The 72,089-nt window shown below is 41.9% G+C and overlaps 1 protein-coding gene, 1 long non-coding RNA gene and 1 pseudogene across 18 annotated transcripts; all 3 read right to left on the reverse strand.

Moving 5' to 3' along the window:
* Nucleotides 1-16,298: 16,298 nt before the first annotated feature.
* Nucleotides 16,299-22,365, reverse strand: LOC109739872 (uncharacterized). 17 transcript variants are annotated; one of them, XR_012182481.1, is made up of 10 exons: nucleotides 21,808-22,365; nucleotides 21,574-21,721; nucleotides 20,921-21,212; nucleotides 19,356-19,447; nucleotides 19,194-19,239; nucleotides 18,837-18,901; nucleotides 18,258-18,333; nucleotides 17,567-17,648; nucleotides 17,421-17,470; nucleotides 16,299-17,036 (listed from the first exon to the last, which is right to left on the reverse strand). It is a non-coding gene; the product is annotated as an uncharacterized lncRNA (long non-coding RNA). The 17 variants fall into 17 exon arrangements; XR_012182491.1 differs by having other exon boundaries at nucleotides 18,144-18,333; nucleotides 21,550-21,721; nucleotides 21,833-22,363; XR_012182485.1 differs by having other exon boundaries at nucleotides 18,144-18,333; nucleotides 21,550-21,721; nucleotides 21,808-22,363.
* A 4,485-nt stretch (nucleotides 22,366-26,850) lies between these two features.
* Nucleotides 26,851-29,978, reverse strand: LOC109739875 (cytochrome P450 716A1). Its single transcript, XM_020298952.4, has 4 exons — nucleotides 29,397-29,978; nucleotides 27,775-28,216; nucleotides 27,479-27,666; nucleotides 26,851-27,391 (listed from the first exon to the last, which is right to left on the reverse strand). The coding sequence occupies exons 1-4, from the start codon at nucleotides 29,901-29,903 to the stop codon at nucleotides 27,053-27,055; spliced, it is 1,476 nt and encodes a 491-aa protein (XP_020154541.1). The 5' UTR covers nucleotides 29,904-29,978; the 3' UTR covers nucleotides 26,851-27,052.
* Nucleotides 29,979-46,580: 16,602 nt separating this feature from the next.
* LOC109739874 (flavonoid O-methyltransferase-like protein Os11g0303600) lies at nucleotides 46,581-47,383 on the reverse strand (annotated as a pseudogene).
* Between the last annotated feature and the right edge of the window lie 24,706 nt (nucleotides 47,384-72,089).

Genomic DNA, 72,089 nt, shown 5'->3' on the forward strand with positions numbered 1-72,089 from the left:
GTCTGAAACAGCGAGACACATTCATGTAGGCGTATGTGCTTTATTGTGGCAGTCTGGAACTGCAGAAATGATTTGGTTTTTAACAGAACAACAAATATGCATTTTTTGCAGGTTATCTTCCGAGCCACTGCGTTGATCCGTATGTGGTCGCTACTCACTCCGACGGAGGCCAGGGAGCGTTTGGTTATTGGATCTATCCGGTGGGAGATGGTAGCACGGGATATCTTCAACCTGTTTGGATGGCGGTCATGTAATAGGATAGGCAATTAGTTTACCTATCTTTCTTATGCCAGCCGGTTGTGGCTTTTTTGGCTAGTTTGTTATTGGCCTTTTGGCTCTTTGTGAGCTTTCCTTCACTTTCGTTGAGACTTTAAGACCTTGTTGAACCTATTTGCTTATTTATAAAGTTGGCCGTATGTATCGTTCTGATGCAGAGGCTGGGGAGCCCCCCCTTTTCAAAAAAATCTAATTTCTTTTGTTGATGTCGTACTGTAGATAAATATTATCTTGTCAACTACGGATATCCAAACAGGGTTGGATATCTATCTCCATACAAAGGGCAACAATACCATGTACCAGATTTCCAACAACACCAACCAGTTGGGAGATATGACACATTCAACCATCGACATTCTTCTTTGCGAAATATAATCGAAAGAACATTTGGTGTTCTTAAGATGAAATGGCGAATTCTTGGAGTTGGAGGTTGATAACCCACAAGTATAGGGGATCAATTGTAGCCTCTTTCGATAAGTAAGAGTGTCGAACCCAACGAGGAGCTAAAGGTAGAACAAATATTCCCTCAAGTTCTATCGACCACCGATACAACTCTACACACGCTTGACGTTCACTTTACCTAGAGCAAGAATAAAACTAGAAGTACTTTGTAGGTGTTTTTGGATAGGTTTGCAAGAATATAAAGAGCACGTAAATAAAAATTAGGGGCTGTTTAGATAAAAACACAATAAAGTAAATATAGCGAGTGTGGAAAAGTGGTGGTAGGAGTTGTGAAATTGTCCCTAAGCAATTGACTACTTTACTAGACCGATAGCAAGTATTATGTGAGAGAGGCCACTGCTAGCATGTCATCCCTGACTTGGAATTCTATGCACTTATGATTGGAACTATTAGCAAGCATCCGCAACTACTAACGTTCATTAAGGTAAAACCCAACCATAGCCTTAAGATATATTGGTCCCCCTTCAATCCCATATGCATCAATTTCTACGCAAGGTTGAAGCTTCTGTCACTCTTGCCCTCCAATACATAGTCCTATCAACATACAACTAACCTTATGGTGTGATCCACGCGCGCGCTCATATGATGGGCACCAAAGGACAGCAACATAACCACAAGCAAATTAAATCAATCATAGCAATTCATCAACCACCGATAGGACAACGAAAATCTACTCAGACATCATAGGATAGCAACACATCATTGGATAATAATATGAAGCATAAAGCACCATGTTCAAGTAGAGGGTACAGCGGGTTGCGGGAGAGTGGACCGCTGTACATAGAGGGAGGAAGGTGATGGAGATGTTGGTGAAGATGATGGAGGTGTTGGTGTAGATCGCGGTGATGATGATGGCCCCCGGTGGCACTCTGGCGCCACCGGAAGCGAGGGGGAGAGAGCCCCCCTCCTTCTTCTTCTTCCTTGACCTTCTCCCTAGGAGGGAGAAGGGTTTCCCCTCTGGTCCATGGTCTCCATGGCGTGGGAGGGGCGAGAGCCCCTCCGAGATTGGATCTGTCTCTCTGTCTCTCTCTGTTTCTGCATTCTCTCTGCTGCCCTTTCACCGTTTCTTTTATATCCGGAGATCCGTAACTCCGATTGGGTTGAATCTTTCACCAAGATTTTTCTCATAAAATTAGCTTTCTTGCGGCAAAAGAAGAGCGTCAACCGCCTTACGGGGTGCCCACGAGGGTCCAGGGCGCGCCTGCCCCCTGCCTCGTGGCCCCCTCGGGCACCGTCTCACGTTGATTTTACTTCCCAAAAATCATAATATTCCAAAATAATTCTCCGTCCTTTTTTATCCCGTTTGGACTCCGTTTGATATTGGGTTTCTTCGAAACATAAACATGCAACAAACAGGAACTGGCACTGGGCACTGGATCAATATGTTAGTCCCCAAAAATAGTATAAAAAGTTGCCAAAAGTATATGAAAGTTGTAGAATATTGGCATGGAACAATCAAAAATTATAGATACGACGGAGACGTATCAGAGGCATACCTCGGTACAAACCGGAGACCCAAAAGAGCGATTAACTAATGTATTCATTCAGAATCCTCCTTCCAAATGGATTTGTACGTGCCTAGCAGTTTGTATCATGCTAGTCATTTGTGTTGCCACGTTGTACATACCTAGTCATCTTTCCAGTAAAAGAAAGCAATATGGGGCAACCTATGCTAACATATTGGAATTTGAAGAACAAATTTCAAATTCCAAGAGAACATTTGAATTCAAAGGGTTTTATCAATTTAAGATTTTTTTTTCAAAGGATGACAATTTTACCGTTTTCAAAAAACATTTAAACCTATGGATAGTTTAACAATTCCGTGGACATATTTTTGAATGCGTACGTTGAACAATTCCTTCTACGTGAACATTATATCTTAAATTTAGAGAACCATTTTTGAATCCTAGAACAACTTTTGAATGAAGATCAATTGTTGAATCCAGGAACCAATTTCACATTTGGTGTTTTTTGTCAAAAAATTACAATTTTTTAATGTACTGAATAATATTTTCAATTTATGGAAGCTTTTAAAATTAGATGAACTAATTATGAATTCGGTGAACAAGATTTGAATGTACATTTTTTTAATCTACAAAATCTTATTGAATCAATGAAGAACTTTCAAATTCAGTGTTTTTTTTTGAATTTATGAACAACTTTTGACTTTCAAGAACAGTTTTTTGAATATAGGAATAATTTTCAATCACCGAATAAATTTCAAGAACAGTTTCTGAATGTATGAACTTTTTTGAATGCTTTGAACAATGTTTGAATTTCTGAACATTTTTTTTGTAATTATAAACAATTTTTTTATCTATAAAACAATATTTGAAACACTTGAATACTTTCTTGAATCTAAGGACAATTTTTAAATCAGTAAAAAAATCAAATTCGATGAACAATTTTCGAAATAATAATAAAAATTGTATCTATGAACATACTTCGAGTTCCAAGAAATGTTTATAAATTATGAAATATTTCCAAATTTCAAGAACATTTTCTTAGTCCATGAAAGATTTTCAATCAATGAACAAATATGAAGAATTTTTAAGATAATGAACAAGATTTTGTATGGATGGACATTTTTTGTATGCTTTGAACAATTTTTTATCTCCAAACTCTTTTTCAATTCAAGAACATTTTTTGGACATTTATTTTAATTATAAAAAAAATATTGCCAAGAACAATTTTCAATTGCTTTAACATTTTTTGAAACTACGGACCATGTTTGAATCAATGAACAAAAATAATTTTGAGTTGTGCAAATTCCTGTTTGTTTTTATTTTTCTATTCCATGTAGTATAGAATTGGAAGAGACATTTTGGAAATATTGTTCCTTAATTAGTTTCTACATTTTTTCTAAAACTCTTTCTTGCTTTGTGCGTAAGAGCACTGGATGAAAGAGCAAAGCATAACCCGAAACATGAACGAAACAAAACAAGAAACGAGGGCTAGCGACGAACAAAAAATAGGAATGAAGAAACAGGCCCATGAAGCCCGCTAGTAGGATGCTTTGTTCGAAAGACGACAAATTAACACGAAGAGCATCACATAGAATCTCTTGAGTGTGTCTACTTGTCGCATGTTGTGAAACGATGTAATATGGCTAGCCCAATAAAGACCTAAGCTACACAGCCTACTCACCGCAGCAAGTGTCTCATAGTCAGGCAATCAAGGAGAGTTATACTCATGCATAATATATATCTTACTTCAAAAAAGATTATGTCCTTCGCTCATCCATCATCCAACCTACTTACATTTCTCCCCCCTCTCGTCTTCCACCTCGATTTTTTCCTCGTATCTCTGGGGTTTTCCATCGGTTTTTCACGAAAACCCATCAGTAGCCTCACCTTTTATTCAGACTAGATGACCCGGTGCGCCAAATGGCGTAGAGACCCATTTGAAACCATGTCCGCATTGAAAATATTTGCCTTTTTTTAGTAACTTTATGTTTGATCAAGGATAGAGACCATGTCAAACTAGAAGTGTTTTGAACGTGTATTTGAACAATGTGCCATTTGGCTCTATGTTTACCCAAGTAAGGTGCAAGGTCCAAATTCAAGCATCAAGGGTAATGATTCTAAACCTTTTATAACAGAAATCTTTGCATTTGTTAGTAACTTCGAGTTTTAGCAAGCACTGTGTGTAATAATTCTAAACCTTTCATATGAAAAATTAAGGAATACCCATGGCACAAAAAGTGAGAGCAAGTGGAGTATTCAAACAATGCATATGAGATTGATTTAGAACTAACTTAATAGATATTTATGTTCCATTACATGGTACTTGGTAGCTTAAAAGAAGATATTCAGATCACTTGATAATGTCATACATTGGCTTTATAAAAGTAAGCTATATTAGCAAAGGCCAGAGATGCATTGTCTTTCTCGCAGCAAGGACCAAGACGCGAGAAGGTGGTGGTATTAGGTAGAGTCATCGCTACTTGTCCGAGCAGTATCGAACATAATTTCGTCGTCTAAGCAGGCATGCTTATGGTCAGTGGCGGCGCCAGGATTCAGCCACACCCCCGGCCGGCCTAGGAAGCCTTCCAGCACTGCAGTGCTCTCTACAGTATACAAAGGGAATCAGCCTTATACCCCAGGCATCCACTCGGGCTGCCTGGGGCCTGTCTCCGCCGCAGCCTACAATCGCACATAGTGGTTTAAGCCATCATCCATGTCTCCAACATAACCCTCAATGCAGCTTGAATCTGAGTCTGGATCATATGCCTTTCTTCTGCAATGAGACATGCCACGCTAGTCACGCTTTGAAGCGCAACCACAACATCATGAATTTCCAGAAGAGTCTATTTGATATCACAGATAGTGATTAAAGCAGTAGGGTCCAATGTAGCTCGATTATGGATTTTGTTTGATGTAACACGCACTTCGTCTGATAGTGTGACGCTTCCCTAGTCATCCGTTTAATCTCAACAGGACAACATCACATTTTATCTGCTAACCAAAGTACAACAGGTAAAACAAAGTACAACAGGCAAAGCTTGAATCTAACTATCATAAAAAAATACACAAACCTATCTAGCATAAATAATTTGGCTCGGTGTATCCATGTTAACAACTGATTAACGGAATATATTGGGTTGGGGTACCAAGGCTAATTAGTTACATGATTCCTAATCAGGAAGCCTACTCAATAATGTCAATCTACAAAGCATTCACAATACGAAAAAGCGAATAAAATGCAGTTTCAACAGCCCGATAAATTACGCTGGAACCTTACTAGGTCTGGAGAGTTTACAGTTAAATCAATGTATCTTGATGTTATCAATTCAAGCTATATTCCTAGTTCCAAATATGTTTGGACTGTCAAAGTTCCTTTGAAAATTAAAGTGTTTATGTGGTTTCTACATAAATAAGTCATCTTAACTAAGGACAATTTGGCAAAGCGTAACGGGACAGGACCTACTAGGTGTAGTTTCTGTGATCGGGATGAATCTATCAAACACCTTTTTCTTGATTGCCCGTTGGCCGAAGTTCTATGGCGGACGGTCCATATTGCATTTAATATTACTCCTCCGAGTTCTGTCAGCACGTTATTTGGAACGTGGTTTAACGGGATAGAGTCTGAAACAGCGAGACACATTCATGTAGGCGTATGTGCTTTATTGTGGCAGTCTGGAACTGCAGAAATGATTTGGTTTTTAACAGAACAACAAATATGCATTTTTTGCAGGTTATCTTCCGAGCCACTGCGTTGATCCGTATGTGGTCGCTACTCACTCCGACGGAGGCCAGGGAGCGTTTGGTTATTGGATCTATCCGGTGGGAGATGGTAGCACGGGATATCTTCAACCTGTTTGGATGGCGGTCATGTAATAGGATAGGCAATTAGTTTACCTATCTTTCTTATGCCAGCCGGTTGTGGCTTTTTTGGCTAGTTTGTTATTGGCCTTTTGGCTCTTTGTGAGCTTTCCTTCACTTTCGTTGAGACTTTAAGACCTTGTTGAACCTATTTGCTTATTTATAAAGTTGGCCGTATGTATCGTTCTGATGCAGAGGCTGGGGAGCCCCCCCTTTTCAAAAAAATCTAATTTCTTTTGTTGATGTCGTACTGTAGATAAATATTATCTTGTCAACTACGGATATCCAAACAGGGTTGGATATCTATCTCCATACAAAGGGCAACAATACCATGTACCAGATTTCCAACAACACCAACCAGTTGGGAGATATGACACATTCAACCATCGACATTCTTCTTTGCGAAATATAATCGAAAGAACATTTGGTGTTCTTAAGATGAAATGGCGAATTCTTGGAGTTGGAGGTTGATAACCCACAAGTATAGGGGATCAATTGTAGCCTCTTTCGATAAGTAAGAGTGTCGAACCCAACGAGGAGCTAAAGGTAGAACAAATATTCCCTCAAGTTCTATCGACCACCGATACAACTCTACGCATGCTTGATGTTCACTTTACCTAGAACAAGAATAAAACTAGAAGTACTTTGTAGGTGTTTTTGGATAGGTTTGCAAGAATATAAAGAGCACGTAAATAAAAATTAGGGGCTGTTTAGATAAAAACACAATAAAGTAAATATAGCGAGTGTGGAAAAGTGGTGGTAGGAGTTGTGAAATTGTCCCTAAGCAATTGACTACTTTACTAGACCGATAGCAAGTATTATGTGAGAGAGGCCACTGCTAGCATGTCATCCCTGACTTGGAATTCTATGCACTTATGATTGGAACTATTAGCAAGCATCCGCAACTACTAACGTTCATTAAGGTAAAACCCAACCATAGCCTTAAGATATATTGGTCCCCCTTCAATCCCGTATGCATCAATTTCTATGCTAGGTTGAAGCTTCTGTCACTCTTGCCCTCCAATACATAGTCCTATCAACATACAACTAACCTTATGGTGTGATCCACGCGCGCGCTCATATGATGGGCACCAAAGGACAACAACATAACCACAAGCAAATTAAATCAATCATAGCAATTCATCAACCACCGATAGGACAACGAAAATCTACTCAGACATCATAGGATAGCAACACATCATTGGATAATAATATGAAGCATAAAGCACCATGTTCAAGTAGAGGGTACAGCGGGTTGCGGGAGAGTGGACCGCTGTAGATAGAGGGAGGAAGGTGATGGAGATGTTGGTGAAGATGATGGAGGTGTTGGTGTAGATCGCGGTGATGATGATGGCCCCCGGTGGCACTCCGGCGCCACCGGAAGCAAGGGGGAGAGAGCCCCCCTCCTTCTTCTTCTTCTTTGACCTTCTCCCTAGGAGGGAGAAGGGTTTCCCCTCTGGTCCATGGTCTCCATGGCGTGGGAGGGGCGAGAGCCCCTCCGAGATTGGATCTGTCTCTCTGTCTCTCTCTGTTTCTGCGTTCTCTCTGCTGCCCTTTCACCGTTTCTTTCATATCCGGAGATCCGTAACTCCGATTGGGTTGAATCTTTTGCCCAGATTTTTCTCATAAAATTAGATTTCTTGCGGTAAAAGAAGAGCATCAACCGCCTTACGAGGTGCCCACGAGGGTCCAGGGCGCACCTGCCCCCCGGGGCGCGCCCCCTGCCTCGTGGCCCCCCTCGGGCACCGTCTCGCGTTGATTTTACTTCCCAAAAATCATAAATATTCCAAAATAATTCTGCGTCCTTTTTTATCCCGTTTGGACTCCATTTGATATTGGGTTTCTGCGAAACATAAACATGCAACAAACAGGAACTGGCACTGGGCACTGGATCAATATGTTAGTCCCCAAAAATAGTATAAAAAGTTGCCAAAAGTATATGAAAGTTGTAGAATATTGGCATGGAACAATAAAAAATTATAGATATGATGGAGACGTATCAGCATCCCCAAGCTTAATTCATGCTCGTACTCGAGTAGGTAAATGATAAAAAAGACAATTTTTGATGTGGAATGCTACCTAGCATAATCTTGATCATGTATCTAATCATGGCATGAATATTAAGACACGAGTGATTCAAGGCAATAGTCTATCATTTGACATAAAACAATAATACTTCAAGCCTACTAATAAAGCAATCATGTCTTTTCAAAATAACAAGGCCAAAGAAAGTTATCCCTACAAAATCATATAGTCTGGCTATGCTCCATCTTCACCACACAAAATATTCACATCATGCACAACTCCGATGACAAGCCGAGCAATTGGTTCATACTTTTTAACGCGCTTCAGCTTTTTCAACCCTCACGCAATACATGAGCATGAGCCATGGACATAGCACTATAGGTGGAATAGAATATGATGATGGGGGTTATGTGGAGAAGACAAAAAAGGAGAAAGTCTCACATCGACGTGGCTAATCAACGGGCTATGGAGAAGCCCATCAATTGATGTCAATGTGAGGATTAGGGATTGTCATGCAACGGATGCACTAAGAGCTATAAGTATATGAAAGCTCAAACTAAAACGAAGTGGGTGTGCATCCAACTTGCTTGCTCATGAAGACCTAGGGCATTTGAGGAAGCCCGTCGTTCGAATATACAAGCCATCTATAATGAAAATTCCACTAGTATATGAAAGTGATAACTCAAGAGACTCTCTATATGAAGAACATGGTGCTACTTTGAAGCACAAGTGTGCTAAAAGGATAGTAACATTGCCCCCTTTTCTTTTCTCTTTTTTTAGCGGGCTTCTTTTGGCCCCCTTTTTTTATTTAGGCTTCTTTGGCCTCTCTTTTTTTTGGCGGGCAATGCTCTAATAATGATGATCATCACACTTTTATTTACTTACAACTCGATTTTACAACTCGATACTAGAACAAAGATATGACTCTATATGAATGCCTCTGGCGGTGTACCGGGATGTGCAATGATCTAGCGTAGCAATGACATCAAAAAAGGGACAAGCCATGAAAACATCATGCTAGCTATCTTACGATCATGCAAAGCAATATGACAATAAATGCTCAAGTCATGTATATGATGATGATGGATGTTGCATGGCAATATATCTCGGAATGGCTATGAAAATGCCATGATAGGTAGGTATGGTGGCTGTTTTGAGGAAGATATAATGAGGCTTATGTGTGATAGAGCGTATCGTATCACGGGGTTTGGATGCACCGATGAAGTTTGCGCCAACTCTCAAGGTGAGAAAGGGCAATGCACGGTACCGAAGAGGCTAGCAATGATGGAAGGGTGAGAGTGCGTATAATCCGTGGACTCACATTAGTCATAAAGAACTCATATACTTATTGCAAAAGTTTATTAGCCCTCGAAGCAAAGTACTACTACGCATGCCCCTAGGGGGATAGATTGGTAGGAAAAGACCATCGCTCGTCCCCGACCGCCACTCATAAGGAAGACAATCAATAAACACCTCATGCTCCGACTTTGTTACATAACGGTTCACCATACGTGCATGCTACGGGAATCACAAACCTCAACACAAGTATTTCTACTAATCCACAACTACCCACTAGCATGACTCTGATATCACCATCTTCATATCGCAAAACTATTGCAAGGAATCAAACATATCATATTCAATGATCTACAAGTTTTATGTAGGATTTTATGACTAACCATCCGAATGACCAATTCCTGTCAACTCTCTAAATAGATATAAGTGAAGCAAGAGAGTTTAATCCTTTCTACAAAAGATATGCCCACGCTCTAACAAATATAAGTGAAGCAAAAGAGCATTCTACAAATGGCGGTTTTCTATGTGAAGAGAAACAGGCAATCCAAACTTCAAATGATATAAGTGAAGCACATGAAGCATTCTATAAAGCCATACTCAAAAGATATAAGCGAAGCACATGAAGCATTCTATAAAGCCATACTCAAAAGATATAAGCGAAGTGCAAAGAGCATTCTATAAATCAACCAAGGATTAACTCATACCAGCATGGTGCGTAAAAGAAAAAAGAAAACTAAATGCAAAAGACGCTCCAAGATTGCACATATCGCATGAACGAAACGAATCCGAAAACATACCGATACTTGTTGAAGAAAGAGGGGATGCCTTCTGGGGCATCCCCAAGCTTAGACGCTTGAGTCTCCTTGAATATTTACTTGGGGTGCCTTGGGAATCCCCAAGCTTGAGATCTTGCCTCTCTTCCTTCTTCTCACATCGAGACCATCTCGATCATCGAACACTTCATCCACAAAAAACTTCAACAGAAAACTCGGTAAGATCCGTTAGTATAATAAAGCAAATCACTACTCTAAGTACTGTTGCAAACCAATTCACATTTTGTTTTTGCATTGTGTCTACTGTAATATAGATTTTTCATGGCTTAATCCACTGATATAAATTGATAGTTTCATCAAAACAAGCAAACTATGCATCAAAAACAGAATCTGTCTTAAAACAGAACAGTCTGTAATAATCTGAACATTCACCATACTTCTAATACTTGAAAATTCTTCCAAAATTAGTAAAAATAAAAAATTTGTATAGAAAGACAGTGCAAAAAGAATCAGAACCGTTTGACGTTCCAGTAAAAATTTAAAAATCGCGCACTACAGCCAAAGTTTCTGTCCTGCACCGCACAAACCAACAAGCATTGTAAACACCCTAAAGGCAAACCTTAGTACATTATTTTTATAATACAATGGAATTGTACAAGGGGATAATTATTTTTGTTGAAAAGTTTCTGTAATCAAGATTCGTAAAGTTTCCGTGAGCATGAACAAAGTTCAAGGAGCTCTCCCACTTCAACAATGCTTGTCTTTCTCACTTTCACTTTCCTTTTTGAAATTTTTTGGTTCCCCACTTTATTTTTTATATTTTTTAAACTATATAAAAGCACTCAATAGAAATAAATGACTCTCTAAAACTTCCGGGTTGTCTCCCTGGCAACGCTTTCTTTAAAGCCATTAAGCTAGGCATATAGTGCTCAAGTAGTGAATCCACCCGGATCCCAAGGTATATCAAAGCCAATTTTAATTAGCAATGATTTGGCATTTAGTAGTGAGCACAAAGCAACATATATCAAGTAATGACGAAGTCTAACTCTCTTCCTATGCATTGGCATGTCATAAAAGAACAATTCATGCACACCTAGTAAAGGCCAATGCATAGTATAAACAGTTTCTTGCAATTTTGTCATGTGGGAAACATAGAGAGGTGGAGATATAGTTCCTCTCTCATAATAATTGCAAGTAGGAGCAGCAAGCACATGCATATTATATCTATCAAAATCATCATGCGTAATAGTAAAAGGCAACCCATCAATATAATCCTTAATAAGAGCAAACTTCTCCGATATAGTGTAGTTTGGAGAATTCAAAAAGATAATAGGACTATCATGCGTGGGTGCAATAGCAACAATTTGATGTTTAACATAAGGAACTATAGCAAGTTCATCTCCATAAGCATCATTCATATTGGCATCTTGGCCACAAGCATAGCAAGCATCATCAAAAAGGGATATTTCAAAAGAATCAACGGGATCATAACAATCATCATAGCATTCATCCTTCGGTAAGACGAAGGGAAATTAAACAATGTATGAGTTGAAGAGTTACTCTCATTAGAAGGTGGGCACGGGTAGCTAATCCGCTCTTCCTCCTTTTGTTCTTCGCTCTCCTCATCATCTTTTTCATCCAATGAGCTCACAGTTTCATCAATTTCTTCTTCCATAGACTCCTGCAAAATATTAGTCTCTTCTTGGACAGTGGAGTAGTCCTCAATATATGGTTCAACATAGGCATTAGAAGCATAATTATCATAACAATATTGAAGTATGGCAAAATTTTCAAATTTGTAAAGAGTAGCACCATACTTTTCAATCAAAGAAGCAATTTCATAAGCACCCTTAAAAGCAACAAATTCTTCAATTTGTTGAAGATCATAGTAACTATAAACACCTTTAGCATACAAAGATACGATTCCATTACCACTAAACACACATTGATAGGGAAGGTGTTTCTTAGGGTTTTCAGAACAACAAGTAAAATCATATATTTCACATAAATTCCAAGCATAGCATTGCAAACGATGAATTTGACCTAGTAAAAGTTTCCCTTTTCAGATATACAGTGTCGCACATAACAAGCATGCTCATCTAAAGATTTTCCCTCAACTAAGCTAGTTGGGGTTTCAGCACGAGCACATAGGGATCGAAGATGATCCAAGTAATAAGCTTCAGGAGTGTGATAGATTTTGAGTGGTTCTTCAACCATTGATTCAGTAGGCACAACTATTTTTTTTGGTATTTTGCGTTTCCTACCCATAACTAAAGATAGAAAACAACTAAGAATAGCAAATAAAAATTACTTAGTGATAAAGCAAACAAGCACACACGAGAATATTCACCCCACGCTATGACTCCCCGGCAACGACGCCAGAAAAAGGTCTTGATAACCCACAAGTATAGGGGATCAATTGTAGCCTCTTTCGATAAGTAAGAGTGTCGAACCCAACGAGGAGCTAAAGGTAGAACAAATATTCCCTCAAGTTCTATCGACCACCGATACAACTCTACACACGCTTGACGTTCACTTTACCTAGAGCAAGAATAAAACTAGAAGTACTTTGTAGGTGTTTTTGGATAGGTTTGCAAGAATATAAAGAGCACGTAAATAAAAATTAGGGGCTGTTTAGATAAAAACACAATAAAGTAAATATAGCGAGTGTGGAAAAGTGGTGGTAGGAGTTGTGAAATTGTCCCTAAGCAATTGACTACTTTACTAGACCGATAGCAAGTATTATGTGAGAGAGGCCACTGCTAGCATGTCATCCCTGACTTGGAATTCTATGCACTTATGATTGGAACTATTAGCAAGCATCCGCAACTACTAACGTTCATTAAGGTAAAACCCAACCATAGCCTTAAGATATATTGGTCCCCCTTCAATCCCATATGCATCAATTTCTACGCAAGGTTGAAGCTTCTGTCACTCTTGCCCTCCAATACATAGTCCTATCAACATACAACTAACCTTATGGTGTGATCCACGCGCGCGCTCATATGATGGGCACCAAAGGACAGCAACATAACCACAAGCAAATTAAATCAATCATAGCAATTCATCAACCACCGATAGGACAACGAAAATCTACTCAGACATCATAGGATAGCAACACATCATTGGATAATAATATGAAGCATAAAGCACCATGTTCAAGTAGAGGGTACAGCGGGTTGCGGGAGAGTGGACCGCTGTACATAGAGGGAGGAAGGTGATGGAGATGTTGGTGAAGATGATGGAGGTGTTGGTGTAGATCGCGGTGATGATGATGGCCCCCGGTGGCACTCTGGCGCCACCGGAAGCGAGGGGGAGAGAGCCCCCCTCCTTCTTCTTCTTCCTTGACCTTCTCCCTAGGAGGGAGAAGGGTTTCCCCTCTGGTCCATGGTCTCCATGGCGTGGGAGGGGCGAGAGCCCCTCCGAGATTGGATCTGTCTCTCTGTCTCTCTCTGTTTCTGCATTCTCTCTGCTGCCCTTTCACCGTTTCTTTTATATCCGGAGATCCGTAACTCCGATTGGGTTGAATCTTTCACCAAGATTTTTCTCATAAAATTAGCTTTCTTGCGGCAAAAGAAGAGCGTCAACCGCCTTACGGGGTGCCCACGAGGGTCCAGGGCGCGCCTGCCCCCTGCCTCGTGGCCCCCTCGGGCACCGTCTCACGTTGATTTTACTTCCCAAAAATCATAATATTCCAAAATAATTCTCCGTCCTTTTTTATCCCGTTTGGACTCCGTTTGATATTGGGTTTCTTCGAAACATAAACATGCAACAAACAGGAACTGGCACTGGGCACTGGATCAATATGTTAGTCCCCAAAAATAGTATAAAAAGTTGCCAAAAGTATATGAAAGTTGTAGAATATTGGCATGGAACAATCAAAAATTATAGATACGACGGAGACGTATCAGAGGCATACCTCGGTACAAACCGGAGACCCAAAAGAGCGATTAACTAATGTATTCATTCAGAATCCTCCTTCCAAATGGATTTGTACGTGCCTAGCAGTTTGTATCATGCTAGTCATTTGTGTTGCCACGTTGTACATACCTAGTCATCTTTCCAGTAAAAGAAAGCAATATGGGGCAACCTATGCTAACATATTGGAATTTGAAGAACAAATTTCAAATTCCAAGAGAACATTTGAATTCAAAGGGTTTTATCAATTTAAGATTTTTTTTTCAAAGGATGACAATTTTACCGTTTTCAAAAAACATTTAAACCTATGGATAGTTTAACAATTCCGTGGACATATTTTTGAATGCGTACGTTGAACAATTCCTTCTACGTGAACATTATATCTTAAATTTAGAGAACCATTTTTGAATCCTAGAACAACTTTTGAATGAAGATCAATTGTTGAATCCAGGAACCAATTTCACATTTGGTGTTTTTTGTCAAAAAATTACAATTTTTTAATGTACTGAATAATATTTTCAATTTATGGAAGCTTTTAAAATTAGATGAACTAATTATGAATTCGGTGAACAAGATTTGAATGTACATTTTTTTAATCTACAAAATCTTATTGAATCAATGAAGAACTTTCAAATTCAGTGTTTTTTTTTGAATTTATGAACAACTTTTGACTTTCAAGAACAGTTTTTTGAATATAGGAATAATTTTCAATCACCGAATAAATTTCAAGAACAGTTTCTGAATGTATGAACTTTTTTGAATGCTTTGAACAATGTTTGAATTTCTGAACATTTTTTTTGTAATTATAAACAATTTTTTTATCTATAAAACAATATTTGAAACACTTGAATACTTTCTTGAATCTAAGGACAATTTTTAAATCAGTAAAAAAATCAAATTCGATGAACAATTTTCGAAATAATAATAAAAATTGTATCTATGAACATACTTCGAGTTCCAAGAAATGTTTATAAATTATGAAATATTTCCAAATTTCAAGAACATTTTCTTAGTCCATGAAAGATTTTCAATCAATGAACAAATATGAAGAATTTTTAAGATAATGAACAAGATTTTGTATGGATGGACATTTTTTGTATGCTTTGAACAATTTTTTATCTCCAAACTCTTTTTCAATTCAAGAACATTTTTTGGACATTTATTTTAATTATAAAAAAAATATTGCCAAGAACAATTTTCAATTGCTTTAACATTTTTTGAAACTACGGACCATGTTTGAATCAATGAACAAAAATAATTTTGAGTTGTGCAAATTCCTGTTTGTTTTTATTTTTCTATTCCATGTAGTATAGAATTGGAAGAGACATTTTGGAAATATTGTTCCTTAATTAGTTTCTACATTTTTTCTAAAACTCTTTCTTGCTTTGTGCGTAAGAGCACTGGATGAAAGAGCAAAGCATAACCCGAAACATGAACGAAACAAAACAAGAAACGAGGGCTAGCGACGAACAAAAAATAGGAATGAAGAAACAGGCCCATGAAGCCCGCTAGTAGGATGCTTTGTTCGAAAGACGACAAATTAACACGAAGAGCATCACATAGAATCTCTTGAGTGTGTCTACTTGTCGCATGTTGTGAAACGATGTAATATGGCTAGCCCAATAAAGACCTAAGCTACACAGCCTACTCACCGCAGCAAGTGTCTCATAGTCAGGCAATCAAGGAGAGTTATACTCATGCATAATATATATCTTACTTCAAAAAAGATTATGTCCTTCGCTCATCCATCATCCAACCTACTTACATTTCTCCCCCCTCTCGTCTTCCACCTCGATTTTTTCCTCGTATCTCTGGGGTTTTCCATCGGTTTTTCACGAAAACCCATCAGTAGCCTCACCTTTTATTCAGACTAGATGACCTGGTGCGCCAAATGGCGTAGAGACCCATTTGAAACCATGTCCGCATTGAAAATATTTGCCTTTTTTTAGTAACTTTATGTTTGATCAAGGATAGAGACCATGTCAAACTAGAAGTGTTTTGAACGTGTATTTGAACAATGTGCCATTTGGCTCTATGTTTACCCAAGTAAGGTGCAAGGTCCAAATTCAAGCATCAAGGGTAATGATTCTAAACCTTTTATAACAGAAATCTTTGCATTTGTTAGTAACTTCGAGTTTTAGCAAGCACTGTGTGTAATAATTCTAAACCTTTCATATGAAAAATTAAGGAATACCCATGGCACAAAAAGTGAGAGCAAGTGGAGTATTCAAACAATGCATATGAGATTGATTTAGAACTAACTTAATAGATATTTATGTTCCATTACATGGTACTTGGTAGCTTAAAAGAAGATATTCAGATCACTTGATAATGTCATACATTGGCTTTATAAAAGTAAGCTATATTAGCAAAGGCCAGAGATGCATTGTCTTTCTCGCAGCAAGGACCAAGACGCGAGAAGGTGGTGGTATTAAGTAGAGTCATCGCTACTTGTCCGAGCAGTATCGAACATAATTTCGTCGTCTAAGCAGGCATGCTTATGGTCAGTGGCGGCGCCAGGATTCAGCCACACCCCCGGCCGGCCTAGGAAGCCTTCCAGCACTGCAGTGCTCTCTACAGTATACAAAGGGAATCAGCCTTATACCCCAGGCATCCACTCGGGCTGCCTGGGGCCTGTCTCCGCCGCAGCCTACAATCGCACATAGTGGTTTAAGCCATCATCCATGTCTCCAACATAACCCTCAATGCAGCTTGAATCTGAGTCTGGATCATATGCCTTTCTTCTGCAATGAGACATGCCACGCTAGTCACGCTTTGAAGCGCAACCACAACATCATGAATTTCCAGAAGAGTCTATTTGATATCACAGATAGTGATTAAAGCAGTAGGGTCCAATGTAGCTCGATTATGGATTTTGTTTGATGTAACACGCACTTCGTCTGATAGTGTGACGCTTCCCTAGTCATCCGTTTAATCTCAACAGGACAACATCACATTTTATCTGCTAACCAAAGTACAACAGGTAAAACAAAGTACAACAGGCAAAGCTTGAATCTAACTATCATAAAAAAATACACAAACCTATCTAGCATAAATAATTTGGCTCGGTGTATCCATGTTAACAACTGATTAACGGAATATATTGGGTTGGGGTACCAAGGCTAATTAGTTACATGATTCCTAATCAGGAAGCCTACTCAATAATGTCAATCTACAAAGCATTCACAATACGAAAAAGCGAATAAAATGCAGCTTCCATAGGAAAATGCGCAGAATAATTAGCATCAATCAAGGGAAGCCAAACCAAGCAGAGAACATCACAAACAGAACAGAGCCATATAAGTAAGTGTGAATGGAGGAAGTAAAAGCAAAGAGAGAGGAACACCTCGGCTAGATTCGAGGAAGTCATGTTCCACTCCTAGGCTCCTAGCGCACCTGTAGCCAATCCCTCGTCCGTGAGATGAAGCAACATAGATTGGGTTTAGAAAGCAATAGAATCACACTAACATATAGTATAGGAAGATGTGTTACCTTCCTAACAAAAATATCGATGCTTGTCGATTTAGTTCCTAATCACCATTGATGTAGTTTGTCCTGGCTACTGCGGCGTGCACTGCCATTTAGAAGAAATATAAACTATTCATGTGTAGAAAGATCATTGCTGCAACATGGAACAACATGTTCTATAAGAGAGGCTTAGTTCAGCAAAATCAACACGATTACATGACAAACTATCAAACATTGCACTATATATCAAGAATATACAAGCAAGGCAAAATCAATCTAGCAAATTCAACAAGGGTTGACTGATGATGTCTAAGTCCTTTTGGTTCACTACAATCTTTCTGAACTCATTCGTTTTTGAGAAATTGGTTCCGAACCTGCATCGAGGGGTGGAAGGAACGAGGAGGAGGGGGTCTCTTTTTTACCGCTCCTGGTCTAGGGTTTTCACTCCGAGCGTTTTGGTCGCGGACTGGGCTGACCAACCCTTCGCTGCCTCGTGGGCCAAGGATCATATGGGTCGAGTAACAGGCACTTGATAAAAAAACATTGTGGTAACTAAACTTTACATCAAACAGTAAAATCCAACGGTGAAAAATCATCCAACCTCTAATCAGATGGCCAATATGTGTGCGCACGGGAGAGGCCCCAGAATGGCGGGTAGCCTAGCTCCTTTTATAGTAGAGATTTTCTTACAGGTTAACAGAAGTAGTGTGCCAACCTTAAAAAATAAATACAGAGGCCAGCCATGCTTTCTGTAACACAAACACAAAGATATTCTCTTTCCAGCATGGCACCTATAAATGATGAAAAGAAATAAGAAGGAGAATGGTCGCATGTCAAATAGAAATAAAATACAGAGGCCATGCATGCTGTAAGCTAATAGCTAAGCGAATGCCATATATAAATGAAATCGACGTCGAGGGGAAACAGAGCAGCCAAAGATGAATTCCGATGGTGCACAAAAGCTTAATGAAGAAGTATCTATGTAGATTGATTAGAAACAAGGGAAGGAACTCTCAAGTGGTGAACATTATGTAGTCGGGTAATTCAATTATTCAGCTGCGTCAATCGCCCTCGCGCCGTGATTATTTAGTGGACCTTTCTCATTTTCTTATGTACATGTATAATCAGTAATAGTACAGTTGTGCATCCTATGTGCCAATAATCTGCTCAGCAACCCAGACATACAAACCGGCATGCAAAGACAAGAAGAATGGCACCTACCGGTAGATATGATGGTGTGTTGCAAATTAGAAAGGAAAAAAGAACGATGTGGGACAAAAGGGCAGGAACATACCTCAATCAAATGGATCCATCTCAAGCAATGGAGCAACATGAATGCAACTAACCCTCACGTCTCTCCTGCAACAGTAACAAAACTTTAGAGAAGCGAAGCAAACACAAAATAAAGACAACTTTTATTTGCTCAATGGGATATATTGAAAACAAAACATTTTACACAAGTGTACAAAGAAGCAAGTGCAACAACCACTTAACAAATTATAGAGCTAGTTGCAGATACAAAACTAACAACATGTGCACATGAAAGCGACATATGCATGTCAACTCTAGATATTTGAATGAACCTAAGCAAAATATTACATGACCTTCTTTGTGAAATTTGTACTCTACTGTGCTTCGGCTATGGCATTACCTGTTTCTGGCAAAAGAACAATCGGAACTCAGCCTGCAGCTTAACACTGAGGAATAATATTTGAAAATAAGATCAATAATTTGTATGTATGTACAATGCAATATGTAGCTGCAGTAAGAGCATAAGCACACAAAATATTCAATTTGTGGTAAGTATAGCAACCTGGTAGCAGATAGGTCATTCAAATTCTCGGATATATCGCTACAATACTTAATCCCAAGAACAATATATCAGGTAGATTTTCATCTTTGAACCTACAACAAATCCAGAAATTATGGAACATTGTTTACAGAAGAAGATATATGTAAGACATGAAGAATCTAATCTTCTAACTATGACTACTCTCTTGCACACCAAAAAAACGTGTTCTTATCTGTCCTTTTCTAATAGTTTTCAAACAGAGATCAAAATACTGATGTTGAAACCAACAGGGAGGAACCTGATGGTTTTAGTGAGTCTGTTCTTGTCCTTTTTCAAACAGAGATCAAAATACTAATCCCGAAACCAACAGGGAGGAACCTTTGGGGTGACGGATAATTTTCGTATCGCGTTAGTTCAATCTACAAAATCTAAACCAAAAATGAACATATGTTTGGAGTAGCATACCTCTAACTGTATATGCATAGTTGTATATGTATAGTTGTTACGATTAAGTCAGGTGGTGAGAAAGTAACTCAAACGCATATAAGGAAATTGAACCAAAATGCATGGTCTCTGACTCTGATGAACAATAGTACGAGTAGCATTTCTTCAGGTTCAGCCATTGAGCAAAAGTTTTACACCTGAACAATTCTGTTGTTTCTACACCATAAATAAAATTTTAAAGTAATTACTGAACTATAAACCTTTGATGGTATCCATTTCTAATTAACCTCGATAACGACCTGAACACCTATTAAAATCTTCACAGACTGAATTCCTTTCTAGAGAAGATCAAGAGGGATGTATCATGGCTCAAATATTAACAAAATGGGTGAAACCCAAGAGAGTATCAGTGCAAACAATCAGACCGGCTGAGTGAGTGACAGGATATCGTCATCAACCAAAATTATTTCGACGATACACAACAAACCATACCATATGCTTCTAGTGAGGAAAGGGAGCAAACCAATTTTCGCATGTTTATCGAAAATTTAGACATGTGGAAAATGAGCTTTTTTGGACTCGGAAAGGAGCAAGAACACTAAATGTGCGTAGCCCCTAAAATCAGTTATCTACTTTTACAGAATAGTACCAAAGACCCAAGTTTATGAGCAAATATTTCTTTCTTTAGTGCAGAAACAATACTTGCAAAAGAGCGCAAACATTGGGATAGATCAATTCTGCTACAATGCGCATTGCCTAATACAAAATGAATAAAAGAGCGCAAACACTTGCATTACAGACATAATGAAGGAAATTATGCAAAATGTTATGCATATGAAGAAAAGGCATTGTGACACAAATAATACAAATAACTGAAATAGATACAAAAACTGCGGCACTTATCAATAAATAAATGGGCTTAGAAGGGAGCGGTAAGGCCTTTTTGCTTTGAAGAGACCATGTAGATGTAAATATGAGCACTCTCATAAATATAAGATAATATAAGATAAGAGTTCAAGTCCAGGAAGCAGAGTAAATCACTAAGGACATGTACCTTCGATCGGGATAGTACCAAATTTAACCTTGCCATCACAGGTAGCACATGTAATATCTGGTATAAAAAAATACAAAGAGAGGAATACCTGGCTCAGGCAAAACTCTATTCATCGATTAATGTTGCCATGTGTTATACTGCCCCTATACATTTCCAGCAAGGTTATAACTTTTATTGGACTCAGTAGCTTTATCCATTGGAAGAAATCGATCATCTGACGGCTGAAAGAAGCCGGGACAGCGCAAATGAGAGCTCACGGATCAGATATTTCATAATCTTGCCTTGAGCGCACACAATCTTATGGAGCCTGTAATTGCTTTCTTTATATCAGATACTTGCACGATATCCCTTAGTGCAGACGATTCTATGCTATTTATGATCTGCAATAAGAAATAAGTTCATAAGCAGATGTAGAATATCAGTTGTACCATAAAGATATGATACAGTAATACAACACAAGCAGATTCAGAATTAAAGAACTACTTTCATAATTAAGGAGTCACTCCAGAGGCCTTTGTTGGATCTCAGGCACCCTCACTGGTTAGAGCATGTGCAAAAACCACAGAAAAACTCTGGTAATTGGCTGCAGATATAATCTGGTAAGCCATGCACCACACAGTTACCGGTAGACCATCTTCAGGTAGTGTGTAGACTGCCTCATATAACAGATCGGACCAAAGTATAGCTCAAATTTCAAAAAGAAAATAAGGGATATACTGAGGGGACAAGGTGTGAGCTCGCCTGGCGAGGAACAACATGGCACATCTTTATACAGTATCTTTGGTACAACAACACAACTCGACACTTGGTTGCAAAATCCGAGGAACATGTAGCTGTTGGCCGGTGCCTCCATTGTTGTAGGAATCCAACCCCACCCAAACCTAGATGCCTGAAAAAATTGAATCAGGAGGACATGAATTAGAAGGAGGAGCTCGGCAAGGAACTGCAACCAAAAGGGAGGAGGAGGAAGGAAACCTAGTTGTCCCATCAACCAACGCACCTCCATCTCCTCCTTCCTCTCTCTTTCTCCCTCCTCCCCTTCCTTCTCTCTCTCCCTCTCACCCTCTCTCTCCTACAGGGACTCCTCGCAGCTCCCGATCCAGGAGCGGATCGAGCCGCCGCCAACCGCCAGATCTCACCCGACTCGCCGGCGTGTGACCCTGTCCCATCAGCCGATGCACCTCCATCCTCTTTCCTCTCTCTTTCTCCCTCCTCTCCTTTCTTCTCTCTCTCTCCCTCTCATCTCTCTCTCCTGCAATGATTGACCCATGGCGCTGCATCGAATCAAACGCCGCCGCCGCCACTGCCCTTCGCCTGTAGGTCGCCACCACCGGGACGGACGCGAGAGAGGAGCCTTGAAGGAGAAAGGGCGCGAAGAAAGAGACGAGCGGCGGTGGCGACCACGCACTGTTGTAGAGGAGGAGAGGAAGAGGCGGTGTAGGTGATGGAGAGAATGGGAAGAGGGGCGCGGGCCTCGAGGGGCGAGCGATTGGTGGCTCGAAGGGGCGGCCGATTGGTCTAGGGTTTCACCGTGAGAGCTGGTCTTTTCGCACGCAGGATAAGGGCGAGACACGCTGTAAAACTGGACCCATGAGAAAAGAAGGCCGGCCTGTAATCCAACGGCACATGAAAGCATGACGTGTAGATGAATGGGTGGTTGGATTTTTAACAGCGGGGTAGAAGTGCGCCAGCGAGGCAGATCGAACGAAGCAAAACCACCTCGCGATGCAAAGCCTCCAGAATGGCGGGTACTCTACCAGAATTTATATGTTCAATACGAAATGAAATTTTGTGCTCTATAGTAAACCAAAAATGCCTACCAAATCAGGGTAAAGAAAGTAAATCTTATATATTTAGATAATTACACTAATATGGACAGATAAATCATAGGCTAATCTGTTCTAATGTGTATCCTTCCGTTGCAACACATAGATAATTATCTAGTAGAATGAAAAATCTCACAGTTCCGAACAAATCTTGCAAATTATGATCTGTTTATACCACAATATTTATTGCACTTAGATATTCATTACCTAACACCACTTACATATGGAACAAAACACATAATTTAACATTCATGTATTTATAAACAAATATGTTCATGCATATCAAAATAAATGTTCATGTACTTCTATAAAAATCATGTACTTTCATACAAACTTCCCATGTATGAAAATAAGCATTGACCTATTCTAAAAAATGTTCACGTCCGTCAAAATAAATGCTCGTGTTTAAAAAATAAAATGTCCACATGTTCAATAAAAGTGTTCATGTAGCTCATAAAAACCATTCTTCATGTATTTTACCTATCAGATAAAAGAACTCCTAATCAATAATTACAAATATATTCATCATGTGTTTAAAAATGTTCATTGTGTATCAAACAGTGTCATCATGTATACCAAAATAATTATAAAAAACGGTAAGGGAGAAGGGAAAATAAAAACCAAAAAAAGGAAAGAAAAAAAGACAAAAAAATAGGAAAAAGAAAAAGAACATAGGAAAAAAATAAAAGGGAAAACGTGAAAAACATGGATAAAGGAAAAAATAAAACCAGAAGATAAAACAAAGGGGGGGGGGGGGCTAACCTCCTGCACGGAAAATACCACATCACCAAGAAAAACTAAATCAACTGTCGTAAGAACTGAACCACACAGAAAAGTTTCAGGAGTGCTACTAAGCGGGCGATGTTTGCATAGTAGGCGACATATAGTTTACACGGAGATAGAAGATATATATGGGTCAATAGGAAAGAGCATAAAAATGAAACTACTCAAAACTAAGAGAAAAGAGGAGATGAAGAATGATTTTTGAATTGAATAAATCCTGGAAATAATAAATCCAAAAGACAGTCAGGCTCGCGAAAAAGTATGAAAACTGTTTAGAACATTTTGAATCCAATAATTATATTAAAGATAAAACCCAAATAAGAATATATGAGATCTTTAACTCCCCTCTAGCTTATTTACATTAAACCAGAAATGTTGATTCATTTTTGAAAATAATAAGTTCTAATGGACTTTAAGCTTCTTTGTTTTAGAAGAAGTTGAGCATGCGAAAATCAGGATGTTATAAGGGATCATTTTTTTGGAAATAAATAAGTGGAGACTGTGTTGTGGGAGATGAAACCCTCGACTAAAGGGCGCTAGAAAGGGCCAAAAGGTGGGGCCCACGGCCTAGCTGGCGTACGCCCAACTAGTTGCACGACCACAAGGAGGCCTCCTTTAGGTGTCCTTTTATGTGGCTTCCGGATCCTTCAAAAAATCGTCACATGATTTTCTTGGTTTTTTTACATATTTAAGAAAATACTCGAGAAAATTCACAACACCTAAACTACATAAATCCAAGAAAATCTAGAGGGAAGTCCCAGGAAAGACCATGAACACATGAAAAGCGGCACCCAGTGGGAGGGGGGCATACCAACGCACCTATCCGCGGGTTCACAGCTAAGGTGCGAACCCCATCTAGGTTTTCTCGGTATACTCTTTGGCCGCAACCCTCGTTTTTATAAATACTTTCACCACAAATTTTATAGAATATTTGCCAACACCAAAGAGGGATATTTTTTAAACATCGAAAAATCAGAGAGCAGACTGGTTTTTTAACACCCCGTCCGAGGGGGAAATCCACCGTGGCAGGTGTGAGTAGTCCACTACCTAGACTATGGACGCCTAGTAGTAGCTATGTAGCCACCTCTTTCAATTGTGCATTACTTTCTAGATTGTATGAGGGGTCAAACATGATTAGAATGCTATATGTATCTTTTGTGGTGCATCTTTTGTTATGGTTTGAGAAATTCCATACGATGTTGTTATCTTGGTTTAAAGATTGATTTATAGATGCACACCGAATCTTCCTTCTGTGAGTCTACTCTATTTTGTTATCATTTTTCTTTGTTTTTGTTTTTCGTTAGTCTCGTTTCTATTGTTCTTGATTATTTTTTGGATTTCAAGGTGCATTATATTGTTGCATGAAGGATTAAAAGAAAACTCACCAATGCATGTAAAAGTTCCTACTCACTTAGTGGTCACACATGTATGCATTGTAGTTAATGCAAATTAATGTCAGTAAAAGCAACATTTTAAGAAAACAAGCACACTAATTGAGTACTTTTGCAAACTACGTAATTTATTCCACCACTACATAATTTATTCCATAACTCATCATGTACCTTGGTTGGGGAGTTGAATCGGGTCCTTAAACGTGAAGGGAGTATATGTCATCATGTTCTATGCAATGATTTGTTTTTTGTACAAATTTAATAGATAGGCTATATGCGATTTTGTTCATCTTACGTGGGGTATTGGCAATTAAATTAAACATGTGTTGATCTATCGGATTTACGAACCTACTGACTATATAAATTAGCGAACCCATGTGTAACATGCATGATTGTGAGGGTTGATTAATTCACATACCTATGCTTTTTTATGTGCCATCCAGTTAATGAAGGAAGCTACTAGGGAGCTTATGAACCTGAGTCCGATTTCCAACATAAGAAAACCTGGAAAACTATACTTTCTTGTTTTTTATTTTCAATTATCATATTTTCAAATATAAAAAATGCTTTACGTATCACTATCCTCTCCTAGCTTGTGGCAACTATAAAAACTAGCATGCTTGTCAACCACACTAGAATTGTTTGGTACACAAGTTTGTTTGTTTTTATTTTTTGATTTGAGTCTTGGTCATGGGAGAAGATTTATTGCCACTACCTCCTCCTGATTCGATAAACCTTAGGTAATCTACTTAAGGGGAAAACGTAGTTGTCCTAGAAACCTCCATTATTGGTGTCTAACAAAGGTCTACGAGAAGTAAGGTTGTGTGATAGACATCAACCGCCTATATGAAGTGAAATGCAATTATTTTTATGATTATCTAGATGAATGCATGTCTTGATTAAATCGCACGCCTATGCTAATTGTTTTGTAACATTATGTTCTTGAGATATGCTACTAGTGAAAATATGAACCCCGGTTATATAAGAAAAACACTCCATACATATTTAATTATTGTTTCAAAACATTGTTTTATTTGTTTTGGAAATGCAAAAATACTTTATATATTATTGTCTACTAATTCGTTATTTATAACTATGCAGCCTACTCTCAATGACAACCACACTAAGTAGTTGGGGAGAGGGTGGCGTAATTTTTTTTATTTAAGTGATATTCAAGGGACAAGATTCATTGTGATTTCCTCTCGCAGATTGGTAACCTCAAGGCATCTATTTAAGGGAAAATAATTGCTAGCTAAAAAATCATGTACTTGGACAGTTGGTACCAACAATAGGACTTGTAAATAATAACACCACAAATAGAATTTTGCTTTCAACATTTATTAGTTGGTTAGTCCCCAAAATGATAAGAATCCATTAGATAACATGGAAAATAACAATACATAATTAAATTTGAAATAAATAGATACATTTTTTATATATCTGCATCCCAAGATTAATCCATATTCGCCATGGAGTGCGTAGGATGAGAAAAGATAAAGAGTTTTGAAGTATAATGGAGTTTAACCCTTATAGAGAGTACCATGTACATCTTCTTATCTTTGGATCACTAAAAATTCTTGAGTTAAAATAATTGAAATGCATAGTAATTTTCCACAAGTTTTTTTATTATGATCATCATGATAAAGTATACTAGTCTTCATAGCTTCCTCGGTATCAAGGCATTCGGGGCCGGCACATTCAAGCACACGCCTCTACGGGTCCATGGATGATCTTCTTTGCCAGGCCCAACTTATTTTGTGCAGTGCTTAGCGCAGTTCAATGGAAAGAGCACTCCTATGCAATCCACTAGTTGCTAATCCGACCCTTCCATCCAGCTAGATTTTTTCAAAATTTTATCATCGACTAGGTCCCACATGGAAGAGAGTAAAATTTTAAATAATAATCTCATAGAAGACAAATCAACAAGGATTTGATCCCACATCATGTGGATCATGTAACTAGTAGAATTACCATTGCATCTTGTGCAAGGAATGCTATTTTATCGATTGCAATTTCTATGTGGGGGAATGAAATATATAGCTCATAAGTAGGAGACACATCTTTACATTGTAAAATATTGTAACTAGAAGAGTATCTCACAAGCCCACACATGGAATAGCGTGCCTTTTATGAGAAGCACATATTTACATTGTGAATTCTTACTCTAGTCTTCATAACCTAGACTATGCATGTATCATCATAATTTTGCTCGTCATGGGTTTAACCTGTTTCAGTATCCATAGTGTTGGCTTGGACATTTTTGGCAAGGGGTCTCAACTTGAGTTTAATTGGAAGTCCAAGAACGGGCGTCGGCTTTGGATCCCTCTTGTAGGTTTCCTTTTCACAGGTTATTTTCCACCTGAACTGCCTTACTAGATAGTGCATGGCCACCATAGTTTCTACCCTTGCGAACACATTACCAGGGCACATTCTTGGACCCCCTCCAAATGGCATGTAGCAGTACGGAGGTGCGGATTTCTCAAACCGAGAAGGATTGAATTTGTTAGGCTCATGAAAGAATTGTGAATCCATATGTGTGACACTTTGCGCTGTGAAGACCTGCATGTTCTTATGTTACTTGTCTGTGATAGAGTTCTCGGGACGTATTAAATAAATCATTTATTATGGAATCGTACATGTACTTACTTTCCAGCCTTTTGGGATATGGTAACCCTGGTATTCAATATCTTTGGTAGTTGTTCGGAAGCTCCCAAAAACTGGAGGAATTGTTCTTAGTGTCTCCATTGCCACTTTCCACATATATTTCATCTTTGCAACATGATCCCAAGTTAGAGCATCTTCTGGGTTTTTATTCTGTGCAATCTCATCTTGCTCTGCAGAAGATCAAAAGGCATAAAGATTACATTAATTTCCATGGTGTAGAAGAAATTACCATCGTTTGAATCAAATATGGAAGCAAAGCAGCATAATAATATACAGACCTCTAGTAACTTTGTCAAGGATATCTGGCTCACTAGAGAGGTACCGGATCATGAAGGTGATAAGAGCAGAAGTCGTCTCGTGTGCCCCAACGATGAGGCCCATCGCGTTGTCCACAATGTCTTCCAAAGTGAGGGAGTGGGCACCTTGAGAACGAAGAATGAGCATGTAGCTGATGAAGTCATTATCGGAAGTGGCATTTGCTTCCTGCAACAGTGACTCTTCCCTCTTGTGGGCAATATTTGTGATAGCCTTTCGTATCTTGGCACTTGCAGCCATACCTTTGTTGAACCGGGTGAATGGTATATTCACCGGAAATGATAATATAGCCTTCCCAAGAGTAACAAAATCAGTGCACAGTCCTTTTTTGATGGTAGCTGACTCTTGGCCCAAGACAACCGAACATATGATAGCAAGCGAAAGTCTCCTCACCGTTGGCAGGACCTGTAAAATCATCAACTACTCATTTCAAATTCGCTCTTTAGCTTTTCTTAAATCCATTACGACATTTCTAGAATGCTGTATTTTAACTTTTACAAAAATCTTGTCGCATTTATTTGTTAAAAATTTTCTTGTGAATATCAAAATTATAGAAGTGTATTGCATCACCTTGTGAGATATAAAATTATTTTATGGTGCCCCTCGATATAGTATCATATTGACCCTCTAGCCTTTTACACAAGTAGAAAAATCCCTTCGTCATCTCTTAAGGAGCTAGTATGCTTCATCTATAAATTACCAAATATATCGTCATGCAATTTGAAACAATATAAATTGATAAATGCACGAATAAATACTCCTAATTTATGGGTATTTTCATCATTTTCGTTGTTGCTGGAATACACGACCAGTTATCGAGTGCTTGCTTTTACTCTTCTCAGTTCTTGTCCATAATAAATGGTTACCGGCCAGGGTTTAGATTACTTTTTTTTGTCTACTTTCCAATGCCATTGCTACTTCCCTGGCATTTCTACTTCCAGAAAAATATCTACTCCAGAGAAGAATAAATAACCTAAGGAGAAAAATACATCCCTTCCTCTTTGTAATGCCAGAGAAGATTATTTTTTTGGAAGCTCAGAGAAGAATACTCTATTAGTGAACAGTGTGCAACAAAAACAGTGTATTCTACGATAATGTAGACTGAGCCACCTATATGAGTATATGACATTGTCTCCTAAATACAGTATGTGTTACATTGTTATTTAGGGGGGTTCGAATCAGCTCGGGAAAATGGACCAAATAAGGTGAGCAAAATATGTACTGTACTACCTTCGTCCGGGTTTATTAGGCCCTTTTGTATTTTGGGTCTAAGTTTGACCATGTATTTAACTAAAAATATATAAAGCATATGCTACCCAAAGTATATTGTTGGATTTGTATTTGAAAGAGGTTTTCTATGGTATAGTTTTCGTGACATATAGTTTATATTTTGTTAGTTAAATTCATGGTCAAACTTTGTCTCAAAATGAAAGGGGCCTTAATAAACCCGGACGGAGGGAGTACTTCATATAGGTTTCTTCTTGTTAGTACCACTTCCGTTGAGGAGTATATTTTTGAGGATATGAACCTATAATTTCTGTATGTGAATGAAAGATATACTCGAGCAGTAAGCTTTTGTCCATACCGTTACAGAGTCACGACCGACCCAGTTTAGCTCGATGTGGCTCCTGACCTCATGGTCTATCTTGCAGACGTATCTCCTCACCATTTCTGGCTTCAAGTAACCCTGCAGGGCGCTGCGGACCAGCTTCAGTTCGCTGCCCGTGAGTGCCAGTACCGACCGCCCAACGAGGGCTCTCAGCGCGCGTGTCTGCGTCAAGATGAGTCTGTCGTTGCCGAATATGAAGTGGTTCGCCGCCGGCCCGGCCAGTAGCACCGTCGGCGATCCAAACAACGACATGGTAGAGACCGGGCCGTATTTCTTGATCCGGTCTCTGAACCATTGGTCGTCGGTGTTGCTGCGACAGGCGCGGAGGAGAGAGAAAGTACTGCCGATAGCCGGCACGCCGAGATTACCAGGAGGCAGCTTATAGGCTGAGTAGTAGAGCCTGTAGAAGTTTTTGTAAAGGAGTTGGACAACTGCAGCTACAAGCAACGCAAGTACTGCCCCGAGGAGAATGGAGTAAGCCATAGGAAATTATGGTGAAGCTTTGAGGTTTGGTTGTTGTGTACTCGAAGTTGATATATATGGAAAGGGAACAGATGTCACTCAAGGCTCTATCTGCTTGAAGGGAAGCTGCATAATTAACACGATTTGCACGATGGTAAAAGGAATTCCGTTAGTAACAGACTAATTTTCTTGATCATGTCCTTTTCTTGGTCACAATCTGCTTTAGTTTTACTTTATTTTGAAAGGAATGCGGCAGGGAAGATCCCGAGGTCCCTACAACGATATTTTGAAAAATAAAAGAACTAGGTGATAGCCCAAGCATTGCTACAGGAATTGCTTGTAATATATTTTATTGAGATTTGGTTGTATGGAACATGAATATTTAAGTTACTAACATGAGAATTAAAATGGAAAATACATATGCTTTATTGCATTTGATACTGTATAGTTGTGAGATACTTATGAAATCAAATAGAAAACATTTTTTCATGCAAGATTGCATGTCGTGGTGATCTTTGCTCCATGCATGATTGCATGTTGAGGTGGACCTTTTTGTGAAATAGCTATCATTCGAACTTGCCATGTCCAGTTGTATGATGAACTACTATGTGTTTATTTGTCAACGTTGTGCTGATCTACATTGCATTGGCTTGTATGAATTTGAGGATTTGGATATGAGGTGGTGATTGTGGGGGCACACAAATAGGGGTCGAGCTTCTCCTATCCACGGACACGACCGCAGATATGTCAGGGATCAAAATAGTCCAATCAAGTTGAAGATGCTCTTACAACCTCAAATTTCAGTTGTTTTTTCGTTGATTCGATCTTATGTATCCTTCATGCATCTCCCAACCAGTATTCATGTCAGCTTTTGCTGATATGACTGACCACAAAACTGATGCTATCTCCCGCAAAACACTAGTATGGAGTCTGGGTACATGGGTCAGTTCTTCTATTGTTAGCAAAATCCATACTTATGTTCAAGTTGAAGAAACTTCATCCATGTGGGCATATGGTGGAAAATTCAATGAAAGTGCCTCTATAAAAGTAAGGTACTTAACCTTATAAACTTTGATAAACAAATATAAATATTTTGATTCATTGGATTGTAAAAACGCAGAAAGGAATAGCATAGGATCAGAATGACATGCCTATTCGAACCCTAGAAAAGCACGCATAATTTTTTCATAGTTTGTTGAAACTTAGAAATTGGTTCCTTAGTTCAGAGAGGCGGAGACAGGCCAACATGCCGCAGCTGTTTTCTTTAGATCAGTGGTTTTAATGGCTGCTAGCTGCCCCCGCCACTTGCTAACCATACTGTGTCGCAAATCCCCGTGATTGTCTCCTGTACCAACATGTACAGAATTAAGCTCGAGCACTAAGATCGTCTACCTGCAGCTAGTACTGCTATCTATACTGTGCCGCAGACGTCATGATTGACTCCCGTACCAACATGGACGGTGCAGAATTAAGCTCGAGCATTACTTCTAAGAAAAGCTTGAGCATTACTTGCATGTCGTCGATCGAGCAACCACTCCTCGCTATTCCATGATAGCTCTATTGCTTCTACAGCTTTGACACCGACAAGATATTCTCAAGCCAATCCGCTCTATGCTCGTATTTTCCTATCCATCCGGCCGGCTGTAGCTGTTGGTCGGATGCTTTCGCGGGATGAAAGCATGGTAAAACTTTGACGATTTTTTGTGTCCAGTAGTTTGCACGCCAAACATGCGGACTCAGGTACAGAAAGATGCAAGAAACACAACATGATGGTCCCGTCGATAGCATCACTATTTCACCTTCTCGTGTTCCACATGAAAATTTGGCCGCTTCTTCTTTCCAGCTAACGGAATCTAAATTAAGACTTCGGGACATGTGCATTATTGGACTGGTCTAGTTAGAGCGCGTCCCTATTGATTGTCACTTAGGTAGATAGATTTATAGAATTATATTCCTTTTATGTATAAAAAAAGGACAGGCAACACACATCGATCACTCTTCTTACGAGGTTCTTATAATTGGAGCCTTGTCAGCTTCGAATCCTTCTTCAGATCTGATCGTTCTGTGGTACTGAAACATTAGTCGCCCCTCTGATATTTTGGTTACACTGCACAAAACATTATTTTGGAAGAGAGCAGAGATTCGGTGCCCAGGCTCATATGCACCCACGATGAAGAAAAAAATCAAAACAAATACTAGAAAAATTCCAAAAAAATCAATTTTTTGCATGGTAGATAGTTTGATGCAGGAGGTGGGGTCCAAATATCAGATCATTTGGACATCTGAGTAGCTCTCAGCAAAAAAAGATAAATTTGGGGTTTGTAAAAAAGTTTACTGTTCATTTATTATTCTGACCCAATTTGTTTTTTTTTCTAAAAGCTACTCATATGTCCAAATGATCAGAAATTTAGAGCGCACCTCATGCACAAAATTATCTAGCATAAAAAAATTGGATTTTTTATTTTTTATGAATTTTTTCTTGACTATGTGCACATGAGTCTGGGCTCAGAAATGAATATTCGATTTTGGAAGGATATTTGTAGCATAAATAAATATATTTTTTGTATGAACTAATCCAACAACTTTGGTTACATCCACACTTAGCGTATGGCAAAAGCTTCGTGAAGAGACATCAGATCTTTAACCAAATCTTTTTGTGTACTGCCACCCAAACCGGCTGTCCGTTTAAAGGAAGAATTTAACAATGCAATGTAGATTCAAATTCAACAGATCATTTATTAGCCAATTCCAAAATTGCAAACAATGGCCACATATGACCATGTTAGAAACGAGATCCACGGCAAACATCAGGGAACCATTAATGTTATGTCTGCACCTCAATGCCTTTGTTGACGAAACAAAAACATGTGGTGACAGAATAACACCAATTAGGATTGAGTGGTGTTTCTCGTGGACGTAGTTGGGAATCTAACTATATTTAGCACAGATGCAAACTGCGGTTTATCACGTAGATAAGTTGTAACTTATGCATACCATGGTTAGCTATTTCTGTATTTTCTTAAAAGAAAAGAAAAAAAAAATCCGAACCATGATACTCAAATCGCCATGATTTATCTGGCTTATAAATCTTCAACTTGCTATTGTAGCGTCAGTAAACGACAGAGATTGTGATATGTCGGCGAGATTGGTCCTGCTGGACGGCGGTGTTCAGTTGTCGGCGTGCGAGGCTCTAGAGCTTGGCGTCTCAGGTGCTAGTGGGGAATATCAGGTTGGGAGGCGGCGTGCCTCAGGGGGTTCGCTCTTGGCCGGATCCGGAGGGCTAGATTGGGTCAGTGCAGGCCTACTACCTCGGCTGCGCGACATGTGACGGTGGTGCCTCGGCGTTGCGTTGTGGGAAGGTAGCCCGGGACGTGGTGTTGCCTGCCGTCGGTGATCCCCATCCTTGGCGAGATTTTACTGTGGAGGTTGGATCCAGGTGCGATCTAGGTCTTGGGCTAGGTATTCCTCTAATCGTGGGCCGACATTGGTGATGTTCGATCCTGACCAATGTTGTGTTGCAACACGACGGTCCCGTGCTAGCGTTGTCCATGCCAAGGTGCCTTTTCCGACGGCCTGGTGTCTTGTTGTTAGTGCAGAGTCGGTCTTGGATGCCCGGCGACAGCCCCGGTAGGTGAGGCTGAGCGGTTAGCTCTACGGTGAGCAGCGTTGCAATGGTGGTGGCATCTCTCCTTGGTTGTGTGGATGGTGAGGAGTGGGGTGGAGGGTGATCCCAGTGTTGTCGGTGCTTTTGTGGTGGCGACTCTGTGGTCTTGTTATGGAGTCTTGTTCCAGCAGCAGTGGTCCTTCCCTTGGGTTGGGTTTGTGACCTTGGTACCTCTTGTGACTCCGAGTGAAAGCTCCGCGGTACGGCGCTGTCGGCAATGCTTGTGGGTGTTGAGTCTCTCTTGAAGGTGTCGTCATGGTTCCCCTCCTCGTGCCAGGGCTCCGGATGAAAACCCCAGTCCTTCTTTGCAGCCTACCCAGTGGCAGAACGCTGCATTGTTATCCTCTTGGGGTAATGTGGAGCTCAGGTAACATCAGGTTGCAATATGCCGGCATCTTCGGGCATGGATCCTGAAGTGAAGTTTCTTCAATTCTGGCATGGGGCGATCTTGTTGGTCTCCTACCTTTAAAACATAATAATTTTTAGCGTTCTCAGTCCTCACTATCCGCATGCAGGTCGGCGCTCCACGATTCGAATCTAGAGGGCGTGGCGGCACTCTCAGGTGGTTGCTTGGTTGTGCGCGGCGCGTAACAGTTTAGTGGTTTCTCAAGGAGGCGCATTTGTCATTCCTAGTCTATGGTCTGGGGTACTTATTGTTGGGTGTGACTTCTCGTGTTTTCTTGCTTGGCTTTGAGTTTGTGGCTTCTTCGCTCCTCTCTCTGATGTCGATTTTATTTTAACTTGCTTTGTAAAAGAATTTTCTCATCACCTTGTATCGGTTTGGACATTTTAGCTTTATTTATAAAGTAAGGCAAAAAATTGTTCCGACAATACGTTGCTTATCAAGTTTTGAAGGAGGAAGGGGAATAATTTAGGTATGTGTGAAGATGACGCGAGAGTGAACAAAGAATGAGATAAAGTAACGGACTAATCTAGACCTCAAATAACAGATTGTGTACAATACGTAGATGGTCTGCCAGCTTTAGCCACATGAATTAAGAAAATAAATTAATCCTCGGCACTTACGGCTAAAGCTAGGCACACCATTAATGTGGGAAAAGGTTTAAGTACCATCGCTGGTTTATAATAATAGCATCTTATCTTCTTCTTTTTTAACGAGGAACAATAGCATCTTATCATTTAGCAAAACAGTAGCGACACTGCATATTATTATTTACTTATTTTGCGGGTGGACACTGCATATGGTTGCATGTAATTTTTTTTCTTACATACTACCTCCATTCCTTTATGTAAGATGTATTTGCTTTTTTCAAAAGTCAAACGAGTGCATGTTTTACTGACTTTTAGAAAAATATATCAATATCCACAATATGAAATTTATATCATTCGATCCATCATGAAAACTAGTTTCATATTTTATCTATTAGGTATCACAGGTTTTATTATTTTATTCTATAATTTTGATAAAAATGTAAATAATTAACTTGCACGAAAATCAATACATCTTATATTCTGAAACAAAGGGAGTATATGGTACCAAAGTGACGCCATAGTCCATCTCCATACTGTTGTTCGATGGCTTTATAATTAACGATGGCTATCGCCACGACACTACTTTTTACTGCACATACATAATTACCATTCCTTTCCTAGAAAATGGAAATATATCGTCATCAACTAATGAGATTTTTTTACATGATAATACATGTCTCTTTCATATCATAAAAATTAAATTGCAAGTCACATAAAGACCGACAAAACTGAAAAGATAGCAGAATGTCGCTCAGCTTGACACCAACGCCTGTCACCTGCCTCCGGTACCACCGCAGCAGCTACCAAAGAAAAAAATGTCGGGTCACCTCCTCACTCAAGCTTGACGCGGCTCCATCGCTAATATGCAACTTTACGGACCCCCAAGGTGGCTCACCAAAGATGAAGCCGTTACCGTTGAACGAATCAAACCTGGGCAACACCCCGGACACGCCATCGGACTCCAGATCTGGCACCCCACCACGACTAAGATGCCGAAGGAGAAAACCATACATACCGTCCATTAACCACGAACTCAGCACACGTACCATCTTTCAGATGTCGTTGATGCAGACCACAATCTGCATCCACTAGTAGAAAAAGGGCCTATTGTCCCGGTTGGTAAGGGCCTTTTGTCCCGGTTTTTGAACCGGGACTAAAGGGTCGTTACTAATGCCCTAACCCTTTAGTCCCGGTTCTTACACGAACCGGGACAGATGGGCCTCCACGTGGCTGGTGCGGCGAGTCCAGGCAGGAGGGCCTTTGGTCCCGGTTGGTGGCACTAACCGGGACCAATAGGCATCCACGCGTCAGCATTTCAGGGGCTGGGGTTTTTGTTTTTTTTAAAGGGGGGGGGGGGGGGGTTTGGGGGTTTTGGGGGGTTAATTTAGGTGTTTCATATATTGTGTTAGCTAGCTAATTAATAGAGAGAAGTGTCCTCTCTTATCTCCGTGCTTGGTCGACGCTACGTACTATATACGTATGAAGAGGACTAGACACGCTAGCTAGTAATCAAATGAAGGAAACAGAAGATCGTCATGAACATATGCATACAGAGAGAAGTGATATCGACCACCTCTCCTTCTCCGAGAGATTGGCCGAACAACAATTTCTCGTATATCTATCCGACACTACCGGCTACATATATACAATAATTATCTCTTACAATATAATCTCCTAATTAAATTGTAAGAACACAGGGTCCACATAGTATTCTCTGTTTTCAGCGATCACGTGGTCAAGGAAGAATGCCGCCAATTCCTCTTGAATTGCTCGCATACGATCTAGTGCTAGGAGTTCATCTCGCTTCCGAAAGATCTAATTTGAAGAAGGGGGTCAATACATATATATATGAATAAATGAAACTCAACACAAATGATGGTAATAAAATAAAATTGTGAATATTATTGCTTACGCACTTCATATTGTTCGTCAGAGTAGCCCCGCCCACAGGTCGTGTAGCGGATGGACTCGCAAACGTAGTATCCACAGTAATTATTCCCGGGTTCCTGCCACAACCACTTTACAAGAAATAGAGGTCAATCAAACTGATAAGCAAGCATGCTAAATGGTATTGATGAAACTAGCGCTTGAATCACTAGGAGATGCGCGGAACATGCTACTATAGTACTTACTTTCGGGTGTTTAAATTGCAGCTTCTTGGCAGTCCCGGAGCTTTTTTGGTGAATTTTCTCCAAACCCTGCCAGACAAAGAAAACAATTACTTGATATCAGGAAATGAACAAAGTTGCTGATATGGTGGATAATGATCGATTTAACTTACTTCTCGAGCATTTGAGTCATGTCCGCATAGTCCTGGGGATCTTTTCGTCTCGAGTCTAAGACGGTTACTACTCCCTGCTCAAGCTTAATCTCTAGGAGAATATAGTGAAAGCTGCGCACGCATGCATAAGTCATCAATTACATTACTATAATCTGGACTAATAAGGGAAACCGAATATGCACAAGACAGTAACACTCACTTGAAGTTGTAAGGAAAGAGTATTATATCTTTGTTTTCATTTATTACCAACGATCGTAGCAAGTTGGCCTCGGTATTTTCGGCATGATATTTAACCTCAGTTGCATCTATGAGATTTGTGTTAATGAACCCAATCTCACCGATTTGTCTTTTCTTCAATTCGGCGATCTTCAATCTGCATAATATAGTGAGGATAATTATAAATACATGCAATGAAAGAGCTGACCTATATAGAGAGACTTAATGACAGAAGTAGTACTACTTACAGACAGTAGCAAGTGATCGTTGATTTATCGAGGGCCTTTTGATTGAAAAACTGGAAGAACTCCTCAAATGAAACATTCAACAGTTCAATTCCAACGAGGTCATGCTCCGGTTTAACTCTTAGCGTCAAAGTATTCCTCCCCCCAGACTCTCTGCAGGTTTTCATGTACCAATCATGTAATCTTTGCATCATCATTGTTTGAGATCTTTCATCTTTGACGAGAGGCTTCCCGTAATGGTATTTGTGTTCTTCCACCTCCAAGATATCATAATGTACATCGTCGGGCAGGTAATCTCCAAGATTGCTATAACCGGGCACCATCCTTGGATCATTAGCGACGATGTCGCTAGACACCTTGAGCGGGGGGCACGATTGGTTCGCTTGTTCGCCGAGCTGGGCAATTTTTTTCCCAGCTCGTCGTTCTTTTAACCTTTGATCACTGACACTACTTCCCGACCGCTCCGCTTCGGCAAATGTCTTTGCAATAATGCGCTCATAGTTTCCTTTCGGCGGAGACTTTGGTGGTTTTGTCAGGGCAGCCAGAGTGCGCTTCGCTTTCACCGGATCTACCTTCTCCTCCGGAGGTGGATGTTTATTTGCTTTCACCCCTTCAAAGAAGTTCGTCACTTCGGCTCGCACGATCTTCCTGGTTTCCTCCTCGGTCCTCTCGTATGGTAACTTCTCTGGAGTCTTCAGAGAAGGACCGAATCTGTATTGCCTCCCGCCTCTGGCTGTACTGCTAGACGCCGGCAGAGCAGACGGAGCGGCTGCGACTGTCTTCTTTCCTTGCTTACGAGGCGGAGGAGAAGGACTATGACGCACCAGAGCAGCCGGAGCGGCGGCGGGTCTCTTCCGCCCTTGCTGACGAGGCGGAGAAGGAGGAGGCTGGCTGCTCTGGCACGCCGGCGCAGGCGGAGAAGGAGGCGGAGTGCCGCCACGCGCCGGAGAAGGAGGCTGAGTGCCCTGATCACTCGCCGGAGGAGGAGGAGGCGGAGTGCCGCCACACACCGGAGAAGGAGGCTGAGTGCCTTGATCACTCGCCGGAGGAGGAGGCGGAGTGCCCTTACTCGCCGGAGGCGTCCAGTTCGGAAGGTTGATGAGCTCCTTCCGCCATAGGCATGGAGTCTTCAGAGCAGAACCCAGCCGAGTCTCCCCTTCACCGGTAGGGTGGTCAATCCTGAGGTCCTCAAATCCCTCCGTTATTTCATCCACCATCACCCTAGCATATCCTTCTGGAATCGGCCGGCAGTGGTAGGTTGCGCCGGGTTCAGGAGGTAAAACAGAGCCAACAGCCGCCTTGACTTTGAAGTTCTGTCATTGCGTCATAAGGTGGCAATGTTGAGACTCCGTGATAGCATCCACGGGGTAGCTAGCAGGAGCCTTCAAGACATGCTCCTGCTGAAGCAGCTCGGTGGAAGCCACGCTGCTTCTCCGCTGAGATGGCGGGGTAGCTTCAGGGGTAGTTTCGGCATGTCGATTGCCGTCTCGTTCCTCTAGCGCTTGAACCCTTTCGTGCAGCTTCTGAATTTGGGTCTGCTCCACTTTTTTCCTCCTCTCCTGGCTTTTGTAACCGCCTGCGTCCGGAAAACCAGCCTTCCACGGAACGGAGCCTGGCGTGCCTCGTGTCCATCCAGGGTGCTCAGGATTCCCGAGGGCCATTGTGAGCTCGTCGTTCTCTCTGTCTGGAACGAACGTCCCTTGCTGCGCTGCATCGATATAGTGCTGAAGCCTCTTGACTGGTATTCTCAAAAGCTCGTCCGTCCAAACGCACCTCCCTGATACAGGGTCCAATTTTCCGCCAGCCCCGAAGAACCAAGTCCGGCAACGGTCTGGCCAGTTCATTGTCTCTGGTTCGATCCCTTTATCAAGCAGATCATTCTCAGCCTTGGCCCACTTAGGCCGGGCTTTGAGGTAGCCACCTGACCCCGTGCGATGGTGAAGCTTCTTCTTCGCAGCATTCTTCTTGTTTGTCGCTGACATCTTCTTACTCTTTTCCGATGTCTTGTGAGCCACAAATGCGGGCCAGTGATCTCTGATCTTCTCATACCGGCTGATGAATTCTGGTGTCTCTTCTTTGTCGACAAACGTTTTCAGCTCATTCTTCCACCTCCTGAATAGGTCTGCCATCTTCTTAAGAGCATGAGACTTGATTAATTGCTCTTTAACTAGCTTATCCGGATCCTCCTCTGGCGGTAGGATGAAATTTGCCTTCAGCTCAGTCCAAAGATCATCTTTCTGCATATCATTGACATAAGACACCTCAGGGTCTTCCTTGTTAGGCTTTTACCATTGGTGGATGCTGATCGGGATCTTGTCCCTAACAAGAACCCCGCACTGAGCCGCAAATGCTTCCTTTGTCCGGATGGGTTCAATCGGTTGGCCGTCGCGCGCGATTGCTGTGATCTCAAACCTTTCATCCGAGCGCAACTTTCTCTTCGGGCCTCGTCTCTTTACCGAAGTTGTGCTCGATCCGGAGGGCTAGAAAAAAGAAGAAAGACGAGAGTTAATTAATATGTGTACATACCAAAACAATGAATGCATCAATTAGCTAGTCAGCACAGGCTTAACTAATATATTTACCTGGCCGGACTCTGTTCGGTCCCCGGAGCCGTCACCACGGGCTCCTTCTTGCACCAGCATTGGGTCACCGGAGCCATCATAATCATGTCTTTCCTCCTCCACTCTTCAATCACCGTAGCCTGCTTCTTCACCCTGTTCTTTCAGACCATCATTGTTGTTAAGATACGACAAGATATCACCTCCGGCTAAGATTATGTCCCCCAACACCTCTTCTGCTTCCTCGTCTCGTCTGTGCTTCATTGTTTCTGCAAATATTACAACATGGCAATTATTACACAAACATGACAGCAGGTGGATATATTAGTGCAAACGTAGACCTAGCTTATTCCGGGTTTGGGTGGCCTCGGCAACGCTTCAAGGGTAGGGGCGCGGCGGGAGGGGGTAGGAGACCGACATCGTTTTTTCCTAGGGTTTGGGTGTCCTCGAGAGTTTTGGTCGAGCGAGAGGGCCGGGGGGGGTGCTCCCGTGGTATAAGTTATCACAGTCGAGAGGGGGTATATATATCGACCGCCCATCATGTCGAAATTATTTTGGAATGGAGTTCCCGATAAAAATTAAGAAGAGGAAGTTGAAGATCAAAAAAGTGGAGAAGAAGAAAAAAAGGAGAAGTCTATTTTTTCTTCTTCTCCTCTATTCCTTCTTCTTCTCCTCTTATTTTTCTTCTTAATCCTCTTCTTAGTTCATTCCTTCTTCCTTTCTTCCTAGCTAGATATATAAAACTTTTCTAAAAAATGTTATCGGGGAGGGGGTATCGACCTCCCCTCATGTTGAAATTATCGGGGAGGGGGTATATCGACCCCACCCCCCTCATCATGCATATATAGCTACCACATACATATATACATTGAAAAAAATTACATATATACAACAAAAACATTAATACACATATGAACAAAAAAATACATATACGAACAAAAACATGTTGTGAACAAAAAAATTAATGTAATAAATCTAATAAGAAATTAATCTAATAAAAAACATGCTCTGAACTTACATATAACCACATACATACAAATATACATTTTATATATATGAACAAAAAACTAATCTAATACAAAATAAAAACAGAGCCGGACCGGCGCGGCGGCTCACAGCGGGGGCGTCTGGCGATGGCGACGACGGGGGGTGCTCGATCGGTGCGACGTGGACTCGGTGGAAACACTTTATGAAAATGCGGTGGTGGCCGGCGGTTTTCTTTTCTTTCTTCATGTTTTCCTTTGTTTTTTCTTATATGTTTGTTTTCGTTTTCACTCTACATTTTCGTACATATGAAAAAAAATAAAGTTTCTATACAAAAGTGCACAATTTTTATGAACAAATTACAACATCTAAATTAACTACACATCTAAATAAATATTACTACACATCTGAAATTTTCCTAATCTTAAAACTAAACTAAACATAAACTAAAATAATCTAAAAAACATGTAAAAACATCTAAGTGCACCGCGCAGGGGCGGAGGGGCACGACGGAGGGGCCGGCGCCGGCGCCGGCGGGGCGGGGCGCAGGGGCGCGGGATAGGGGAGGGGCGCGGGAGCAGGCTCGTGCTCACAGGGGGCGGCGAGGCACGGTGGAGCAGGGGCGACGGCGACGGCAGAGGGCGGCGACGGCGACTCGGAGGAGCAGGGGCGTCGGGGCAGAGGGCGAAAGCGGCGGCGACGTTGAGCAGCCTGACGGCGTCGGTGGCGGCGGCGACGGCGACGTCGAGCAGCCTGACGACATCGGTGGCGGCGGCGGCAACGTGAAGCAGGGGCGTCGGGCGGCGACGGCGAGGAGGAGCAGGGGCGTCGGGGGGTGAAGAAGTGATGGATTTGGTCAAAACTGCTAAGTGTTTGCTTATATACAAAGAGCATTGGTACCGGTTGGTGGCACCAACCGGGACCAATGCTACCTTTAGTCCCGGTTGGTGGCACCAACCGGCACTAAAGGGGGGCATTGGTCCCGGTTGGTGCCACTAACCGGGACCAAAGGCACCCTTTAGTCCCGGTTGGTGCCACCAACCGGGACGGAAAGCCTTGCACAACGGCGTGATGGTGGGAGTTTAGTCCCACCTCGCTAGCTGAGAGAGAGCCGCACCTGTTTATAAGGTGCAGTGCGCCTGAGCTGTCGAGCTCCTCTCTAAAGCAGGCTTACGGGCCTAACCTCTCTGTACATGCGTGTGGGCCTACTGGGCCTTCTGTGGGCCTGAATCCTGGCCCATGGATGGGTTTCTAGTCGTATTCAGGCCGTGGTGGCCTAGTAGGTGGCATAAATTTTATTTTTTGCCTGTTTTTTGTTTTCTTTTTTGCTTTATTTATTTTGTTTTGTTTCTACTTACAACAAAAAACTTATTTATATTATTTTATTTTGTTTCTAATTACTTATTTATTTTACTTTATGATAATTCTTTTTGCTATTAAAGTTTCTAACAAAAAAAGTTCTTTATGAAAATTATTTTTGCTTTCAATGATTTTGAACAGAAAATACTTTGATAATTTTAGTTGCATCAATTTTATATAATTTTAGTTTCAATAATACTAGAGGTTGCTTATAATGTTTTGAACAGAAAATACTTTGATAATTTTAGTTTCATAAATTTTATTTATGTTATTAAAGTTTATTTTATTTTGTTTCTACTTATATATTTTATTAAAGTTTATATTATTTTGTTTCTAATTACTTATTTATTTTATCTGTTATTTTTCATGCACCATTTTTCATGCATTTACTGATTATTTTCAGACTTTTTGTGTGTTCAAAATGCACCATTCAAAGCCACATCATTAATTTTCAACCCTTTCTGACTTCATTTGTTATTTTTCATGCATTTATTGATTATTTTGAGCTATAAGACCCTGAAATTGAAAAGCATTTCAAATGAACTCTGAAAAGGTTGAAAGTTGGCATGTTATCATCATTTCATCCACATAGCATGTGCAAGAAAGTTGAGAGGTTACGGCAAAAACTGGATGCACTTCGTGTACAAAACGGACAATGGTATCATACTCGTCTGTTACAAAGTTGGCATGGTATCATCATAATAGTTGCGGGAGAAAGTATTCACTTTTTCTTCGCTTGTGTCATTTGCTTATTGCGCCGTAACCATGGATAATCTTCATCGTTTATCAGGATGCTTGGGTCAGCCTTGACTTTGAAGGGAGGAATTTCATGAAACTTTTCATAATCTTCAGACATGTCTGTCTTGCCCTCCACTCCCACAATGTCCCTTTTTCCTGAAAGAACTATGTGGCGCTTTGGCTCACCGTATGATGTATTCGCTTCCTTATCTTTTCTTTTTCTCGGTCTGGTAGACATGTCCTTCACATAGATAACCTGTGCCACATCATTGGCTAGGACGAATGGTTCGTTAGTGTACCCAAGATTGTTTAGATCCACTGTTGTCATTCCGTACTGTGGGTCTACCTGTACCCCACCTCCTGACAGATTGACCCATTTGCACTTAAACAAAGGGACCTTAAAATCATGTCCGTAGTCAAGTTCCCATATGTCCATTATGTAAACATAATATGTGTCCTTTCCCCTCTCGGTTGCTGCATCAAAGCGGACACCGCTGTTTTGGTTGGTGCTCTTTTGATCTTGGGCGATCGTGTAAAATGTATTCCCATTTATCTCGTATCATTTGTAAGTCAATACAGTCGAAGATGGTCCCCTAGACAACGAGTACAACTCATCACAAACAGTGGTGTCACCTCTGAGACGTGTTTCCAACCAACTGCTGAAAGTCCTGATGTGTTCACATGTAATCCAGTCGTCACACTGCTTCGGGTGTTTGGAGCGCAGACTATTCTTGTGTTCATCGACATACGGGGTCACCAAGGTAGAGTTCTGTAGAACCGTGTAGTGTGCTTGAGACCAAGAATGCCCGTCCCTGCATATTATTGAGTCCGCTCCTAGCGTGCCTTTTCCAGTCAGTCTCCCCTCATACCGCGATTTAGGGAGACCTATCTTCTTAATGCCAGGAATGAAGTCAACACAAAACCCAATGACATCCTCTGTTTGATGGCCCATGGAGATGCTTCCTTCTGGCCTAGCGCGGTTACGGACATATTTCTTTAGGACTCCCATGAACCTCTCAAAGGGGAACATATTGTGTAGAAATACGGGCCCCAGAATGACAATCTCGTCGACTAGATGAACTAGAACGTGCGTCATGATATTGAAGAAGGATGGTGGGAACACCAGCTCGAAACTGACAACACATTGCGCCACATCACTCCTTAGCCTTGGTATGATTTCTGGATCGATCACCTTCTGAGAGATTGCATTGAGGAATGCACATAGCTTCACAATGGCTAATCGGACGTTTTCCGGTAGAAGCCCCCTCAATGCAACCGGAAGCAGTTGCGTCATAATCACGTGGCAGTCATGAGACTTTAGGTTCTGGAACTTTTTCTCTGGCATATTTATTATTCCCTTTATATTCGACGAGAAGCCACTCGGGACCTTCATACTGAGCAGGCATTCAAAGAAGATTTCTTTCTCTTCTTTCGTAAGAGCGTAGCTGGCAGGACCTTCATACTGCTTCGGAGGCATGCCGTCTTTTTCGTGCAAACGTTGCAGGTCCTCCCGTGCCTCAGGTGTATCTTTTGTCTTCCCATACACGCCCAAGAAGCCTAGCAGGTTCACGCAAAGGTTCTTCGTCACGTGCATCACGTCGATTGAAGAGCGGACCTCTAGGTCTTTCCAGTAGGGTAGGCCCCAAAATATAGATTTCTTCTTCCACATGAGTTCGTGTCCCTCAGCGTCATTCGGAACAGCTAGTCCGCCGGGACCCTTTCCAAAGATTACGTGTAAATCATTGACCATAGCAAGTACTGTTGGAAATATGCCCTAGAGGCAATAATAAAATGGTTATTATTTTATTTCCTTGTTCATGATAATTGTCTATTGTTCATGCTATAATTGTATTAACTGGAAACCGTAATACATGTGTGAATACATAGACCACAACATGTCCCTAGTAAGCCTCTAGTTGACTAGCTCGTTGATCAATAGATGGTTATGGTTTCCTGACCATGGACATTGGATGTCATTGATAACGGGATCACATCATTAGGAGAATGATGTGATGGACAAGGCCCAATCCTAAGCATAGCACAAGATCGTGTAGTTCGTTTGCTAAGAGCTTTTCTAATGTCAAGTATCATTTCCTTAGACCATGAGATTGTGCAACTCCCGGATACCGTAGGAATGCTTTGGGTGTACCAAACGTCACAACGTAACTGGGTGGCTATAAAGGTGCATTACAGGTATCTCCGAAAGTGTCTGTTGGGTTGGCACGAATCGAGACTGGGATTTGTCACTCCGTATGACGGAGAGGTATCTCTGGGCCCACTCGGTAATGCATCATCATAATGAGCTCAATGTGACTAAGGAGTTAGTCACGGGATCATGCATTATGGTACGAGTAAAGTGACTTGCCGGTAACGAGATTGAACAAGGTATTGGGATACCGACGATCGAATCTCGGGCAAGTAACATACCGATAGACAAAGGGAATTGTATACGGGATTGATTGAATCTTCGACATCGTGGTTCATCCGATGAGATCATCGAGGAGCATGTGGGAGCCAACATGGGTATCCAGATCCCGCTGTTGGTTATTGACCGGAGAGTCGTCTCGGTCATGTCTGCGTGTCTCCCGAACCCGTAGGGTCTACACACTTAAGGTTCGGTGACGCTAGGGTTATAGAGATATTAGTATGCGGTAACCCGAAAGTTGTTCGGAGTCCCGGATGAGATCCCGGACGTCACGAGGAGTTCCGGAATGGTCCGGAGGTAAAGATTTATATATGGGAAGTCTTATTTTGGTCGCCGGAAAAGTTTCGTGCATTATCGGTATTGTACCGGGAGTGCCGAAAGGGGTCCGGGGGTCCACCAGAGGGGTCCACCTGCCCCGGGGGGGCACATGGGCTGTAGGGGTGTGCGCCTTGGCCTATATGGGCCAAGGGCACCAGCCCCAAGAGGCCCATGCGCCAAGAGATAAGGGAAAGGGAGAGTCCTAAAGGGGGAAGGCACCTCCTAGGTGCCTTGGGGAGGATGGACTCCTCCCTGGCCACACCCTTCCTTGGAGGAAGGGCCAAGGCTGCGCCCCCCTCTCCCTTGGCCCTATATATAGTGGGGGGAGGGAGGGCAGCCATAACCCAAGCCCTGGCACCTCCCTCTCCCTCCCGTGACACATCTCCCTCCTCCCGCAGCGCTTGGCGAAGCCCTGTTGGAATCCCGCTACTTCCACCACCACGCCGTCGTGCTGCTGGATCTCCATCAACCTCTCCTCCCCCCTTGCTGGATCAAGAAGGAGGAGACGTTGCTGCTCCGTACGTGTGTTGAACGCGGAGGTGCCGTCTGTTCGGCGCTAGGATCATCGGTGATTTGGATCACGACGAGTACGACTCCATCAACCCCGTTCTCTTGAACGCTTTCGCTCGCGATCTACAAGGGTATGTAGATGCACTCCTCTCTCTCGTTGCTAGCATCTCCTAGATTGATCTTGGTGTCACGTAGGAAAATTTTGAATTATTGCTACGTTCCCCAACAAGTACGTGATCACCGGTATGCATGGCGGGCTTCTTCCGGTGATCTGCCTCGCCTTTGAAATGCTTGCCTTTCTTTCGACATTGATGGTTGGTCGGAAGAAATTGACGATGGCCCAGGTACACATTCTTCCTGCATTTGTTTTGGAAAATTGTTTTGGAAAAGTTTACAAAGACAACACTTCATACCTTAAGCATCACAGCTTGAGCAGGTGGAATGGTATGGAATAGGTCACTAGCGACATAGTTAACTATACCATCACTTGGGACTTTCTCGATCACCTTCGGAAGGTCCAACACATTGCACTTGATATGCGGGAAGGCCTTGAAAATAGCCCTAGCCGTCGTTCCATCACCACCAAAACAGTCGGTGAGTGACTGCACCCCCTTGAATAAGTCATGGCATTCCCGTAATATGGTGCCGATCCCCAAATGGTCATGGGCAGCCAAAGCTTCATGGAACACCTTGTCTGACTCTGGGTCGAGGAGCGCCATACTCTCCTCGAAGAGTGTGGCACCATGCACATCTTCAAATGGTGATGGCGGTGGTGCAATGTCCTTCTTGAACCAGTCAGCTAGCCCCAAGGTCACCTCTATGTAATGTCTTGAGGTCGTGGCAAGCACAATGGCCTTCTGGCTGGCCTCACCATCAATGAATACACCATCCACCAGGAGGTATGATAGCGGGACGAGGGAGTAGATCCCCTCCTCAGGGGACGCTAAGGCGCCTGATGTGGGCAACAACCGCAAGACACGGCCAAGGTATGGCGTCTTAGATGGTGGGAGGGACAGTGCAGTGACAAGATCAGGCAACTTGTGCCGCCGAGTCGGTGAATCGCAGTAGGGATACCGAGCTGGACGGCGCACCTGAGTGCTATGGCTGTGAGGTGGCACAGGCTATGGCGCCATAGGCCAGCCTGCGCCTGAATCAGCTGGGCGTCCGTAGGGACTGCCATAGTCGGGGCTTGAGCTGCCATTGCGTTGTATATCTCTGAAGGCGGTGTTGTGTATTTGTTAACTGCTTGAGCCAGAGCACCAATATATATATATGTACACCATGCATTTATTATTTTTAGGTAGTACATCTCTACTAGCAATCAACTGCATTGAAAACACGTGGTGTGCCCATTTTGACGCTATCGATGGGGTCATATGTCTTGTTGTTTTAATTAGGAGATCTATCCATAAGTCCCCATTTGGAAATCTTGCTCAAACCCTTGAAGGACCGTATCCAAGATGTCCCATCTTGCATTTACTGTGATTATTTCTAAGGGGATCCTTCAAAATAAAAATCTGAGGTACCATTCAAATTGGAATTGTTTTGTTATTTGAGTTAAATTTATTTTGAAATATAGCTTTCTTTATAAAACTGAAAAATAAAATAAAATGTTGGTACGTATATAACCCTTAATTATGTATCATATAATATGAGTATTCTTGTTGTTTAGTTGGCTTTGTAGTTTTAAATTCTCAAATTGAAATTAAGGACCAATTTGAACTCATATAATAGAAGAATATGGAAACAGTAACCCATCCCTTATTGGTAACCCGTTTGTCCCACTACCGCCAAAACATATGGCATAGTTTTAAATAGTGCGCTATTTCAATGCTACACGGTCGCTATAGCGTTTGGACGGACCTCGCACTACACGCGTCATGTATAATTTAGCGTTAATTTAGCACGCTATAGCGTTAATTCAGCGCCAAGCCTAGGTTGTCGTAGCCCATTATTTAAACCAATGACATATGGTGAGAAATTATGTTAGTCTGGTTACACTGGTAGAAAAAAGGCCTTTAGTCCCGGTTCGCAAAGGCCTTTAGTCCCGGCTGTGCAACCGAGACTAAATATGCGCGACTAAAGACCCCCCCTTTAGTCGCGCCTCTTACGAACCGCGACTAAAGGCTTTAGTCCCGGTTCTCGTGGCTAACCTGGACTAAAGGCCTCCTCCGCAGGTTTAAACCTGGTTTTTTTGCGAATTTTTTTTATCCTCTAATCTCTAATCACCCCTCATCATTCCAAATCATCTAACTTCCCGGACGGTCACCCATCCTCTCACTACTCCAGCCTGAGCACGCTTAACTTCCGGGTTCTATTCTCCCTCGTTTCCAAGTATGCACTTGTTGTTTTCCTGACAATAGTAGGATGTCAATTCTATTAACCCTCAGGAATTTAGCTTGAGCATGAAGTGACACATTTCACTGTTTGAGTTTGAAACTATTGTTTTAAAAAACAATAATTATTTAGTAACACTAATATTTCTGGAATAATTAGTTTGACCATTGTTTGACCACTGTTTGACCAGATTTGACCAAAATTTAAAAAAATCTGAAATAATTATTTAGTAACACTAATATTCTAGAATAATTAGTTTGACCATTGTTTGACCACAGTTTGACCACAATTTGAATTTTTTTGAATTTTTTGCCTCTCCAGATCTTAAAAGCCCCGTATCTTTTTTCTGTTAGGTTTTTGAGGATTTTGAAAATGTTTAATGGGGTTCCCCCGATGAAATTCGGATGTAACTTTTCGAGTAGATGATTTTTCATATAAAAAACTTTTTCATCCGAGTTCGTATGCAAAAGTTATGCCCATTTTAAGAATTTCCAGAGAGATTTTGCAAATAAAGTCGAAATTCATATTTGTTAATTTTCCCAACAACTAGACCACATATCACATGAGAAACTTATTTTATTTTATTTTTTTGACATTTCCATCATTTTCTTTTGGTTTTTCTAAAACTGAAAAGGCGGTCCACTGGGGGGGGGGGTAGAGTATGATGGGCCCTTTAGTACCGGTTGGTCTGGCCAACCGCGACTAAAGGACTAACCTTTAGTCCCGGTTGGTCTGGCCAACCGCGACTAAAGGACTAACCTTTAGTCCCGGTTGGTCTGGCCAACCACGACTAAAGGACTAACCTTTAGTCCCGGTTGGTCTGGCCAACCGCGACTAAAGGCCTTCGGGCCAGCCTGAGGACCTTTAGTCCCGGGACTAAAGCCCCTCCCGTCCGCCAGCTGTCGACCGAGCGCGCTGGGCCCAGATAGTTGGTCGCGGGTCTCCTCCCGAACCGCGACTAAAGACCCCTTTGGTCGCGGTTCGATTATTTTGGGGACTAATGGGGGCGTATGGAAGCCTCTTTTTCTACTAGTGTTAACCCTCTTATGCCGACAGTAAAGACTCCAGCATAGAATGTAGTTAGCATGTAACCGTAATTATATGACCAACTCTATATCCTTTCTATACGCGCAGTGTCTATTCTTTTATTGTAATTTCATCTGACCATCTGAACTTGATGGTCTTCTCCATGTATGTAGATACGATACAAAGAGCTCTCGCTGTTATGCACGTGTTTGTTACTTTGAGGGAAATTAAGCACTGTAGTTCTGTTGGTTGGGACGTTGAGTGGAACACAAACGCCCTAGCTGTCATAACAGAAATCCGCAGACATCATCGTAAACGTAAACAACATAGATGACCCGAAAACATTAATGCTCGGACAGAGAGTTACTACCTACAACAAAAATGTTTGATGAAGTCCTTTTTTTAGAAAAGGAGGATGATCCCCGGCCTCTTCATCTGGACATGCAGCTATTTTATTAATTATTATAAAAAACCTTAAAAAGTACTCCCTCCGGCCGGAAATACTTGTCATCAAAATGGATAAAAAAGGTTGTATTTAGACGTATTTTAGTTCTAGACGCATCTCTTTCTATCCATTTTGATGACAAGTATTTCCGGACGAAGGGAGTAATACATCAGGTAGTCTGAAGCCATTATCTTAGAAACATTGTCACTACTCCTATTCACCTGATGAATGGGTGCCGATAGTCCGAGCCTAATACCAAACAGACATCACACCGTGCATTACTATTTTTAGGTGGTACGTCTCTAGCAACCAACTGCATTGAAACCACGTGGTGTGCCCATTTTAACGCTATCGATTGGATCATCAGTCTTGTCGTTTTAATTAGGAGCTCTATCCATATGTCTCAATTTGGAAATCTTGCTCAAACTCCTTCAAGACCGTATCCAAGATGTCCCAACATATCCAAGATGTCCCATCTTGCATTTACTGCAATTATTTCCTATGGATTTCCTAAAAAAAACTTAGGTACCATTCAAATTGGAATAGTTTTGTTACTTGAGTTAAGTCTATTTTGAAATATAGTTTTTCTTCGTAAAACTGGAAAAAAATGCACATATATAACTCTTATGTATCATATATAATATGATTATTCTTGGAGAGGGGCGATTTGACTCCCGAGCTCATCTAAACCCGCCATGAACAGTAAAATCGAAACAAATAATAGAAAAAAAATCAAAACATTCCGAATTATTATTTTTTGCATGGTAGATGTTTCAGTGCGTGAGGTTCGTGTGTAGGCATTGGATCAACGATGAATATTTGTGTTGGATGATATTCGTCATGTAACCGTCACAACCTAGAGGGATACACAATAGTTCCAATTCATCTTATGTCCTATCCTAACAATGTATACCATTGTAGAGTTTTCACTTAGTCGACATCAATAGGCCCAGAAGCAACATTCGTAACAACATTCGGATATAAATTGCTATCATGCGAATATAAGTTGAATAGATAAGTTCATCCATAACAACATTGTAAGGAATCTACAATTATATGACCTCTCCAAAACTTCATAAGAAATCTTGATTACCATGAAGTGGTTGTGAAAAAAGTTTTAAAAAGACAAAAGGGGCGGTGACGCAGCGCCAAGCGGCCTAAGTCTAAGTCACGCATATATTCACGAGTGCACACGCTATATAGGTTTGTGTCCATAGCACAACTTCCCCCTCTCTACGTGGTTGTAGCATTTTGAAGTCTATGGAAGGACCCCTTATAAGTTGGTCATCTTTTTTTTTGCGAAAATTATAAGTTGGTCATCTTGACGTATGGGATTTAGGCAAGCTGGCGTCGTACAGAAAGTAACTCACATATGCAGAACCTGCCTGGAAAAGATAGAATGTGTTTTTATTTCTTTTAGTTACATTTTGAGAATGCAAAGGTTATGAACTGATGGAAACTTTTTTTTTGGTTATTTTCGGCAAACACCCAAAAAATGCACATGTGTTTTTGGCAAAATCACAACAGTAGTACTGTATTTGAACCCTTTTTTCTCCTTCCGTTCTCTTTTTGCTGTTGTTTGTCTGAGCAGTCAGCCAGTTCGTTCTTTCTTTTGACATTTTGGCTACTTTGAACGAAATGGCAGCAAGCTGTTCATATGCATAGGTCAGAAATGGATGAATTAGGGAAGTGACATGGATGACATATGCTTCCTCACATAATTAACAAGCTAGCCAGGAGTAAGCTCCCCTCAGCATACACTGACTACTCCCTCTATCAAAATAACTAATCAACGGTTGGATCTCATCCCACATCTACTGATCGTTGCCTCGCTTCTCCAAGATGATCCACACCTCATTCTGGATCACAGTCAAGATCATCTAGAAAAAATGTCCCCTTACAAATGAGATCAGCTACACTTGGCATTTAAATCTCTCTACATACATGGCAAATATCAAATAAAACCTGTTGTTTTTCAAAGCTAAAGAAGCCAAGTCTAGCATACACGAAAAATCATCACCGATTATATAAATCTATATGGATCAAGGATGATAAACAAGGAGAAAAGGACATGAATCATGATCAATTTTAAAGCTAGTTCAATATCCAACACTTCGGCAGCCAACAAACCAAGCACAAGCACTCGCCAACAGTAGTTCAATAGCCAACCCAATTACAAACCAGGCATATCAATTACCCCCTCTGATCCAAAAAAAAGTATCCTGGTTGAAGCCACGACACTTTTTTTTGGATCGGAGAGAGTAGAAAGCACTTGGCCAACATACAGATCACACAAGTAGCATGTCAGGCTAGTCTTGCTTTTTACATAGTGCTTCCAAATCTTGCTTTCAATCGGTGGTACTTCTCTCCTTGGTGTCTTGCCACTCTTGGGCCAAAGTTTGGCAATAACTTGTCACTGTCGTGTGCATCTATCTGAAGCACAACACATGCATGTCAAGGAAAGTTTAATACATCACACATCATGAAACGTAGAAAGGGAATTGCTTGTAAATCAGATAATCAAGCTCATCGGTCAAACGGTCATATTACTATCTTCACTTAGCACGCACAACACATGAGAATAGGTCAAGTTCTTGTCAGCAACACTCGGTAAAAGATCAAGTTAAGAATATCTCTTCTCATCCAAACCTATCAAACAAGACCAAGGATCACCTAAGCAGGAAATATAAATAATCCTAGACCGCGACCCATTAGTTACTATACCAAGCTATCTGGACCAAGTGTCATACTGTCATACATACTCGACTAGATCGGCAACGCGCCTTGGCGCGAGGGTGCCGGTCCCAACGATGTGGTCAAGCAAGTAGTAATCATGGTTTAGCGTAATTATTCAAATAGGATAACAAAATAAAAGAAGGATGAAACATTCACTTCTAATAGAAGATATTGAGTCATGAGACCACGAAAGGTAACCACTTCCATTAAGTTTAGTACTAATAGCACGAACATGTCCTAATCTAAAACAAAGTTTGCAGCACATCCATATATAAGCAAGGCAACTACCCAACATAGGCTAAAGTTATAACAAAAACAACTTCACTACAAAGGTAACATCTCAAAAGGAGGTTAGTAAACACTTATTAATGATTCAGTACTAAACATCAAGGTTAATCACACAACATTGGCAAGTTTCATACCAAAGCATACTTTGTTGTAACAAATATACTCAGAGCAACCTTCTCGGACTGTTAGTGCATTTCATAAAACAATGCTATGAAGGGGGACATCCATGATACAACATACATGTTGGTCCTCAACTTTCACTTCTAGCGATCTCCAAGTATATTGGAATTCCAAAGAGCGGTCTTAGGGCGTCGTGCCCTGTCCAGCACCATGGTCCAGTGCCCAGACCCAAAACATAGAGCAGGTTACAGTAATACATAGTCCAGATGGTGTTGAGTAGAAAAAAACCACAATATATTACACGGGAAAGAACATGACATTCCTGTACATAAGTGAACCCCTAACAAAGCAATGCCCTAGATCATCTTCACACCCATGAGACTCCAGGTTGTAGCCTTAAAGATAAGTGTAGACAAACCCTGTCAATAAGTATACATGGGTTACAAGAGTAGTGAACATTTATTGTATACCCACACCATTCTCTGTCATAAAAGTAGGGAGACAGAGCACCAAAACAAAGAAGAGTACAGGTTCCTTTCACCAACAGATGAACTTTGCAATTAACACTGAAAATGGGATGAAAGCAATGGGAAATTTTCTTCTAAGACTGTCCCAAATCATTATGAATCATGGGCATGTGTCCTGCACACACACATGATGCATTTTTTATCATTATCATGCACTACTGCCTACTCCTCTATATATCATTAAGAACAGGTCACTAATTCCTTTGATGGTTGACACTAAGATAAAGTCACATGTTCAAATTCTATTAACCTAAGGCAGTAATTCAAACAGTCCGTAGAAGCCTTTCCAAAGAAGTCCCCTAAAAAATAATCAACCAGATTATATGTACTGAACATAAGAACTTATTCCAGAGATATGTTAACGACACATTATGAAATATTATACCTCCACAAAGCAGGGACGGCAGATCGACGGATGTCCATCCCCACTTCCTACAATTACGCAAAATAAAATCTAAGGTGAGAACATCACTGAATTATAATTGGAAACTAAATTTTGCTCTGAACCATAACATGCACTTGACAAAGTGAACTATCCAGAAATGGAGTTATTATATGAACCACAGCATGCACTTGACAAAGTAAAGAATGTGAACTGGAGTTAAACTGATATAATCATACAGTGGTATTTTCCTGAAAATCTAATCATAAAAAGAGAGAAAAGAAACCAGCGGCTAGAAAGGCAATCAACACGTCGAATCACAACATTATATGAACAGGCAAAAAGGTCAAACAGGAAGTCCGAGGAAGCCCAAGATGACGGTACCATATACATATTGTGTACAAATATACCTTCATCGCTGGTGGATATTGGATCGACGCTCCGTGCCCCTTGCATGATGTTATTATATATCGGATGCTTAGTTGTCACTGCAGCCCTAGAATGAGCAAAAGCTCATTAGTATTCTTACTTATACTGCATGATATTTTTACCTGAACTCAGCATCCAACAGTGTGCAAAATACTAACCATGGAGTCAATCAAAGTTACGCCAGAACTAAAACTACACATGTACCACAAAATCCAACTATCCATGTGAAATCGGAGAGAAGTAACCAACTGTTTTTTGTTATCTTGTATTTCTCATGAGAGAGCCTGGGTGTTTTTGTAATCAGAACAGTAACTGTAACCACGTGCATATCAATGAGCATGATATGTATCATGCACCATTTTGACAAACAACATGACAGAAAAAAATCCTTTACATCTACTGTTGACTTGATTCAGTTTCAAATGTAATGATGGTTCATACAAATAGAAGTACAATTAATTAGCTGCATCATTACCATCCACTTAAAGTAAACAAGCCAGTGTATTAGAGTTTGAGAATAGCCGTGCACCACCTCATCCCAACATAGGTAATATATATTACATCTATTGTGAACTTGATTCGGTTTCAAAGGTAATGTTGGTCCATGCAAGTAGAAGTACAGTTAATTAGCTGCATCATCTCATAGTGTCTCAGAGACAAACCGCATTATATATGGCATATAGGACGGGGAAAGATTAGGTAGTGGAAGATACGTATGTAAATAAATCAGAGGAGATCCTAACTTTAAATCCTAATTGAATGGCAAGACATGCGCCCACACAGACGTCTTTTCCATAAGGCTAAAGAGTGAGAAAGGGCAATCATCTACATTTAAGTCTTGCTTATTAGCCAATTTAAGAATCAGCCTCCCATAAGGCTATAAGTACCAATGAGCTAGGAAAAGAACAATATCTACCTTTTTATAAAACCAGAGAAGCAGTGGACCAGAGGCTGGAGATGAAGAGGAGCAGTCCAAATTTTCATGTTGCAGAACAAAGTGCAAACTGAGACTGCAGTCATTTATTCAATATGGAATCAATGATGCACTTAATTTGAGGCCACAAAGGAAAACCCGAAATAAACATGAAACAAAGACACAAGGAACCAGATATAAATGTCAGACACGCATACAACCTGCAAGACTATGGGCATGAAACGAACACACAAAATTGGCCAGTCGCATGAGAGGAAATACAAGGACATTTTTCTGCCCCAACTCTTATTTGTGCTCACCTCACTATGGCTGGATTCTTCTTCTGGGCAGTGAGCACAACAACAATGCACATTCTTTTTTGGCTTTATCAGTTCATAAGAAGACAACATTTTTGACCAAGGCAATGATGGTCGACAAACATTCACATGAAATGATGAACTGATACATGTTAGTAATTTTATTTATATATTGACACCTGGTTAGTACCAGGGTCCGTTAAACTGGCAGTTGCTAGACTGAAACCAAATCATATCATCTTTGCTTGGTTTTTTAGGCAGGGCATGCTACCTCTTGAGCACTGCGTTGGTTTTCCTTGAAGAGGAAAGGGTGTTGGAAATATGCCCTAGAGGCAATAATAAATGGTTATTATTATATTTCTTTGTTCATGATAATCGTCTATTGTTCATGCTATAATTGTATTGTCCGAAAATCGTAATACATGTGTGAATACATAGACTACAACGTGTCCCTATTAAGCCTCTAGTTGACTAGCTCGTTGATCAACAGATAGTCATGGTTTCCTGACTATGGACATTGGATGTCATTGATAACGGGATCACATCATTAGGAGAATGATGTGATGGACAAGACCCAATCCTCAGCATAGCATAAAAGACCGTGTAGTTTCGTTTGCTAGAGCTTTTCCAATGTCAAGTATCTTTTCCTTAGACCATGAGATCGTGCAACTCCCGGATACCGTAGGAGTGCTTTGGGTGTGCCAAACGTCACAACGTAACTGGGTGACTATAAAGGTGCACTACGGGTATCTCTGAAAGTGTCTGTTGGGTTGGCACGGATCGAGACTGGGATTTGTCACTCCGTGTGACGGAGAGGTATCTCTGGGCCCACTCGGTAATGCATCATCATAATGAGCTCAATGTGACTAAGGCGTTAGTCACGGGATCATGCATTGCGGTACGAGTAAAGAGACTTGTCGGTAATGAGATTGAACAAGGTATTGGGATACCGACGATCGAATCTCGGGCAAGTAACATACCGATTGACAAAGGGAATTGCATACGGGATTGATTGAATCCTCGACACCGTGGTTCATCCGATGAGATCATCGTGGAACATGTGGGAGCCAACATGGGTATCCAGATCCCGCTGTTGGTTATTGACCGGAGAGGCGTCTCGGTCATGTCTGCATGTCTCCCGAACCCGTAGGGTCTACACACTTAAGGTTCGGTGACGCTAGGGTTGTAGAGATATATGTATGCGGAAACCCAAAAGTTGTTCGGAGTCCCGGATGAGATCCTGGACGTCACGAGAGGTTCCGGAATGGTCCAGAGGTGAAGAATTATATATAGGAAGTCAAGTTTCGGCCACCGGGAAAGTTTCGGGGGTTACCGGTATTGTATCGGGACCACCGGAAGGGTCCCGGGGGTCCATCGGGTGGGGCCACCTATCCCGGAGGGCCCCGTGGGCTGAAAGTGGAGGGGAACCAGCCCTTAGTGGGCTGGGGCGCCCCCTTGGGCCTCCCCCCATGCGCCTAGGGTTGGGAACCCTAGGGGGGAGCTTCCCCCTTGCCTTGGGGGGCAAGGCACCCCTTCCCCCCTTGTGGCCGCCGCCCCCCCTTGGAGATCCCATCTCCCTGGGCCGGCGCCCCCCCAGGGGGCCTATATAAAGGGGGGGAGGGAGGGCAGCAAGACACAGCCTTGGGCGCCTCCCTCCTCCCCTGCAACACCTCTCTCTCTCTCGCAGAAGCTTGGCAAAGCCCTACCGAGACCCGCTACATCCACCACCACGCCGTCGTGCTGCTGGATCTCCATCAACCTCTCCTTCCCCCTTGCTGGATCAAAAAGGAGGAGACGTCGCTGCACCGTACGTGTGTTGAACGCGGAGGTGTCGTCCGTTCGGCACTCGGTCATCGGTGATTTGGATCACGGCGAGTACGACTCCGTCATCCACGTTCATTGGAACGCTTCCGCTCGCGATCTACAAGGGTATGTAGATGCACTCCCTTCCCCTCGTTGCTAGTATACTCCATAGATGCATCTTGGTGAGCGTAGGAAAATTTTAAAATTATGCTACGATTCCCAACAAAGGGTGATGCAGCAAAATAGCGTAAGTATTTCCCTCAGTTTTTGAGAACCAAGGTATCAATCCAGTAGGAGGCTACGCGTGAGTCCCTCGTACCTACACAAAACAAATAACTCCTCGCAACCAACACGATAAGGGGTTGTCAATCCCTTCACGGTCACTTACGAGAGTGAGATCTGATAGATATGATAGGATAATATTTTTGGTATTTTTGTGATAAAGATGCAAAGTAAAATAAAAGCAAAGTAAAAAAGCAAAGGAAATAACTAAGTGTTGGAAGATTAATATGATGAAGATAGACCCGGGGGCCATAGGTTTCACTAGTGGCTTCTCTCAAGAGCATAAACATTTTACGGTGGGTGAACGAATTACTGTTGAGCAATTGACAGAATTGAGCATAGTTATGAGAATATGTAGGTATGATCATGTATATAGGCATCACGTCCGAGACAAGTAGACCGACTCCTGCCTGCATCTACTACTATTACTCCACTCATCGACCGCTATCCAGCATGCATCTAGAGTATTAAGTTCATGAAAACAGAGTAACGCCTTAAGCAAGATGACATGATGTAGAGGGATAAATTCATGCAATATGATAAAAAACCCATCTTGTTATCCTTGATGGCAACAATACAATATGTGCCTTGCTGCCCCTACTGTCACTGGGAAAGGACACCACAAGATTGAACCCAAAGCTAAGCACTTCTCCCATTGCAAGAAAGATCAATCTAGTAGGCCAAACCAAACTGATAATTCGAAGAGACTTGCAAAGATAACCAATCATACATAAAAGTATTCAGAGAAGATTCAAATACTGTTCATAGATAATCTTGATCATAAACCCACAATTCATCGGTCTCAACAGACGCACCGCAAAAAGAAGATTACATCGAATAGATCTCCACGAGAGAGGGGGAGAACATTGTATTGAGATCCAAAAAGAGAGAAGAAGCCATCTAGCTACTAACTATGGACCCGAAGGTCTAAGCTAAACTACTCACACTTCATCAGATCCGAAAGATTCAAGACAAAAGTTTAATATTGACATAAAAATAATAATACTTCAAGCATACTAACAAAGCAATCATGTCTTCTCAAAATAACATGGCCAAAGAAAGTTATCCCTACAAAATCATATAGTCTGGTTATGCTCTATCTTCACCACATAAAGTATTTAAATCATGCACAACCCCGATGACAAGCCAAGCAATTGTTTCATACTTTTGACATTCTCAAACTTTTTCAATCTTCACGCAATACATGAGCGTGAGCCATGGATATAGCACTATATGTGGAATAGAATGGTGGTTGTGGAGAAGACAAAAAAGGGAGAAGATAGTCTCACATCAACTAGGCGTATCAACGGGCTATGGAGATGCCCATCAATAGATATCAATGTGAGTGAGTAGGGATTGCCATGCAATGGATGCACTAGAGCTATAAGCATATGAAAGCTCAACAAAAGAAACTAAGTGGGTGTGCATCCAACTCGCTTGCTCACGAAGACCTAGGGCATTTTGAGGAAGCCCATCATTGGAATATACAAGCCAAGTTCTATAATGAAAAATTCCCACTAGTATATGAAAGTGACAAAATGAGAGACTCTCTATCATGAAGATCATGGTGCTACTTTGAAGCACAAGTGTGGTAAAAGGATAGTAACATTGTCCCTTCTCTCTTTTTCTCTCATTTTTTTATTTGGGACTTTTCTCTTTTTTTATGGCCTCTTTTCTTTTTTTTCCGTCCGGAGTCTCATCCCGACTTGTGGGGGAATCATAGTCTCCATAATCCTTTTCCTCACTTGGGACAATGCTCTAAAAATGAAGATCATCACACTTTTATTTTCTTACAACTCAACAATTACAACTCGATGCTTAGAACAAAATATGACTCTATATGAATGCCTCCGGCGGTGTACCGGGATATGCAATGAATCAAGAGTGACATGTATGAAAGAATTATGAATGGTGGCTTTGCCACAAATATGATGTTAACTACATGATCATGCTAAGCAATATGACAATGATGGAGCGTGTCATAATAAACGGAACGGTGGAAAGTTGCATGGCAATATATCTCGGAATGGCTATGGAAATGCCATGATAGGTAGGTATGGTGGCTGTTTTGAGGAAGGTTTATGGTGGGTGTATGATACCGGCGATAAGTGTGCGGTATTAGAGAGGCTAGCAATGGTGGAAGGAAGAAGGGTGCGTATAATCCATGGACTCAGCATTAGTCATAAAGAACTCATATACTTATTGCAAAAATCTACAAGTTATCCAAGCAAAGTATTACGCGCATGCTCCTAGGGGGATAGATTGGTAGGAAAATACCATCGCTCGTCCCCGACCGCCACTCATAAGGAAGACAATCAATAAATAAATCATGCTCCGACTTCATCACATAACGGTTCACCATATGTGCATGCTACGGGAATCACAAACTTTAACACAAGTATTTCTCAAATTCACAACTACTCAACTAGCATGACTCTAATATCACCATCTTCATATCTCAAAACAATTATCAAGCATCAAACTTCTCATAGTATTTAACACACTCATAAGAAAGTTTTTACTATTCTTGAATACCAAGCATATTAGGATTATTTAAGCAAATTACCATGCTATTTAAGACTCTCAAAATAATCTAAGTGAAGCATGAGAGACCAATAGTTTCTATAAAACAAATCCACCACCGTGCTCTAAAAGATATAAGTGAAGTACTAGAGCAAAACTATATAACTCAAAAGATATAAGGGAAGCACATAGAGTATCCTAACAAATTACAAATCATGTATGGCTCTCTCAAAAGGTGTGTACAGCAAGGATGATTGTGGTAAACTAAAAGGCAAAGACTCAAATCATACAAGACGCTCCAAGCAAAACACATATCATGTGGTGAATAAAAATATAGCTCCAAGTAAAGTTACCGATGGAAGTAGACGAAAGAGGGGATGCCTTCCGGGGCATCCCCGAGCTTTGGCTTTATGGTGTCCTTAGATTATCTTGGGGGTGCCATGGGCATCCCCAAGCTTAGGCTCTTGCCACTCCTTGTTCCATAATCCATCAAAAAAATTCACCCAAAACTTGAAAACTTCACAACACAAAACTCAACAGAAATCTCGTGAGCTCCGTTAGCGAAAGAAAACAAAAGACCACTTCAAGGTACTGTAATGAACTCATTTTTTATTTATATTGGTGTTAAACCTACTGTATTCCAACTTCTCTATGGTTTATAAACTATTTTACTAGCCATAGATTCATCAAAATAAGCAAACAACACACGAAAAACAGAATCTGTCAAAAACAGAACAGTCTGTAGTAATCTGTAACTAACGCAAACTTCTGGAACTCCAAACAATCAGCAAAAATAGGAAGACCTAGGCAATTTGTTTATTGATCAGCAGCAATTGGAATCAGTATTTTATCACGTTCTGGTGATTTTTAACAATTGTTTTCGTGAACAGAAAGTTTCTGGAAATTTCTGCAAGATCAAATAACTACCATCCAAGAAGATCCTATAGGTTTAACTTGTCACAAACACTAATTAAAATATAAAAACACATCTAACCAGAGGCTAGAACAAAGATTTATTCCTAAACCGAAGCAAAAGCAAAAAAAAACTAAAAATAAAATTGGGTTGCCTCCCAACAAGCGCTATCGTTTAACGCCCCTAGCTAGGCATAAAAGCAAGGATAGATCTAGGTATTGCCATCTTTGGTTGGCAATCCATAAGTAGCTCTCATGATAGATTCATATGGTAATTTTATTTTCTTCCTAGGGAAGTGTTCCATGCCTTTCTTTAATGGAAATTGGAATCTAATATTCACTTCCTTCATATCAATAATTGCACCAACCGTTCTAAGGAAAGGTCTACCAAGAATAATACTCCCTCCGTTCCTTTATATAAGGTGTATTTGTTTTTCAATAAAATTTCAGAATGTAAGGTGCATTTCTTCTAATTACTAATAATTCCCTTGTTAACCCTCCAGAAAAATGGAAAGTATCTCTCTTCTGATTGTCTGTATCTCTCCTTGTAGCAAAAGAAGGAAAGTATCTCTCTGTTGATTGCATGCATCTCTTACTTTCTTGGACTAATTGATTTACTTACCACTAATCAACAAATTTGCCAAAGGTAATATAGTCCTAACATGTCCATAATTCCGTGCCTTGGTCACCGTGCCGAAAATAATACACCTTACATAACGAAACGGAGGGAGTAGGACATGAAGGATTGCAATCTATATCAAGAACGATAAAATCTACGGGCACATAGTTCCTATTTGCAACAATAAGAACATCATTAGTTCTTCCCATAGGTTTCTTAATAGTGGAATCCGCAAGGTGCAAGTTTAGAGAGCAATCATCAAAATCACGGAAATCTAGCAAACCGCACAAAGTTTTGGGAATAGTGGAAACACTAGCACCCAAATCACATAAAGCGTAGAATTCATGATCCTTAATCTTAATTTTAATAGTTGGTTCCCACTCATCATAAAGTTTTCTAGGGATAGAAACTTCCAACTCAAGCTTTTCTTCATAAGATTGCATCAAGGCATCAACGATATGTTTAGTAAACGCTTTATTTTGACTATAAGCATGAGGAGAATTTAGCACGGATTGCAACAAGGAAATACAATCAATCAAAGAGCAATTTTCATAATTAAATTCCTTGAAATCCAAAATAGTGGGTTTATTAACATCTAGGGTTTTGATTTCTTCAATCCCACTTTTATCAATTTTAGCATCAAGATCTAAAAACTCCGAATTTTTGGAACGCCTTCTAGGTAAAGGTGGATCATATTCAGTCCCATCATTATCAAGATTCATATTGAAAAACAAAGATTTAATAGGTGACACATCAATAACTTTTAGATCTTCATCTTTATTTTCATAGAAATTGGAAGAACACGCTTTTATAAAGCAATCTTTCTTAGCACGCATCCTAGCGGTTCTTTCTTTGCACTCATCAATGGAAATTCTCATGGCTTTGAGAGACTCATTGATATCATGCTTAGGAGGAATAGATCTAAGCTTTAAAGAATCAACATCAAGAGAAATTCTATCAACGTTCCTAGCCAATTAATCAACTTTAAGCAATTTCTCTTTAAGCAAAGCACTGAAATTCTTTTGCGAATTCATGAACTCTTTAACACTAGTCTCAAATTCAGAGGGCATCTTATTAAAATTTCCATAAGAGTTGTTGTAGGAATTTCCATAATTATTAGAGGAATTACTAGGATAAGGCCTAGGATTAAAGTTTCCTCTATACGCGTTGTTACCAAAATTATTCCTACCAACAAAATTCACATCCATAGATTCATTATTATTATCAATCAAAGTAGACAAAGGCATATCATTAGGATCAGAAGAAACACTCTTAGTAGCAAATAATTTCATAAGTTCATCCATCTTTCCACTCAAAACACTAATTTCTTCTATCGCATGCACTTTTTTATTAGTAGATATTTCAGTGTGCCATTGAGAATAATTAATCATAATATTATCTAGGAGTTTAGTAGCTTCTCCTAAAGTGATTTCCATAAAAGTGCCTCCCGCGGCCGAATCTAAAAGATTTCTAGAAGCAAAATTCAATCCGGCATAAATTTTTTGTATAATCATCCACAAATTCAAACCATGAGTAGGGCAATTACGTATCATTGACTTCATCCTCTCCCAAGCTTGTGCAACATGTTCATGATCAAGTTGCTTAAAATTCATAATATCGTTTCTAAGAGAGATGATCTTAGCGGGAGGAAAATACTTAGAGATAAAAGCATCTTTGCACTTGCTCCAAGAATCAATACTACTTTTAGGCAAAGACGAAAACCAAGCTTTAGCACGATCTCTAAGCGAAAAAGGAAATAGCTTCAATTTAACAATATCATTATCAATATTTTTCTTCTTTTGCATATCACACAAATCAACGAAGCTATTTAGATGAGTAGCGGCATCTTCACTAGGAAGGCCGGCGAATTGATCTTTCATGACAAGATTCAACAAAGCAGCATTGATTTCACAAGATTCAGTATCGGTAAGAGGAGCAATCGGAGTGCTAAGGAAATCATTATTGTTGGTATTGGTAAAGTCACACAATTTGGTATTATCTTGAGCCATCATGACAAACAAGCAATCCAACACACGAGCAAACAAAAAGCAAGCGAAAAAGAGGCAAACGGAAAAGAGAGGGCGAATAAAACGGCAAGGGTGAAGTGGGGGAGAGGAAAACGAGAGGCAAATGGCAAATAATGTAATGCGAGAGATAAGGGATTTGTGATGGGTACTTGGTATGTTGACTTTTGCGTAGACTCCCCGGCAACGGCGCCAGAAATCTTCTTGCTACCTCTTGAGCACTGCGTTGGTTTTTCCTTGAAGAGGAAAGGGTGATGCAGCAAAGTAGCGTAAGTATTTCCCTCAGTTTTTGAGAACCAAGGTATCAATCCAGTAGGAGGCTATGCGCGAGTCCCTCATACCTACACAAAACAAATAACTCCTCGCAACCAACGCGATAAGGGGTTGTCAATCCCTTCACGGACACTTACGAGAGTGAGATCTGATAGATATGATAGGATAATATTTTTGGTATTTTTGTGATAAAGATGCAAAGTAAAATAAAAGCAAAGTAAAAAAGCAAAGGAAATAACTAAGTGTTGGAAGATTAATATGATGAAGATAGACCCGGGGGCCATAGGTTTCACTAGTGGCTTCTCTCAAGAGCATAAATATTTTACGGTGGGTGAACGAATTACTGTTGAGCAATTGACAGAAATGAGCATAGTTATGAGAATATATAGGTATGATCATGTATATAGGCATCACGTCCGAGACAAGTAGACAGACTCCTGCCTGCATCTACTACTATTACTCCACTCATCGACCGCTATCCAGCATGCATCTAGAGTATTAAGTTCATGAAAACAGAGTAATGCCTTAAGCAAGATGACATGATGTAGAGGGATAAATTCATGCAATATGATAAAAACCCCATCTTGTTATCCTCGATGGCAACAATACAATACGTGCCTTGCTGCCCCTACTATCACTGGGAAAGGACACCGCAAGATTGAACCCAAAGCTAAGCACTTCTCCCATTGCAAGAAAGATCAATCTAGTAGGCCAAACCAAACTGATAATTCGAAGAGACTTGCAAAGATAACCAATCATACATTAAAGAATTCAGAGAAGATTCAAATATTGTTCATAGATAATCTTGATCATAAACCCACAATTCATCGGTCTCAACAAACACACCGCAAAAAGAAGACTACATCAAATAGATCTCCACGAGAGAGGGGGAGAACATTGTATTGAGATCCAAAAAGAGAGAAGAAGCCATCTAGCTACTAACTATGGACCCGAAGGTTTGAGGTAAACTACTCACACTTCATCGGAGAGGCTATGGTGTTGATGTAGAAGCCCTCCGTGATGGATGCCACCTCCGGCGGTGCTCCAGAACAGGCCCCAAGATGGGATCTCGTGGGTACAGAAGGTTGCGGCAGTGGAATTAGGTTTTTGGCTCCGTTTGATATTCCTTTTCTACGAAACTCTGAAATAGGCAAAAACAGCAATTCTGGGCTGGGCCTCCAGTTAATAGGTTAGTCCCAAAAATAATATAAAAGTGGATAATAAAGCCCAATAATGTCCAAAACAGTAGATAATATAGCATGGAGCAATCAAAAATTATAGATACGTTGGAGACGTATTAGGGTATTGTTCACTCTCTAAGCACCCTAAACAAATGGCACAGGTATACAAAATTAAAATAAGCTAATTGACTGCTTGTGAGTTCTGATGCTACCTCCACTAACAAATGCGATACAAAATTATGCTTTCCTACATCTAATTAAAGATATGGCAAACATAAGTACATCTCTAGTCCTCCACACTCCCTTGGTTCTGGGTGAAAACCCAACCATGTATGATCTCCCAGTAGCAAGAGCAGAACTCCAGTTGTGAAAAAGATCGCTGCCCAGTCCTCCCCTAGGCAATAGTAGCTAGAGGATCAAGTTTGACACAATCGAAGAAGAAACATGGAGGAGGAGCGAGCTGTGGTGAGCTAGTTGTACCTGCTTGAGCCGGCCCCTCCTCTTGGAGAGGAGGATGATCTGGTCATTAAGCAGATCTCGACGATCAGCGGACTTCCTGCTGCTGACCAGGTGTCACTACTTATCTGCGCTAAGGAGTGACTTGATCGCCGCATCGAGGCTGCTGCCCTCCTGCATCATCACAAACCAAATCTCTCTTTTATATCAGTAAGACTAATAGACATAAGGTCCTGTTTCAAAGGGTTACAGGTTTACGACATGTTGATATTCAAGATACAGAGATTCATAGTTATGCGACACTTTTGAAGTTGACAGACCATCAAGGATCACAACACAAGTACTGGCATTTCACAGAACAGAGAAGGCCACACACTACAGTACTACACATGAATAGCCAGCCAGGCACACAGTGATAGTAATGGTATTTGGTGGAGTAATCCTTGGGAGTAATCACCAGAGCTCAGGCAAATACTTGAGATGGTAAGGTGGATCTAAAGATTACACAAATCCTAAAACAAGACGGTGCCTTGATTTTAGCTCTCGACCATCAACTACTACACCACTTGACCAGGTCGCTTGTTTTACATGGGAGAGAATGTGTGGAGCTTAGGAGTCGAAAATCCTTCATCAACCAGATACTACATCGCCAAATCCCCAACAAGTAAGGAATAATTTTACACTAAGTGTTGAGGATATAGACCTGGGAGTCACCCGCCAGGAGGGCCGGGTTACACTAAGGGTCATTGCCAGAAGCCCGGAGCTAAGTTTCAAGATAATGGGCCAGAGATGGGCTGAGACCCGGCGATGGCTTAAAGCTCATAGTACAATCTTTATTGTTATAATAGAACTTGTAGTGTAAGGCAGGTATTGTTTAGAGTCCGAGCCGGACACTCTTATGAGCCGGCCGGGACTCTAAGGGCTGCTGGGCGTCAGCCTCCCTATATAAAGGGACGACCCGGCAGCGGTTTAGGGGCGACAACGATCTCTCCGAGAGCCGGGCATAGCTGTTTAGCTCCCTGGCGATCGTAACCCTAATCAATAACACCTCGAACTGGACGTAGGCTTTTACCTTCACCGTAAGGGGCCGAACCAGTATAAACCCTCGTGTTCCTTGTCCCGCATAACCCCTTCAAGCTTCCTAGTTGCGATGGCTCCACGACTAAGTCCTAGCCCAAGGACATCTGCCGTGACAATTCCACGACAGTTGGCGCCCACCGTGGGGCTGGCGCACGGTGGATTTGAGTTCTTGAAGGGCAGCTTCGAAGGGCTCAAGGGATACGCTGTGGGCCGGATGACCAAGAGTCGTCGCGGCAAGCTCTACATTGACGATGCGGACTGGGGCCCCGACGCCGGCTCAGTAGAGTACGGGTACCGGGTCCCCTTTGGCGGAATTCATGTCTTCATTGGCAAGGTTGGTGAGCCGGGCCCCGAGCCGGATCTCTGCGCCGATCTCGTCGAAACGGCTCAGCACGCATGACCCGCCCGGGCCCGGCCTGCCTTAAAGCACGCTTTTGTGGGATGCATCCATGGAAGGCCCTCCGATCCATCTGGGTCTGGGGATGAGGCGGCCGCCGGCTCTGACGGCGAGTCGGCCGCTGATGAGTCAAACTCGTTGTACCAACTTCAGGATGGCAGGCTCATGAGTTATTCCGATGGCAACAGTATTCCGGACCTTTTTGAGCCGCCAAGTCAGGTCGGAGTTTTTATGGCTGGTGCGCAGCCTGTTCAGAACCCCGCTACCGGATCAGAAAACCCGGAGCCTTCCCTGGCTCAGGTGCTGATGGATCTCACAGATAAGATGACGGCCCTATTAACTGCCACGGTTGACCCGGCAGATCAAGCCCAGCATGACGCGGAGGTGGCGCAGTTAAAATTGGATCTGATGAAAGCTAAAGAGGATCTTGCAGCAGAAGGGATCAGGCTGGCGACGGAGCGGGCGGCTCTCGACGCCCGGACTCAGTTGATTCAGGCGCAGTCCTTCCAACTCACGATGGATCAGAACGCGGTCAACGAGGTCATGAGAAGGAGGCATCAGAAGGCCCAGTCTCGACTCCCGCCGGTTTACGATCCGCGCAATCTCTTCAACACGCCGGGTGCGGGATCCAGTAACCCACCAGGGGTCATTGCGCCCGGGTCGGGACCCCTCATTCAGCCACTAGTAATGGGGCCTCCCCAGGTGCCCCCTGCCCCGCCTCAGTATGTGCCAATACCCCCGGGTCATTACGATAACCCGCTGGAGAACATGGTAGCTGCGGCAGCACGACTGGCGGCTCTTCCCGTTGACGGCAATTCTCCGGCAGCCGTCGAAACCCGCCGGGTCAGGGAACTCCTGCAGACGGCTCTAGCACAGCAAGAGGCGTACTCCTACAGCCGGGACAGGATCCACTCAACTCCTCGCCCAGGCCAGAGCCCGAGTTACAGCCGGCACATGGTCTCAGCAACCGGCTCAAGTAATGTCCGACGCCATGACCCACCGCCTGGCCATGGCCCGGCTCATGTTGGAGCCTTCTACGCAGCAGACCAAGCACGGCAAGAGGCGGAGCAGGTGCCGCAATTGACGGCTTATCAGACCCCCCCCCCCCGGCTTATCCGACGGCGTCCGTTGATGTGGGTATTTCTACCAGGACCGGGGGTGTCCCTTGTTTGGTGCCGGCCATCCGTAATGAACGTCTACCTAAGGATTTCAAGGGCCCTAGGAAGGTGCCTAACTATACAGCTGACTTACAGCCTGTGGCCTGGATTGAGAGTTATGAGATGGCTATGGAACTGCTAGAGGTCAGCGAGGCGGCCATGGCCAAATATTTCACCATGATGTTAGATGGAACTGCCCGCACGTGGTTAAAAGGGCTGCCACCGAACTCCATTGGGTCTTGGGATGAGCTGAAGGCCCGGTTCATTCAAAACTTCAAGGATACCTGTAGGCAGTCTATGTCAATTGTGGATTTGACTAACTGTAAGCAGCAGGAGGGTGAATCCACGACCCATTGGGTTCGCCGGGTCAAGGAGATCATACATTCATCAGATAAGATGGACGCCGGCTCTGCAGTCTTGATGTTAGAACAGAACTGTCGTTTTGTGCCCCTAAAGATGAAACTTGGGCGGCTTAAACGCGACTGCACGGATATGGGTACACTAATGGCGGCTCTTGTCAAGTACGCCGATTCTGATGGTACCAAGGATCCCCCTTCAGACGATGAAAGGACAGGGAAGGGAAAGAAGAACGGCAATGGCAAGGGTCCTCAGTTTAACCCGGGGAATCAAGGAGGAGGCAAGCGCAAGGCCGATGGCAGCCTGGAGTTCGTAGCCAACGCCCAAGGCAACAACCAGCGACGCAAGGGGAGGCCCCCTCCCCAAGGTGGCGGGTCAGGACCTTCTCTGGAGCAGCTGTTGAATGAACCTTGTCCGAGACATGGCTCTAGAGAGAAGCCAGCGACTCACCTGTGGAAGGATTGTGCTATCATGAAGGCATTTAAAAACTACAATGGCCCGGGCGGCGGCTCAGGCGCTGGCGGCTTTCATGGCCCGAGCGGCGGGTCAAATTCCGGTCCTCAGAACGGTCAAGGGGGCTTTAATCAACAGTCTGGTCAGGGTCATCAACAGCAACAGGGGGGCTATCAGACCAACCCAAAGCAGCTTAGCGGTGGACAGTATCACGTGTTCACCACTAGTTTGTGCAAACGAGACGAAAAGCTTCACAAGAGGGCTGTTAATGCTGTCGCGCCCGCAGTTCCACGCTACTTACGGTGGTCGGAGCAGCCCATAGTGTGGAGTAGGGAGGACCACCCTCCCCGGGTGGATAACCCGGGCCACCTGGCCTTAGTGGTGGCTCCTCAAGTGGGAGGCTATAAGTTCACAAAGGTACTCATGGATGGAGGCAGCAGCATCAACATCCTCTATTATGAGACTTTCCGTCGTATGGGGCTAGTTGATAAGAACCTCAGCCAGTCAAATACTATCTTCCATGGTGTGGTACCCGGTAAATCGGCTTATCCAGTCGGCAAGATCGAACTGGAAGTGGCCTTCGGTGATGAGAACAACTACAGGGTGGAAAAGTTGACCTTTGAGGTGGTCAAAATAAGAAGTCCATACCATGCTATATTCAGACGGCCGGCTTACGCCAAGTTCATGGCACGGCCGTGTTATGTGTACTTACAACTCAAGATGCCGGGTCACAACGGGACCATTACGGTTCACGGCAGCCGGAAAGTGGCTCTGGAGTGTGAGGAAGGTGACGCGGCTTATGCAGAGTCTGTTTGTGCCACAGAAGAGTTGAAATTTTATAAAGACAATGTTGACCCAACAGATATGACCTCTCTGAAAAAGCCAACCACGGAGAATGAACCAGCAATGAAGTTTAAATCAGCTGATGAGACTAAACTTGTTGATTTTGTTCCAGGTGACTCGTCTCACCAGTTCAGCATCAGTGCAAATCTGGACCCGAAATAGGAAGGCGCGCTCATCGAGTTCATCCGTGAGAATAGGGACATCTTTGCATGGAAACCTTCTGACATGCCAGGTGTACCTAGAGAACTCGCTGAGCACACTCTCAATGTTGATCCAAAATTTAAGCCGGTCAGACAGTTCCTTCGACGGTTTAATGAAGAGAGGCGGAAGGCTATTGGTGAAGAAGTGGCCCGGCTTTTGGCGGCCGGGTTCATTGTTGAGGTTCTTCACCCAGAGTGGTTGGCTAACCCGGTGCTTGTACTTAAAAAGAACGGCACCTGGCAGATGTGTGTGGATTACACGGATTTGAACAAGGCGTGTCCGGCTGATCCTTTTGCTCTTCCCCGTATCGATCAGATCATTGATGCTACGGCAGGTTGTGCACGCTTAAGTTTCTTGGATGCTTATTCCGGGTATCATCAGATTAAGATGGCAGTTAAGGACCAGGAGAAGACGGCGTTCATCACTCCCTTTGGAGCCTTCTGCTATGTATCTATGCCCTTTGGACTCAAGTGTGCACAGGCGACTTACCAGCGTTGTGTGCAGAATTGTCTTCATAAACAGATCGGGCGCAATGTTCACGCTTATGTGGACGACATTGTGGTTAAATCCATCAAGGAGGAAACCCTGATAGATGACTTAAGGGAAACCTTCGACAATCTCCGGGTCTATAAGATGATGCTTAACCCGGCCAAATGTGTTTTTGGTGTTCCTGCAGGCAAACTATTGGGTTTCTTGGTTTCTGACAGAGGCATTGAGGCTAACCCGGAGAAGATCAAGGCCATCACTTCCTTGGCTAGGCCGGCGTGCGTAAATGACGTTCAACGTTTGGTGGGTCGCATCGCTGCTTTAAGCCGGTTTATAAGTCGTTTGGGTGAGAAGGCTATGCCCTTATATCAGTTGATGAAGAAAACTGACAACTTCATCTGGAATGATGCAGCTAATACCGCTTTTGAGGATTTGAAAAAGCAACTGGCAGAGCCCCCTGTCCTTGCTGCTCCGGTTGATAAGGAGCCCTTGCTACTGTATGTGGCAGCAAACGCACGAGCCGTCAGCGTGGCTATTGTGGTGGAGCGCAAGGAGGCGGGTAAGGAGCATCCGGTTCAGCGGCCGGTTTATTATATCAGTGAGGTGCTCATTGAGTCCAAGCAGAGGTATCCACATTGGCAGAAGCTTGTGTATGGGGTGTTTATGGCGAGCCGGAAGCTTAAGCATTATTTTCAGGGTCATCCCATCACTGTGGTCAGTTCCGCCCCTCTTGGTGATATTATCCAAAACAGAGAGGCTACAGGGAGAATTGCTAAGTGGGCTATAGAACTTGGACCTCATGATCTTAAATATGTGCCACGCACTGCTGTCAAGTCTCAGGCCTTGGCTGATTTCATCAATGATTGGACAGAGTCACAAGTACCCGAGCAAAAGCCGGATAACACTTATTGGACTATTCACTTTGATGGGTCCAGGCAGCTGGAGGGCTCGGGGGCTGGTGTTGTCTTGGCTTCCCCTAAAGGTGACAAGTTCCATTATGTGCTACGGTTGATGTTTCCTTACACTAACAATGCGGCTGAATACGAGGCTTTGCTCCACGGTCTTCGGGTGGCTAAGGAGATGAGCTTAAGCCGGGTAAGGTGTTTTGGTGACTCAGACTTGGTGGCTCAACAAGTATCAGGCACCTGGGATTCTAAGGATCCTCTAATGGCGGCTTATCGCCGCGAGGTTGATGCCATTGCCGGGCACTTTCAGGGATATCAAGTGGAGCACATTGACCGCAGGAAGAATGAGGCGGCTGATGCTTTAAGCCGGCTCGGCTCTCAGCGAAAGCCGGTGCCGCCTAACACTTTCCTGGATGTCCTATATAACCCTTCGGTTAAGTTGCC

The sequence above is a fragment of the Aegilops tauschii genome, chromosome 4, assembly GCF_002575655.3.
Source record: "Aegilops tauschii subsp. strangulata cultivar AL8/78 chromosome 4, Aet v6.0, whole genome shotgun sequence".
NCBI lineage: Eukaryota > Viridiplantae > Streptophyta > Magnoliopsida > Poales > Poaceae > Aegilops > Aegilops tauschii.

Bases quoted from the DNA above. Each gene is read 5' to 3' on its own strand.
- LOC109739875 (XM_020298952.4), bottom strand. From the start codon at position 29,903: ATGGCTTACTCCATTCTCCTCGGGGCAGTACTTGCGTTGCTTGTAGCT. The intron at 28,217-29,396 runs GTATGGACAAAA...ATGATTTTACAG, and splicing joins TCGGTCGTGACTCTGTAACG to GTCCTGCCAACGGTGAGGAG. The intron at 27,667-27,774 runs GTCTGTATATTA...GATCTTCTGCAG, and splicing joins CCTTGACAAAGTTACTAGAG to AGCAAGATGAGATTGCACAG.